This window comes from Lytechinus pictus, chromosome 17 (assembly GCF_037042905.1).
Source record: "Lytechinus pictus isolate F3 Inbred chromosome 17, Lp3.0, whole genome shotgun sequence".
In the NCBI taxonomy this organism is placed as follows: domain Eukaryota; kingdom Metazoa; phylum Echinodermata; class Echinoidea; order Temnopleuroida; family Toxopneustidae; genus Lytechinus; species Lytechinus pictus.
In genome coordinates this window covers 5845140-5917228 of record NC_087261.1, presented here as the reverse complement: position 1 = coordinate 5917228, position 72089 = coordinate 5845140, and the positions used below count along the sequence as shown (strand labels likewise).

Genomic DNA, 72089 nt, shown 5'->3' with positions numbered 1-72089 from the left:
TGTACAAACACAATGAGATATCTTCCAAAGTCGACGCTGAATGTGGATTCATTGCTGCGGGAATTATTTGGGAGATGTGGAAGTCAGTCATCCCGCATCGATTTATGAACGCGGATATCGACAACCCCAACTTTGTGCCATTATTTGAACACCAGGCTTCGCGCCTTTTGGCAGTTCGAGAATCCCTAAGAGCGTTTTTTGCTCCTTTAAAAGTCTGCAATAGAAATGTTCAACAAATCGACGATACGCAAGACCTTTATCTATCTAATCGAACTATAAGGCATTCGTCGTTGCCTTTAGTTTTGATGTTGTTTACCTCGTTTATTTTTGGTGTAATTATCATTACGGTTAGCATTGTGCTACCACAAAATACTGCACACTCCATGCTCTATGCGGTCTGGTGTTTGAAAATTGCTTTCGCGATTCCCCTAATTGGACTCATTTTCTACCAGTCCTTCTTGTCGAAATCCTCCAGAAATCTTCCAATGGACGAAGGCCCGAACCACAAAGACATGACATTACAGGGACACGAGGTCATACTCCTAGTGAGTTGCACTTCATCCTTCTTGCTTAGCATTATCAGAATCGCATGTTCCATTGCCGCAATATCCTGCGCACCCCTTCTTTCCCACGACGAACTCGTCTTAGCCTACTACACCATCCTTTATGGATTCTTTGGTATATTCCATCTCTTGGTAGTGGCAAGGTTCCTACTCATCGTCCAACGACAGGTGCTAAGTGGTCCTTCTGTGGTGAAGTGGACTAAAATCTGTCTGGTCTACATCGTTCTGCAAAATGGTATGATCTGGTTCATTGGTGTAATCGGCATTCATAATTCGGAAGGACATGATTTACGTCTCTACTACGGGAAAACTCTGGCGAAGTTCTTGACGGAGATGTTCGACCCCCTCAACTACCTTTTCCCCATTCATGCAGCCATTATTGCTTACGAGACTTACAAAAGAATTAAATGAGAATTGCATATGTGTTATATTTTCGTTGAAATAAGGAATACCACCAATCTTTTTATACATATAGTGTTTTTTTTATGAAGGTTGAGTAGGGCTATAAAATAAGAAGTATTGGAGAGTATGGACTGTGGTTAGAGAGATAATACATAGATCCATGTTTGAGTTATGAGACACTATTTAAAAAAAAATTATTTACTTATTTATTTTTTGGGGGAGGTTGACGATGAATATCATGATGTTGAAAAATGTAATACAAATCAGATGGCCTATATTTGCGTATGATGAGAATATTGGATGATATTCGAAAAAAGATCACATTATTGACCTTGACCAAGCTTTAGATGGGCCTTATCAAAATAATAGGTAAAATGATACAAGAAACAGTCGTCTCATGGAAATAATTGTTACACTGACAAGATATACATTGAAAACCCGAAAACAATTCAGATTTATCCCCTATAACTCATTATTGAATAAACTCGAGCTTGACAGTTAACTTCAAATAAAAACAGAAGGGAGTAATGTGTAGCATCCAATAGAGATAATTGAAAATTGGAGAATGATTGCAAAGATTATTGTTATTTTAACAGGACTTGTTATAAACATGTACAATACGTATATAATGTAAGACATGAAAATATGTAAGATATTTGCAAATCAATAAACTATATGAGCACCAATCACGATTCAATTATTTTATTGCTGCCCATTCAATCAAATTGTTGTGAGCGATATCTTAAAATAAGAAACCCTTCAAGTTGTATGTCTAGGTTATAACATAAGATTTAAAAATGCATGCATTACCATAAGTAGTTGATAAAACAATGTAATTGTTTCACGATCAATATTAAAAGTTTGTAAGCAACATGACACATATCATTTATTCAAGATGGCCTCTCTATCCGTAGCAAGGAATACTATAGAATACGGGAGACATGAGCTCGAAAATTGCCACTTTGGCGGCCATTTTGTTTATGCAAATTAGATGTGACAACGCGGGAAATTGGTTTCGAACCGGTCCTATCGATCATGATCAGACTCAGCAAACTTAACGGGTTTCTCAACTGAAACCGAAAATGCCTCTGACAAATACATTCGCTCAGACAGGTCTATATAGTCTATTAAAAACCCTGCTTTAATTCTAATAATAATAATGATTTGCAACATGTATATGGCGCTACAATGTTTCTAAGCGCTTCATTCTATTTATTACCCCGGTTTTAGCACGGCTACCCTGATCGGACGCTCGAGCATTCAAGGAAGTTTTTTCTACTGGATACACATTTATTATAACTGAGTGGAGAGTGGAAAATATAGATAAACACCTTGTCAAAGGCCGCGATGTTGCCTTGGGGTTCAAGCCCCATACCTATCAGTTACACTTCGTAATTCCGAAGCTTCGTAATTCCGAAGGTTCTTTATTCCGAAGGTTCGTAATTCCGAAACACGTAAATTGCCTATACCTCGATGTTCGTTAATCCGAAAACGAAAAAGGGTTCGTTAATCCGAACATTTGTGGCGTTATTCCGACGGTTCGTTATTCCGAAGGTTCGATAATCCGAAAACGAAATAAGGTTCGTTGTTCCGAAGGTTCGATAATCCGAAAACGAAATAAGGTTCGTTGTTCCGAAGGTTCGTTAATCCGAAAACGAAATAAGGTTCGTTGTTCCGAAGGTTCGTTAATCCGAAAACAAAATAAGGTTCGTTGTTCCGAAGGTTCGTTAATCCGAAAACGAAATAAGGTTCGTTAATCCGAAAACAAAATAAGGTTCGTTAATCCGAAAAATGATAACCGGGAAAGCAGAGGCAGAGGCAAGGGGGGGGGGGGGCGGGGGACACTGTTGCCGTTCAATTGTTATGAGGATGGGAAGGCAAGGGCGGCCGAACGAATTTTCATTCGGTGGGTAAAGCCAAAAAATGAAACACATACGTCAAAATGGGCACTTTGGTGATATTTTCACCTTAAGATTATTATCTGCTTGAAGTCATTGTGTGTTTGATAGTGATTAAGTAGAGAAAAACTTTTTTGAAGTGACTTCTTATTATGACAAAATGTATATTTAGGCTTTATTTTTCGGGAGAGAGTATAATGAGCGAGCGGCTTGGTAAAAAAAAATTTAAAGGTGAAGTTGTAAAACTCGTTTTGGGGGTCAATTATTCTTAAAATGGCATTATTGCGAGGTGTTGCGAGCGTGAATCACAAGCTAAAACTTAAGGGTATTTCAATAAAAAATGAAAATAAGTTTTTAAAAATCCGAGCAGATTTCTGCTGTCATTAAAAAGATGTGCATCTAACTATAGAATTAACACGAGCGCAAAACGCGAGCTTAAACATACTGACCAGAAAAGGAACCTGTTAAAGAAAGCATTTAGTGACCTCTTTAGGATACATATTTCTCCAATCGAATGATTGAGAGTGCGAAGCGCAAGCTGAAAATTTGCAATATTCCAGCCTGAAAACTTAACTTGTATACTTTAAAAAGAGTATTATATTTCGAAAAACATGAAAAACAGCATATTTATTTTTGAAAAAGGAACTTTCCCATTTTGGAAAAATATGAATTTCCCTGTTTTTTATTTCATTTTTGGGGTGCAAGTGCCCCCTGCCTCCCTCCCAGCGGATCCAACTTTTGTCAAATAGGGGGGGGGGGGGGGTAATTTTTTTTTCAGCCATATTTTCCTCGATCGGCAGCTTAAAATTGATTTTTGTTTGTTTCTTTGAAAGGGTAGTCCTAACAGTCAATAATTAGCTTTATACTTATAAAATAAATATGTAATAACATGATAAAACCCTTTTTAAATAATGCGAGCGCGAGCTATATTTTTTTTTTAATATGATGGGCAATATGTTTGTGATCTTCAAAACGAGATGCCTCTGTAACTAGATAATAACTGCTAGCAAGAAGCGCGAACAGAAATTTTAAATACAAGCTCTGACCTGATCTAAAGGGGACATTTTAAGAACTTTTTGCAGTTAGCCATGAAGACGATGCGTGTTTCAACCAGTGGCGGCGGAACGTATTTTCCTCTTTTTTTTTTTTTTTTTTTTTTTTTTTTTTTTTTTGGGGGGGGGGGGGGCAAAGCCAAAAAAGGGGCCAGTAGGGGCATTTTGGTGCAAACGGATATTTTCGCCATAAGATTATTATCTGTGTAAAGAGGTTGTGTGTTTTGTAGTAATTAAGTTGAGCAAAATTTTTAAAGTGATCTCTGATTGATAAGTTATATATTTACGTTTCATTTCTGCGAGCGGAGCGAGCAAACGGTTTGGGAAAAAAAAACAAATCTGAAGATGTAAAATTCACCTTTTTGGTCAATTACTGTTAAAAGGGCATCCTTGTGAGATGTTGCGAGCGGATCACGTGCTCAAACTTTTTGAAATTTCATGTAGGCCTAAAATGATAATAATGGTATGGATATTATTTACCCAGGGAAGCCACTTTAGTTCTGAAAACTGTTCTCCCAGCTATTATTATTATCCCGGCTTTAGCTGGGCTGCCTAGGCGCCCAAAGGAAGGCATTAACGAATTTCTACCGGGTACCCATTCACCTCACCTGGGTTGAGTGCAGCACAGTGTGAATAAATTTCTTGCTGAAGGAAATAATGCCATGACTTGGATTCGAACCTACGACCCTCTGCCTTAAAGTCAGAAGACTTATCCACTGGGCCAAAACGCCCCACATAAAAAGTAAACGTTCCGATTTTATTTCGTAATCATGAAAAAAGGATGTGAATTTAACTAACTTGGGGATGGATACTTGCCCCCAAAAATCCCGTCGGAAAAAAGTGACCTTTTCAAAATGGAATACCCTTTTGGGCTCGCGCTTATTAGCACTTGCATCAATTATTTTTTTACAAGAATGCTTAGAATGTCCAGTTTTCAGGTTGGAAAATCGGAAAAATTTGGCTCACGTTTCTCGCTCGCATCAAGTATTGTTTATTGAGGAACTCATTCTATTCCTGGTTACAAAAAAATCTATAAAATGTCCAGTTTTCAGGTTGGAATATCACAAATTTTAAGCTTGCGGTTCGCGCTCTCATTATTTAGTTCGTGAGATATACTCTTCATGAGTCACTAAATGCAGTCCTTAAAAGGTTACTTTCTGAAGCCTGTTGCATAAAACTTTTTACCTGAGAAAACTCTGGTAAAAACTGAAAACTAAGGTTAGTCTGATTTCCGCCATTTACTTTAGCACAGGGAAAAAACTCCGGTAAAAACAATCTGAGTTTTCTCAGGTAAAAAGTTTTATGCAACGGGCCCCAGGTCAGTATATAAACAAATTACAGCTCGCGCTTCGCGCTCGCGTTAATTCTTTAGTAAGATACACATCTTTCTCACGATTACAAAAAATGCTCAGAATGTTTAAGTTCAAGTCTTGTTACATGAAATGTCTACTAGTTTGAGCTTGCGATTCGCACTTTCAACATCTCACAAGGATTATTATTAGTATTATTTTTAGTTTTATTACCAGCAGAAGCTGTTATTAAAAATGACATCCCCTCCAATACAAATAGTATTATCTGGAGGTTACTCGCACGCGACCAACAAACTTAATTCCCTGCATCCTTAAACCATTTGCTAAAGGCAGCAATTGCTCAGATAAAATCGAAATTAGCCTATGCTTGATCCGGGCGCCTATTCTTAATGAAATACATGCTTTTGGCCACAACACACGCATGTATCATCGATCGTTATTACTATCATTGCATAATATCGTGTTATCTTGTAATGACAACACCGTGTTTGTTACCAAAATGAATAATTTTCATTTTCGGAAATACGAACCTTATTTAATTTTCGGATTAACGAACCGTATTTCGTTTTCGGATTAACGAACCTTCGGAATTACGAACCTTATTTCGTTTTCGGATTAACGAACCTTCGGAATTACGAACCTTATTTCGTTTTCGGATTGACGAACCTTATTTCGTTTTCGGATTGACGAACCTTCGGAATTACGAACCTTATTTCGTTTTCGAATTGACGAACCTTCGGAATTACGAACCTTATTTCGTTTTCGGATTAACGAACCTTCGGAATTACGAACCTTCGGAATTACGAAGCTTCGGAATAACCGAACCTTCGGAATTACGAAGCTTCGGAATTACGAATGTATGCGTACCTATCTTGGGGTTCAAAGAAAGGAGGCTATCCACTGAGCCACAATACATCTACAAGTTAAGTTTAAGTTTATTAGTTTGTTTTAATTAACTTTATTTCTTCTTTCTTGATATTGGATCTATTGTGATCGTGGATACTCTAATATCGTAAAAGGCACGCTAGACTAGGCATATTTCTACAGTGCGTATAACAAGTTTACACTTAGAAACAATCCTGTAAAATTATATATATCCTGAAGATTTTTTCACATTTAAACATTGGTACAGATTGCTATAAGCATGTTAAGCAAATGACGGTATGACTGTCGTATATCTTCATGCTTGAGTGAGCACCACTCACTTTTGAACAGTTCGTGAAAATTAATTTTCGCAGAACTTGGAAATAGTTATCTGAATAAAAGAAGACGTTAATCATGAAGAACACATGGACATTAGCTACGAAGGTTGATTTGAAGATATCTTAAATCTTTTTAACTTATTTCCTTGCCCAAAACACCGAAGCCATCGTGATGATTATCTGCTTTACACGGAGCTGTGATTGACATGAAATGGCTTATGCTTGAATTTTGTTTTGTCAATCATTGTCAAGCTTGGCAAAAGTGTGGAGAAACAAGTATTAAATGAAATACGAAATGTAAACTAATTTTTAATGATAAAAACTTAGCGAAAGAATGCTGGAAATGTCTAAAATAAACTTTTGTTTACATTCAATTATGTCCTCAGATCCAGCTGGAACAAAAAAAAAGGTAAAGGTTATGCTTACCTTAGGTTAAAATGTTAATTTTGGTGGCAAAGTGGTTACAAAATATTTAGATGTATCTGTTATATTTAAATTGGCTAAAAATGCAAGAGAAATGTATGAGAAATGTTCCGCACTGTCAGTTTGCTCTTGCCTCTTTTCCTTGACACATCGTGAAAATGAGCATCTCTGCGCAAACCGATTTCTGCGAGCTTTACAAAAATTGACCGTGCTCACTCAAGTGTAACATTCTGTCCAAACTTTTACTTTTATTTGATAGATGAGACCCCCAAACCCAAGAATACATGTGAAAAAAATTATCCCCATTTTGTATATTTGTTAATACCCACGACTTTTTATTGACACGTACTGTATAATGGAGTAAAGTCAAAATGAGTAATTGACCTGTTCAGTTTCAGGCAGCACGACTCCAAGTAGACAATTAATTAATGCTTATCATCCATGATTATAATGGTCTTAACGACCACAAACAAGTCAGTCTCACCACCATTATGTGATTATTTCATTAAATTTCATTAAATTTATTGTAATAACAGCCCGCATGATAATGATAATTCTTCCGACGTGTGACGAGGCAGTGAATGCCGCGGTGACAATACTCTATATACTTAAAACCAGAGTAATTATCATTATTTATTCAATGAAACTTACCGGACCGTAGTGGGGCAAGGATGAAATGAATAATTATCTTGAGGGAACATTATTGCGCCTACATTAACAGTGGCAGATCTAGAAGGTGGGGGGGTTAAAATAATAAAAAAGGATTGTGGGATGAAACTTCAATACCCTTCCCTGTTTAGGAGAGTTGCACATACAGAATAGAGGCGGATCAAGGGGGGCGGGGGTAAGAAGCTCTTCGTTATCGGGTCAAATCCCCTCTTAGCAAAAAGCTAGATCAGCCACTGAGTTTAATACAGGTGAAATTGAGCGGAGGGGGGGGGGGGGCTTCACCTCACCCATTTCAAATAAGCGTGTACAAAACGCAAAAAAATATCATCTAATTGTCATTCTTTGGGCCCCCTAGTTTCAAATTCGTTTCGCAGCCCCAGTTGAAAGATTAAAACAGAAAAATTCAAGAAATAAAAGAATATCATTTAAATATTTGAAAAAACTATACTCCGAAAGTTAAAGTTATAAAATTAATCACAATATTATTCACTTCATAATGTAAACTTTCGATAATAAAAACATGAATATATATAAAACATTATGAAGTGAAGTTAATTTAGTCATGACTTATTATGACTCTTGAAAAACCAACTGGTAGTACAAATTGACATAACATTATGCAAGAAATTTAGGAATTTCTTCAAAATATTTCTTTCAGTGAATATTTATGAAATAGTGTACGCTTTTATAATTCATACCTTTAGTCGAACGCCCTCTACTGTTTAACCAACTATTAATCTCTTTTAAAGGTGGTGGCTATTTGAAATCTAACATGTTTATCTAGTGTATTATGAAGCGCTTTGTAACTGCAATTAAAATGAGCCAATGATTTCATTTGATACCGAGATGCTTTCATTTGCACCAAACCATGCTCACTAGTCACTCCAACAGGCCTGCTCATGCAACAAGTTTAGTATTTTCATCAGAGACTCGAGGACGCTTACATCCAGCTTTGCTCTTATCCTACGCGGAATAAGCATCTCTCCGAATACGATTTGATTGGAGGAATTCAATGAATTCATCATCATCGTTCTTGGGCATCAAAAATTTAGTTTTATGATGGTAAGAAAATATTAATATTTTGTCCTCACTAAACGGAATGGATTGAGATTTGAAGAGAGTATACCATGTTGGTGCTTATCAGGGGCCGCGAAAACATGTGTGTTACAGTGTTTATAGCTATATAATTTTATAGAATTTTGCTCATTATTTTACTCTACTTATATCATATTACCCTTGTATAAAATTTTGATAGGGGGTCTACATTTTACAAGCTTTGCTTTTTAGTAGGCCCCTCCACTGTTTCATTTCATTGCTACGTTTCAATCCTGCATGTGTCATGCATTTTTTCATTGTAAAAATGATTTATTATAAATGTACTTTGATTTGAAATTTGAAATTTGAAACTTTATTTACCACAATCTTCATAAAAAACATACAAATCAAGAAGTATAGATATGTCAATGAAATACATTATAACGAAAAATTAGCATATTTAAGAATAGTGGAAGGATCACTGAAAAGTTACAAAGAACTTATAAGTTAGTGATCCTGAAATTAACACAAAACAACACAATTAAAAAAAACAAATGCAGTCAACAAACATTACAAAAGTATACAATTGTATCTATATCAGTATTACTATTAGTATTAGACTTTTTGCATGAAATGTATTTCTAAATGTCTTTTAAAGCTTTTAAGGGTTTTGCACTGCTTGATATTTTGAGGGATCTTATTCCAAATAATGGGACCCCTACATAAAAATATGTTGTTTGAGAAAGAATAATGGCCATATATTGCACGAGTATTGGCTGAGTTTCTATTATTATATGTATGTATATCTCTATTGGTTTGAAAAATGTTGTCAAAATTATTAGGCAAAAGGTTGTTATAATAGGAATACATAAAAACAGATAATTGAAAATCATGTAGTAAAGAAATTGGGAGTATATTTAATTTCAAGAAAAAAGGTCTGCTATGACTTAGAAAGGGTTTATGGCATATTATACGAACTGCTCTCTTTTGAAGAAGAAAGATGCGGTTCAGTAAGTGTTGCTTGCAGGATCCCCAAACAATATTGCAATAAGATATGTAAGGTAAAATCAATGAATTATACAATTTATGAAGATTATTTTGTGGTAAAATGTCTTTAAGTTTACTCATTATTCCTATTGTTTTGGAAACTTTCCTTAAAACCTCATAAACTTGTGTCTTCCATTTTAAATCCTTGTCTATACTAATTCCTAAAAATTGTATAGTATTTACATGTTGAATTAAGTTGCCATTAATATTTATATTTACTTCTTTTGCACTATTTTTCGGAGCATTGAACAGCATTACATGGGTCTTTTCATAATCAAGTTGTTATTTATTCGCTTCAACCCATTTGCTAATAAATAATAATACAAAACATTTATAGGGCGCTTTATACGGGCGTTTCTAAGCGCACTGTGTTCTGAATTTAACTTTACATGGGGGAAAAAATATTAAATGGGCATATTAACACAAGGTGTGACAAAAAAAAAAAATCATGAAAAAAGAAAAAAAAAATACTAACAGATTAAAACTGGTGTGCCTCTCCAATGACCGACCCACAACTGGGATTCATTGATTGAAAAGGTATGTTTTACCTTTGAAAGTTCAGAATTAAAGTTTTGAGTAAGACATTCCACATCATTGTGTTTATAAAACATATTGGTGTCGTCTGAAAAAAACAAACAATTTAATAGTGGAGATACTGAATTTAAATCATTGATGTAAATAAAAAAAAGTATGGGACCGGGGATTGATCCTTGCGGAATACTGCAAGAAACAGTTTGATAATTAGAGTTTATAGAATTGAACACTGTAAATTGTTTACGGTTACTCAAATAACTGTGAAATAAATTTAAAGTAACACCACGGATTCCATAATGAGAAAGTTTTTTTTAAAGTATTTTGTGATTTATGGAGTCAAATGCTTTAGAACAGTCCAATAATAATCTCTTTGTTTTCAATTGCTTTAGACACACTCATTAAAAAATTTAAGATAGCATGATGAGTGGAATGTCCAGCTCTGAAACCAAACTGTTTATTATAAAGAATTTTGTTTTTATCAAGAAAGTTTTGAAGTCGTGTATAGATGCATCTTTAAAATTTTTTCGAAAATAGTGGTAGTAAAGAAATAGGTCTATAATTTGTAAATAAATCTTTTGGTCCCTTTTTATGTATAGGAATCGCTGATGAGCCTTAGGGTGAAACAGTCTGTACGACTAGCTTAGTTAAGCAATCCAACCAATAAATTATTTATACTCAGCTCCTACACAGTCGAGCACTATTAGATATTGCAGTATATCACTATATACTTACCTACCTAGGAATAACTTTAGCAACTTTCAGACCTTGAGGTACAATACCCTTTTCAATACATAAATTAAAAATACTGCAAAGTGGTTTAGAAATAACATGTATTACTCTTTTGACAACAGTGCAATCAATAGAGTCAAAACCAGGGGCTTTTCCATTTTTGAAAGATGTAACAATATTAATTATTTCTTTTTCTGTAATAGGTAAAAAATAAGCTGTGTAGGGACAACTTTTACCCAAGAATGATTCAATGTTGTTGCAAGAGTTACTATTATTCATTCCAGCTATTTCATTACCAATATTCTTAAAATAATAATTGAAACCTACAGCGATATACTTGGATTCACAAATAAGTGTACCGTTACATAGGAATACAGAGGTGTTTTTATGGAATTTTTTTCTTTGTAACAGATCATTAATTGTTTTCCATGTTTTATTAATGTTTCCTTTAAACATATGACACTTAGAAAAGTAGTAATCTCTTTTTGCATCACGTATTTGTTTTGTATAAGAATTTCGAAATTTAGTATAACATTCTTTTCTGTGTGATGTAGGATTTTCAATATACCTTTTATATAAATTATTTTTTTTAGAACACATCTGTTTAAGTTTTTTGTTAAACCATGGTTATGATTTTTCTTTATTTTTAATCTTCTGAGAGGAAAACATTTAATATAAGTCTCAGAGAAAAACTCCATAAATTGTTTATACATATAATTTGGCTCTTCCTGATATCTGCAAAGCAGATTATCAAACTCAGTTGAAGATAAAACATTCAGAAAACAGTCAATATTGATATCATTAATTTGATGTTTATATGTTACAGGTTCATCTTCATATATACCTTTAAAATCAAACATGGCAAATATTGGCAAATGATCAGATATGTCACAGGTTAGTATTCCTGTGGAAATATTGCACATTCTATTTGTAAATAAATTGTTAATCAATGAAGCTGTGGATTTAGTTATTCTTGTTGGTTTTGTAATACAAGGAAAAAAGCAATATGAGTAAAATAATTCAAGCAACTCATTACAAGAACTCTGCACATCTAATTTCATTAAATCAATATTAAGGTCTCCAAGAAATATACATTCTTTTTTCTCATTATGAACTGTAGACAAAAAATATCTTAAAGTATCCATAAAATGTGCATGTGATTGATCAGGTGGTCTATAGAAGACACCAACAATAATGTTCTTTCCTGGTTTTAAAATTTCAATAAAAAGGCTTTCACAATGACAATTGAATACTGAGATGTCATTACGCATGATGTATCTTACATCATTTCTAATGGCAAATGCAACTCCTCCTCCTTTTCTATTATTTCGTGATTTACTCTCAGTCTTATATCCATCGATATTAAATTCAACTTTTTTACCATTGTCCAACCATGTTTCAGTAAATGCTAAAAGACCAAAAGAATTATTTAAATGTGACAGTAGAGACGTTATATCATCATAGTGTTTTGGCAAGCTACGGCAATTTAAATGCAGGAGTGAAAAACCATGTGTTTTACCTGAGTTTTCATTTGAAAAGTCTTCTGGTGTTACATATATACAGTCTTTATCAGCCTCTTCCTGCAATATATAACTATCATCGTTCACAACAGGTATTGACAGAGCAGAATGCTAGGTACATCTAACAGTGACATTATAATTATGTATCTAAGAGTAAAACAACAGGAAAAAGATGTAAAAATGCAGTGCAAATATTGAATGATTCTGGAATATGAATACACCAATAAATATAAAAAAAATAGATAAATAAACGGGGGGGGGGGGGGGGGGCATGGCTGCAAGGGCGTTAAAAAAACCGTGTACAAAAACGTAAAAATGACCATCTGATTAAATTTTTGCATGGCCAGCCCCCTACTCTCGGCTCAGCCTCCCACTTTCAAAACCGTTCCACAGCCCCTGTTTCATAAAGCTGTTCGTATGTTAAGAGCGACTTTTAGAACGACCCGGTGATCCTTTCTTGTGGTATACACTAAAGGCCCGGTCTCATTGGCCGACGGACACAAAACGTACTCATAACGGATTATTATTATTGTTACTATTTTATTTGGCATAATATCAAACAAGTCAAATACAATGAAAGAAAATAATTGTTACAATAAACAGTGTTGTAGTGCCTTGATGCTCGGCCTTGGCCTTAAGGCCTACTATTTCAAAGCCTTGGCCTTGAACATTTATGCCTTGGCCTTGAGGATTTTGAGCCTTGAAATTTCAAGGCTTTTTCAAGGCATTTTGTATTTTGTACTTCCATTTGTTTTTATATACGTAATTGCAAATTTTCAATTGTTTGTATTTGATGACACTAATGGTCAATACTAATAGTCAGCAGTAGCAGCAGCAGTAGTAAGTGTACTAACAGTGCCATCAATTGTAATTATTTTATTTTATTTCTGCATTGAAGATAGATATGCAACATAACATCTACAAAGGTGATACATTTAAATTTTACAAAACAATTAATCAATAGTCATAATAAAGCAATGAAAAATAAGTATCAGCAAGAAGCATTATTCAGTTGAAAGAAAATATCAGTTTAAAGGAATGCAGGAGACCGCCACTGTGAGCAGTTAAGCTTGAAAATGATGTCGGCCTCGTAAAATTATAACAATTATCAAGAATTACCATCACATATGTAACAAAGAAAACAGCAGTGATGAAAAATAACATTATTTATTGGTAATGTGTTGTAATCATGACTAATGATGATAATGGCAATATCAATAATAATGATAGTAATAATGATTATGATAAATATCATAGTGATTTGATGACAGGAATAATTCTTACAGATCTGACTGCAATTTTGACAACAATTTTCATACTTTAAAAATAGCGAACACCAAATAATGATAACAAGGTTGATTTCTATTAGGATTTTCCTTCTATTATTTTCTTTGGCTAACAAGAAAGTCTTAATGATATTCTGAAAAGATGTGGTAAACTTGAGTACAGTCTTCAAATGGGCTATGTCAATGGCACGTTAAGCCCAAAATTTTGAGGGGCCAAGCATGGCATATACAGAAAAAATTCTGCCAAGAAAGTTGAAAGCGATTGAAGCGAGCTAGCGAAAATTTTCACCCTACTACTATAAGAAAAGCTAATTTTGTGATATATTGTGACAATATGTTTAGAAAATAATATCACATTTACTCCTTTTCCTTTCATTTTTTCCTTTTTAAAGTTTATTCTTGGCGGTGGACCTTTTTTTTTCTCTCTCTCTCTCTCTTTTTTTTTTTTTTTTTTTTTTTTTTTTGGGGGGGGGGGGGGGTTCTGATATTTTTAAACAGGTGAGAAAGAGGAATGGGAAGAGATAGAGAGAGAGGGGGAGGAGAAAAAAACGTGTGAGGGCGTAAGAAATATGGGGGTGACACATTTAGCTGCTTCGGCAGAATATACTGCAAAATATGTAAGTGTTGGAGGCAGTACATCTTTTCTAAATTGTATATATTTTGTTTTGGGTCTAATATCTCATATTGACAAAACAAAGTAAATAAAAATGCTTACTACTTTTCAATCATATGGTTAGACAGTGAATTTCATTTCACTACAGTTTCAAGTAAATAAACAGCGTTTTTGTTTTTGTGTCAATATTGTTTAATAGAGAACTTTATTTTACTGTTTCAAGAAATAATTAATTTACCCTCCCCCAACTTAGGGTATGGGGTGCGCCCCGTTTATTTTATATCCTTTTGAATAAAACGTTACTTTGTTAATATCCTTATTCCGGTTTTTGATGTGAAATAAGTGTAGAAGATACAAAAAATGAGAATTGAATGTTCAAAGTGGTTGTAAGCAGAAAAAAAAAATGAAAACTGACAAGTCCTAAAAATGACTCTTTTCAGGTCAGCATTTGAAAAATATCGCCTTGCGCCATGTGCTCTTTTGCCCCCTCCCCGAAAATTCCCTGTATGAAAAAAATGAGCCGTTTTCCTAAAATCGAAAATGCCTTTTTTTCAAATGAAATATGCCCTTTTTAAAAAAGAAAAACTTTTTTTTATAATCAAACATACAAAATTTTCGGTCCGAAAATCACACAATTTGGATCGCGCTCGCATTAATTATTATTTAGTACGGTACTAATCCTGTTCATGGTTACAATTTTTTTTTGAATGTCCAGTTTTCAGGTTGGAAGATCACAATTTTTTTTAGCTCGCTCGCGCTTTGCGCTCGCATTATTTGATCGGTTAGTTATGTATCCTATTTATGAGTCACTAAATACAGTCCTTAACAGCTTCCTTTTATGGGCAGTAATATAAAAATTTTAGCTCGCGCTTCGCGCTCGCGTTAATTTCATAGTTAGATACACATCTTTTCAATGATTACAAAAAGAACTCGGAATATTTAATGTTTAGGTCTCATAACACGAAATGGTCAGAAGTTTGAGCTGGTGATTCGCGCTGGCAACAACTCGCGAGGACGCCCTTTCAACTGTGATTAGCGCCATAATGGACAAAAAATCGAGTTTTACAACTTCATATTTTTTTTCAAAACCGCTTGCTCGCTATGCTTTCTCGCGGAAAAGTAAAGCCTAAATCAAAATATCGATCTTATGAGTTAGAAATTATTTAAAAAGGGCTTTGCTCAACTTAATTTCTACAAACACACAACTACTTCACGCAGTTGATAATCTCATTTTGAAAATATATGTTTGCAACAAAATGCCCATTTTGACATACAAGTGCCCTTTTTGGCTTTGACCCCCCACCAAACAAATATACGTTCTGCCGCCCCTGTCTCAGGGAGTAGAGAAAGACTTACATTGAGAATGGACATGCCAGGATCAGATGACCGTGGTGATAATGATTATTGCAATGTAAATCGCCTAGTAAAATAATGTATTAAATGTACAAAGGTAACTATATTATCATTTTAATATTTTGTCTAAAATCTAGTATGAAATTATTTTTGTTTTACATGTACGAGGGTCATTTTTTTTGCTCACTTACACCTTTTATACATTTTGCCCTGTGTGCCATGTCTGCCTTCTAAGCATTGTCAGATTGTTGGCTCATTGTATATATCGAAAGTTTGAAATGCCTCGGCCTTGAGGTTTTCAGGCCTTGGCCTGTGGTTTCTATGCCTTGGCCTTGAGTATTGAAGCCTTGAGCATTAAAGCCTTGGCCTTGTAGGTTTGAGCCTTTACTACAACACTGCTTAGCGGCTGGAGTGCTAACAGTCACGGGTTCAGGCACCGGGCATGTCGTGATGACCAGTCGTACTTGCATGGCGTCTCATGAAAGAATTTTGCACACGAAACGCAGATCTAGGGACCGTAACACAAAGCTTGGCAATGATTGTAGAACACTCACTCACTCACTTACTCGATCAATCAATCAATCAATCAATCAATCAATCGATCGATCGATGATTTAATCAACTTGAATCGAATTTTATGCATATACAGTGCGTCCCAGAAAAACGAAACGAGATTTATCGATGATTTATCACTAGTTATCACAAATACAATATACAAGTGACCTACCACTGTAAAGCTTATCTCCTCTTTCATCTCAAATTACTTAGATTATTCCTCATTCACGCATGAGTGAGCAAAAACAATTTGAATAAAGGATACCAAACACTCATTTGGCGGGGGTATCTGAATTTCAAAAAGAAAAATCACATTCCTAAAAAGTTCAACATCTGCTCTTTTATTTGATACCTTAATCACAGAAAATGGTCAAGAAGTAAATAAAGTTCTGTTCCCTCGAAACAATGCTTGTATTTCCATAATTTCATCAAATAAATGTGTTTTCACCGGTTTCCCACAGAAGCTATCGCACGGTTAACAATAAGACTTACTGCATGGCTGATCGTCAACAAAACGGAGTGTCGAGTGACTCGGAACGCTTGCCTGTAAAACCTCTTCATTTTATGAAATTATTGAAATTCAAGCTTTATTTCAAATAAGCAGAACTTTGTTATTTCTTGACCATTTTCTGTAATTGAGGTATCAAAGTGAAGAGCAGATATTGAATTTTGTAGTAATGTGGTTTTCTTTAAGAAACCCAGATACAGCCCGCCAAGTGACTTTTTGGTATCACCTCTTCAAATTGTTTTTGCTCACTCATTCGTGAATAAGAATTAATCCAAGTAATTTCAGATGAAAGAAGAGATTCTAAGTTTTACAATGGTAAGTCACTTTTCTATTGTATTTGAGATAAAGTTATGATAAATCATCGAAAAAATCTCGGTTTCGTTTTTTCTGGAACGCACTGTATAGTGTATGTCTTAAATGTCTCTTATTTTCAGGCGATTGACCAGTGGACATCTCATTTTATCATCATCCTCATCACGGAAATAATACTTCTCGCAACAGGTAAAGGCCATTAAAAAAACACATACTATTAAATCATGTTTTTACAGAAGACATTTTCCTGCCTTCAATATCGGGTAGCTTGAATAAAATAGGCCCATGCTCGCATGCTGAAATGCCACTTCCCAGTTATACTGTTCTGACTGTCTCCTATACACATTGGGTGACTTCAAGGTTAGTACAGTGTTGACTTTTTGGTGTTGGTGTTGGGTTATTTTTTTACAAGAATATAACACCAAACCTAAAATGAAGATGCCCCCCGAAAGTCAGTCACTTTGTGTTCAGCTGTTGATATCGTGATCAGTGTCCCGTAACACAAAGGTTAGCGATTAATCGTACGCTTGATTTCACGATTGATTCTACATTGTAGTCAATCCAATCAATCGTAGAAAGATGTTCTACGATCATTGCAAAGCTTTGTGTTACGGGCCCCAGGATTATTTTGTAAGCTCGGAGTAGGTTGTGGATCTAGGAAACACAATTGAAATTGTACTTCCAACACCAACACCACGAACAACACAGTTCTTGAAATCACCTATTTTGTCAAGGATTGACCCTACCCTTTTAATGCTTATTGTAAGTTTTAGACATTAGGCCTTTGTCATGACATATTTGATAGTCTTTCATATCATTTTTGAAATAATTTTGCCAATAATTTACCTTTGTGGATCTAACCCCTTGTACAATCAAAAGATTGAACATACTCTGTTGAGCAATGATGGTAATTGTGAGTGCGCACTAAATGTTGGTTTCGATAGATTTAATTTGATAAAAATGAAAAGAAAAAATAAGTTTGTAGCAAGTCACCTGGAATGCCACATCGCCCCCTAAACCGATTTTAAAGACTTGGTTTTAAATTCACATGATAGACTAGTGCATTAGTGTATCAGGACAAAGTTGGTCTGAAATAAATGTATTGCCACGCGATATTGTCCATAATGTATCTGACGCCTTTTCGCATTCAAATTATAACGCTAAATTGCAGGGATTTGAAAAATAAATCCAGATGGACTGTAGTTAGGGAACAGAAGAATTCTAGATTTAGTTTTAATGCTAAAATATTTCAAAATCTCCAGGATTTGAATTTATACACTTGAGAAATAAAAATGAATCTATAAGATTAAAACTAAATCCAGAATTCGATTGGTCAATATCTGCAGTCCATCTATTTCAAATTTGATCAATATAGAGTCTAAATATGTTTAATTTTTACATTCTTTATGACTTTGATCTTCAATGTGAATTCAATACTAAATTATTAGTTTCATTAATTCCCATATAGCAGCGTCATATGACGTACAAGACGTTTGCCCACTTCTGACCACGAAGTCATGTCGAAACATGACTATGTCGAATGGTGAAACTGTACAGTACATTCCAAAACCCTTACCACCCGATGTGAATTGGCTAACAAAGAACCTGCCAAGATGTCATTCGAGTCCACACGATGCACGACATTTCTATTGTACCATACCAGGTAACCATACACAAAAATAATATAATTTTCGTTAATACATTTCTTGCTTGCACCCAATAAATATATCATATTTCGCATTATTTCGTAATGTTAATGTTGAACTTGAAAAGAAAAATTCAAAGAAGGAATGAATGAATGAATGAGTGAGTGAGTGAATGAATCAATTAATCAATCAATTGACGAATCAATCAATCAATCAATCAATCAATCAATCAATCAATCAATCAATCAATCAATCAATCAATCAATCAATCAATCAATCAATCAATCAATCAATCAATCAATCAATCAATGAATCAACCAACCAACCAACCAATCAATCAATCCACCCATCAATCAGTCCATCAATCAAATAGGATCACATAAACAAATTATTTTAACTAGCGGGATTTGGCCCTGTCAACTATTACCTATTTGCCATACTGTTTTGATGATATCAAAACAACCTCATGCAGTTCCTCTGACTCTGAAATTATAGTTGGAGATAAAAGACAATATATAATTATAATAAAAACAATTAATAACCCCACATTGCATTTCCTTCACAAGGAGCCTGTTTCACAGATCTATTGACCATAATAACTCATATATCTTAGATCCATCAGTAACCGATTAAACTTCAAATAATTTGCTATGATCGACATAATGATCATGATTATTAAACCCTTGTATTTTTTTGCTGCCTTTTTGGAAAAGTGAAGAAAAATCTAGGCCTGTATACTGTTTCTTTTTACAAATATTGGTAATTCTCAATTTGCTTGTCAAAATTTGTCTTGTTGAAAATTTTCATTCGGGAGTGAATATTTTTTTTCGCTTGATAATTTTTTCTTGACGAAATTGGCGTTCATTCGGGAGAGAAGATCCTTTTTTAATTAAAAAGCCAACCCCTTCTCTTCGAAAATAGTTCCCAGGCTGTTCCTTACTGTGCTGTTTCCACTATAGGAAAATGAACCCGCTTACTAACATTAAATATTACATGCATACCTTTGAAGAAAAGGTTGCGCTTGCCAGCCTGAAAATTTGTCAGAGGTTTGTCAAACATAGCAACAGCTGAGTATGCTCAAACTGATTCTTATCGCTTGCCAAATACCACCCTCAGGTTCTTTCTCGAAACGAGCCTCACTATCTCTTTTATAAATTTATGTTATGTTTGTTTAGATTTGCTTTATTTGTTCCAAACATGCTTCCTTATTAGGCGCCATAAGGGCAAGGCCGAGCATTAAGGCAGTACAACACTGGATTGATTAATACGAAATAATGATAAATGAATCCTACTGATGCGGAGCGCAGGACTTATGTGTTTAGAGAATAGTGATGTGAATGCGACTGGATATAATTCTATGACACATTGTAGCCCAGTCACGGTGGATGATGATGAATTTAATTATTGAAAAGCTATATCCAATCCTAATTTGGTAAGCCGCAAGGAGGGAAAAAATTAACAGATATAGACAATAAAAAGCAAACAAAGAAAACAGCGGGAGACAATACCATATAGGACAGGAAAACTATACAAAATAATATGTAATGTAATTTAATTTCATAATTGGCTATTTGACTCTTACATGGTGTCTGTAAGGCAAGCTAAATCCAGTTACGTTTACATAATAACGGGCAAGTTTGTTGAAATAGCCTTTCATTTCTTTCATTATGATAGGCAAATTTCAAAGCAAGATATTGCATAAGCAAGCCTTACATAGCAGGGTTTAGAAATGGATTAGAACAAAATATTAGCACACGAATGAACACTCTATGAAGGTATTTGTTGCATTTCTACTTTGAATGCATTAGCATGTTGTTATAACAACGTACTTGATCAACTGTTTAATACAAGGCGGTAGTGGACACACTGCTGTCTTTGTGGATCTAGTAAAAACACAATTCAAAAGACTATTTGAATAATTGATACATCAAATATTATTCTTATCTCATTGAAAGTTTAACCACCGCGTCATTTTAGTACAAATGAGCTCCCTCTGATCATGCGCAGAATGGAACTCCGAACTGGCTTAATTTGAACTTCTCACCCTGCTCAACCCCCACTCTGTACCCTCGACCCTCCCCTTTCCATCTCCTCTCAGGTAGAATACATGGTAGAATATAAATAAATTGAATGCTTTAAAGAACAAAATGGAAATCAAATCAAATCAAATCAAATGGATATTATATAAATATTAAGATTTGTCTTGAAAGTTTACAAGAAAGCGTTTTCCATGATAGGATATGGCAGTAAGTTCCATATTGTGGGACCTGTATGTCTTATTTATGCATATACTGTTTATCTATACTCCATATATATTCCATGATCATCATCATCGTCTCTCAAGAAAGTCTATGGAAGTTTGAAATTCACTAAATCCAAACAACTTCGATATTGCTGGGGGGGGGGGGGATGCTGAAAATAGGGAAAGACAAGTAGTGGCACTATAATCATGATATAAACACATGGACTATGAATCTGCAATAATCACAAATAACGTAGCATTTACATTCATCACTTTTCTTCGCCCTTTAAAGACCATTTAATTCTTTTAAAAACATTTTAAAGATATACAGTAGGTTTCGTTTTTAACAAGTAGCATATACCTTTATCCTTATCGCGTACCAATGTTAACGGGATTACTGAGACACAAGTTTATACTTATCATAATTTATGTTCTGTGCGTTATTGATGTCGCTAGCGTGCCATTCTAGACCCTGTCTTTATGGAGGGAGTTGCGAGGAAACAAACACGGGATACTCCTGTCTCTGTTTGGATGGTTACCATGGTTCAAGATGCGAGCATGGTATGTGAAACTCCTTTTAATTCCGTTGCGGTCATTAAACTCGTGCTTATTTGTACCCATAATTTTAATAGATTTTCACACTCAATCGTCATAACAGCACAGTTGCCGCGACATATTATTCATTAAAGCGATTATCACCATTCAAAGTTCATGCAGAATTATAGTTCTTGACAACATGAATACTAGCTGGATGATTACTAGACATCGGGGCAAGTAGGTCTTTGAAATTTGCTTCCAAAGTTTATACTTCCCGTTTATGAAAGCTATACCTCTCATACCGTTTTCAGTAACTCATTATTTTTTTTCGTCTGCACCAGTCTCGCACTAAATAGTCCGCACCACAAGCGTTTAGTAACTACATAGCAGAGTCGCGCGACCTTAAAGGGGAAATTCACCCTGATAAAAACTTTGTTTAAAAAATAGCAGAAAAACAATGAAAAATATTGGTTAAAGTTTGAGGAAAATCCGTTAAGGAATAAGAAAGTTTATGGTTTGTGACGTCATAAACGAGCAGCTGCCCCATATGTTATGTAATATGAAATGCATAAATTTCATTTTTGTGTGGTTCGTGATAACTTATTATTTTTCATTTTCTTTTTAGGAGTGGGTCTTCAATCATTTGTGTATTGATATACTGAAGGTGCGATAAAAACCATTTTCAATTTTCTTAGAAATTGACATTTCATGGATTTTTTTACCATACGATCTGTAGGAAAGCTGCTCGCATATGACGTCACAAATCAAATAATATTTTTTTTTATAACTTCTGTATTCTTTGATGGATTTTTCACAAACATGCGCCACTATTTTTCATTCTTTTTTCTGCTTTCAAATAGCACCGGTCTGGCGCGGCTACTTTAGCACGCGGCATTCATAAACCCAAAATTTTACGACTTAGCCCGGAGCTGGTCTGGACCAGCGAGTTACTGAAAGCGGTATAATATACTTTAATTGGTTTCCACAAGTGAACATGCTTACGATATTCACAACCCTTCACATTTTTAATCAATAAAGTGTTCCAATTCTTAACACATAGTCACAGTCATTTATCGTAAAAATAAAGATATAAACCGTTCTTCTTGCAATGTAAACCCTGTAGACATGTTCATCCTGTCGTTAAAAGTCCTTGGACCAGATGAAAATCCAAGCGAAGGACCACTTGCTCTGACATCACGCTCGCTCGCTAACGAACACGTGTTTATACATCAGGATAATTGGAACAGCAACTATTCCCAAATGGCATGTCAGCACCTCGGTTTTGAAGGTGAGATAGCTTTCATATTAAAGGAGAATTACCATTGGTTAATTATGGTGGGAGAAACTTCAGTTCCGGGTGATCAATGAATAATTCACCAACGGCTAAAAAACGATAGGCCTACAAAATGACCAGCTTCTCTCTGCCGCTCAATATCAAATATTTCACATCAAGGGTATACTTTAGATGAATAGTAGTCCGAGAATCACTATTACGACTAAGAGCCACCAGAACTACTTCTATCTATTCCCAGACGGTCAATTCAATAAAAATTAATTCTAGTTTTATATTTCAATTCTTACGTTATATTAAACTTTCTTGTTTTATATCTCTATTCTTAAAAAATCTCAATCAAAAGGAAAAAAAAATCATTATCACCCTCACCATCATGTATTCGTGTCTGATAGAATTTACAAAAAAAAGAGAACTGTAGATATGTCATTGGTTTCAAGATAAAAAAGATGCATTCTTACAAACCACTTACCATGCTTACAGGAATAGGGATTAAATGTAGATAAATAAAGGAGGCTCTCAACACAACCATTCTTCCAGTTGATCTATTTTAACGTTTCATATTTCTTGTGATTAACAAATCGAAATTGACTCTCGTATATGCAATTAATGTTGCTTATACACGACTTACGTAACACAAGTAGCGTGGGTATTTCACGTATACAGTATTCCATGGTATACTTATTTATTTCTCATTTTCCAAAATTAATTCCTATAGTTGCCGTGGTACTGCTCTATATACCTACCCACTGCTCTATATACCTACCACATACTTTCAGGGTACATACATGTTAAAGGGGAGCGCACTGTGTGTTGTCTCTCATCAACCGTGTGCTATAAAAAGTTAGTCCTAAAATATGATTGTTTGAATTAGCTAGTAATACAGATGATACAATAACCTATTATTTTATTTGTGTAGATAAAATAAAATGTTGAGAGGAAATGTACCTGTTCTACTGCTTGCTGATAACAAAATAATTGCAATATGAATGTATTGAGCAGTGAATTTGTGAGCTACCATTCAAGTGTGCATACGTTGCAAGTCGATATACCGAAGCGATGACGTCAGTTGCCATGGTGTAATAGCGGCAATGTTCTAAACAAATGAACCCGGAATATAAGCGTGTGTTTCTCAAAGGAGAAAAAGGCTGCTATCGGAATGATCGCTTGCAATGGATTGTTCATACGAGCCGAAATGTGTACAGGTCTCACGCGCGTAAAGCATTCCCCATAGACTTGTGTGTTAAAATGGCACTTAACAAAAATTCATAAAAAATAAATGTGAAATTAGAGGGTCGAATGTTTACTACCTATGGATAGGATATATATCTGACATTCCATATCTGACCAGAGAAGGGTATCGTAGCCAGCTCATTTTAAAAATAAATCGCCATTTATGTAGATAACTATGATGGGATCAAATTCATCAACTGAAACAGTAAAATAGCCCCAATTCTTCCGCCAGTCAAAAAATAGTGCCAAATCATTGATATATCTTCCCTATTTGGGCAAAGGAAGTTCAGTAGTTACCATTTCTAGAATCAGTGTTAGATTTTGAATCATATTCATACATTTTTGTCAATCAGCAATATCAAATTGAAAAATTTCGAATGGGTTGGGTCGAACGAATATATTTAGCCCTCCTGACGTAATTAGGCTCATGGCACCTATATCATATGACCTATGAATTTTATTTTTTTAAATAGCTTCTTTGCTATTCTTTTATATCTGTACACTTACACTAACACAAAGAAATGCATTGAAAATGCTTATTTTCTATGCAATGACCCATTTTAATGTGCTACTCATACATGTTATATTCACTATATGGATGTATACATATCCTTCCTGCATATAGCCCAACAGTGAATGCAATGACAATATAGGCCCCTATTCTCCTTGTAATATAAAGGTGTATGTAAATTTGGTGTAGATATCAGGATACCAGAACTGCCCCAAACATAATTACCAGATATACATGAGATTGAATGAGGAAACAATAAAAGAATGAGAACATATTATATTACTTTAGTACATTTGTATTTGAACTATTATATCGAAATCTTCCTAGGGCTATTGCCTATCAGATGTAAGAAGAAAGAGATACACAAATAGATAGAAAGAGGAGAGAGAAAGAAAGATAATTTTATAGATGTCATGGCTTATAAAGAAGGGGGGGGGGGGGCTAGACTAAGATTGGATCACACAGCCACCCCCTCTCTCCTTAGTTGAGCACTATTAGATACCTTACCTTACTCTGTGCCTTTTTCTAAATACCTTCTTGAAGGTACCACTCTAGTTCTCTTCAGTAAAGTTCAGAAAGTTCTATCTCTAGCTCTCTACCCCATTCCAAAGAACAATTTTAACATGAGCAATTTGTATAGGTCTTTCGAACATTAAGTAGGTGATCATACACTAGCACAAACCAATGATGAATCAGAACATAAAGAGGCCTAGACTCTCATTGACCAGTCTATATGCATTCCTAGGCTTACATACACATACCTACTAACTTTACCTGATATAGCCTTGCTAAGCCATTAAATCGATTTTTTGCACCACTTGATGACTAAACATATTGATATCAGTTAGAAATTGTTTGCTTCTGAGGAGTTTTGGCAGGTATTCCATCCACTATAGGGAATTCGCCTGTATTACTTATAGGTCTCACGCGCGTAAAACATTCCCCATAGACTTGTGTGTTAAAATGGCACTTAACAAAAATTCATAAAAAATAAATGTGAAATTAGAGGGTCGAATGTTTACTACCTATGGATAGGATATATATCTGACATTCCATATCTGACCAGAGAAGGGTATCGTAGCCAGCTCATTTTAAAAATAAATCGCCATTTATGTAGATAACTATGATGGGATCAAATTCATCAACTGAAACAGTAAAATAGCCCCAATTCTTCCGCCAGTCAAAAAATAGTGCCAAATCATTGATATATCTTCCCAATTTGGGCAAAGGAAGTTCAGTAGTTACCATTTCTAGAATCAGTGTTAGATTTTGAATCATATTCATACATTTTTGTCAATCAGCAATATCAAATTGAAAAATTTCGAATGGGTTGGTTCGAACGAATATCTTTAGCCCTCCTGATGTAATTAGGCTCATGGCACCTACAGACGATCGTCAGGTGCGATTCTGTTGAGAACCAGCCCGCCATGACGCCATGGCAACTGACGTCACACTTCGGAAGTCTATATGTATTGCTCAGGATATTGCATTATTGGCAATGAAAATGGCCAGATCTAAAAAAAGTGAAGGCATTGAGGAGAGGCTATTAACGCTGCTTGTTCATTTGCTCTTTAATGCTTCTCTAATCAGTAAGGAAAATTATTTGGTCTTACAAAACATGTATGTTGGCGGTTTCACAGTTCAATGACATGACATCATTGCATATTTTAAAATTTTACTATTTAAATATTTGATGTTTTATTGTTCATAAATCTCATTGAAATTTTACCTGCTACCATGTCTAAGTGATAGGATATGGTGTGTACATGTCACGATTTGATGAACGTGATCTCTTCTTTTCTCCTTTCAGCTTTTCCTCCTTTTCTCTCCTCTCTCTTTAAAAAAAAAATCCTATCTATGACTTCCATTTATATTCGTCTAGTTTCGTTCTTTCTTTTCACCTACCTACACTCCTCTTTTCTCCTCTAGTTATTTATAAGATCACATTATCTACATAATAGGTTTGTGTGTATGACTTAAAAAATGTTACAATGTATGAAAACTTTATATGTAACTTCTATCTTTTTGGAATTGATCACATTTCGGCCTTTGGCCGTGATGAACGTTTAATAAACCTATCTATCTATCCATCCATCCATCCATCCATCCATCTATCTATCTATCTATCTATCTATCTATCTATCTATCTATCTATCTATGTATCTATCTATGTATCTATCTATGTATCTATCTATGTATCTATCTATCTATCTATCTATCTATCTATCTATCTATCTATCTATCTATCTATCTATCTATCTATCTATCTATCCTAACCGAAGAGCAATCTATTTTATGGTCTTTTATTGATAATCAAACTAGCTTTTTGTTGTTTTGACGGGGCAACTTAATGGTGAAACTTTAAACAATTATAATAGATGTAGCCCCTTTTTAAAATCCCAAACCTCTGTTTAATATATGTTCAATTTATTCTTCCATATTTCATTTTTAAGGAAGCAATTAAAATTTTTAAAGTGATGTTGATTAATTCGTTCGCATCCATTTGTTGTTAAAATTTTCATTGGTGTAGACAACTTTAACATTCTTACTACATGTAGTATTGTATTTCTCAATTCGATGAAACAAGGGTCATTTGTTACGTTGAGTGGTGCGCAGTACGATTCCGTTGACACTCCTTCTGATGTTGCAACGATTATTTGTCCTGATGACGTCATGAACCTCACTGAGTGCTGGACCAATGAGACAAGAGTAGTGGTCAACAAAAACGAAACTATAGCCGTAGTATGCTGTCCTGGTGAGTAGTAAGACGAATTTGACCCCCACAAAGTCCAAGATAGACAATCAAGGTTCTCCTAATATTAATAACTTAAAGGGGAATCCAGCCTTGGCCATAAAATGTTGTGTTGGGAAGGAGAAAAATAAATTAAACAGAATGGTGAAAATTTGAAAGAAATCGGACAAGCAATAAGAAAGTTATAGCTGCTTTAAAATTGGGATCACTAATAGTATGTAGATTTCAAATTGGCAACTGGGTAAGTAAATTATGACAAGGGGCAAGGACAACTTTCCCATAGGCCATGTACTTTATTATCAGGGTTTTGTGGTTTTCTCCTAAGTACCCATTCCCCTGGGGCAGTAATCTAAATATAACCCAGGTAGTATATTGTTAAATGTCCTCATGAAAGAAAAATGTAATTTGAAATAAAACTTTTCGGAAAAATTACATTTTAGCCATAATATGTAGTAGAGTACATGGAAGAGTAGTCCTTGCCTTACATCACTATGACATCCCATATGTAGCCAATTTGAAGTCTCCATGAGTATAGTGATTACCAATATTTACAACTTTTAAAAATTCATAACTTTCTTGTTGTTTGTTCAATATTGTTCAAACTTTCACATATAAACTTGTCTGATTTATCTTTTTCTTATAAAAATAAGTTTTTATTTGGGTTGGATTCCCCTTTAATTTCAATTAATTTAATATATTAAATTCAACCATTTTAAAAACAAGATGAATATGCAGTAATATTCAAAGAACAATACAATACAAATCAAAAGTAAATGGTTAGGAAGCCCGAAGAAGCAGATCTTGTAGATAGGGCTCCCTATATATGACATAGCTACAACCTCAAGTTGTAAATAGTTGTAACCACTAGCGTACCTACGGGGGGGGGGGGGGGGGGGCAGGGGGGGGGCACTCTGCCCCCCCCCCTGACGAGCCACAACCCATACAAAATACATATCACTGCCCCCCCTGACGAGCTTGAAGACCTTTTTTTTTTTTTTTTTTTTTTTTTGCTTGTCAATTTTTTTTCGGGTACAATAACCTTTATTTTTTATTGAAGACCTTTTTTTTTTTTTTTTGCTTGTCCATTTTTTTGGCGGCCGATTTTGCCCCCCCCCTCCTGTGGAAAATCCTAGGTACGCCACTGGTTGTAACTGCAAGTTGTAATAAAAGAGTGCATAAGTTCGGAACATGGAATAATGAATGCATGATTTATGGCCTGTGTGCTCTAATCAAACTAGGGGGGTGTTTCACCAAGATTTAAGTATGACTTAGAGTCGCACTTAAATTCGTAGTTGCGCGCGACATAAAAGGCATTGGTCAGATCATGGATTGTGCCAAGAGGACGCGCACGGTACTGCATATTGATCGATAAGATGAAATTTGAAAGTATATTGAAACTCAAGGCCCTCTCGGGGTATCAGAGTACAATGAAAAGTTACCACATAACATAATATACATAGAACACATTTATGATAATGGCAATGAAGAGTAATAGTGATAAAGATTATGATAATAATCATAAAAACACTAATAAGAATAATAATGGTGTTGAATAATGATAAAATAATAACAATAATGTAATAATAATAATAATTATAATAATAATTATAATAAGATTGTGCGTTGCATATCATATATGAGTCGGCATTTGAGTGCGAATCTAAGTCATACTTAACTCTTTGTGAACACCCCCCAGATATTAGCTGTTTGTCATAATATCTACTTACGACCTATTTCCGTGAGACCAATTTACAGGGTATTCGACCCTGAGCTTGGTTATACATTTTATACTCCTTTATTCTATGCCTCTCAGCGCTTGGAACATTTTTTTTGCAAATGAATTTGGCCCATTAAAAAAGTAATAGGACTGCTATCATTATTCTTGTTAACATTATCATGGATATTATTAATAGATGGTATGACATTTTGACAGATAGCCTATTAATTTCTTTAGGATTTCTTGATTTTTCATCTATTTATTCCTCGTCATATTGTTAAGTCAGGATATCTAAAAACCGCGGATTCAATCTTCTTTAATATCATCTTACCAATAAATCATCTTACCAATATATTTCATGGAAATGTGCGAAACTTTTCCAGGTCAAAATGGCGTCAGCCAGGCGCCATTTTGTAAAATTTACATCTTCATATCATCGTTACTGATCATTAAAAAGAAACATACTGAATGACCACTTCGCAATGAAATTTATCTTTATTACTCGTCATCATTACAATGATATTAGGTGGTTTTGTTCACAATGAAGAATGAATAAGATTTGATATGGCTGTTTCTCTATAGTTTATAGAAATATTCATGTCATGGGGTGCGTTTCATCAACATTGTCGTTTTACAATTTGTTGTACCTAATAACTATGATTAAATATCATTGGCTAAATAGAACGGATACATGACTAATGAAGTTGCTCCATAATCATTAAGCTTATGATTCACTCTTGTTATTTGGTATCCTCTTTCAATTTGAAATTACGACAGTGAGTCCCTGCAGTCCATCTGGTCAAGCACTAGGCATCCCTGATTATGCTTATTCCGAATCGTCTTGCTCCTCTGCCAGCAACTGCGGCTCTGCTGCCCGTTTGGACGGTACTTCGATTTGGAAGCCATCTCTATCAAACGAATTGCAATGGATTCAAGTTCAACTGGAGTACAGTATCGTAACGGCTTTAACCATTCAAGGTGGACACAATACCCCTGGTGTCTATGAGTGGGTGACATCCTTCATCATTTCTTCTAGTTTGGACGGAGCACATTGGACTGATTATGTTAACGTATACTCGGAATCAACTGAGGTGAGTTAAGAAAAAAAAAGATTTGTCTTTTGTGTGCTATTAATGAGGAATAACGTCGCTATCCAATACCAAGAGCGATATTCTTAGTCATCTTGAAGTTTTAATAATGGAAAGATATAGAACTTTATTTCATGTCACAAATCAAATCTGGATAGCAGCTTTCATGAGTCGGTGACGTCATAAAACAGAAACTTAAAATGTCAGAAATTTGTTATATCATTTGATTGATTTTCGTTAAACCCCGTATTATTTTTCAGTTTCAGTTTTATGCTTTTAATAGAATCAACGTGATCTGGAGCCCGTTACATACAACTACTGCAACTTTTCTATTATTGTCGGAAGCTTAATTGCGATTGACTGCTGAGATTTATTACCATGGTGGTTGACAATCATATTGGTAAAGTTACTTTAGTTGTTCCTCTCTATGAAATGGACCCAAAACTTCTTCTTGAAAATGAAATTAGGTATATATAAAAATACATTTCACGAATGCTAACATTTTGATTGCACTATTATTTTAAGATATTTCCAGGAAATTATGACAAAAGTAGCCACGTGACTCACACGTTCATTAGGCCAATCGTTGGTCGATATTTTCGGATTAATCCGAAGACCTTTCAGACCAACATAGCTGTCGGAATGGAACTCTACGGATATGGACCTCTAACGGATGTTGTAGGTAGGTCAAGAGTATAACATGCAAACAGTAGGCCTAAAGTCAATGTCTCGTTATTGCTATCACTTTTTTTAAAATGTTAAATGCTTAAATGATATGAAACATACTGTCGTTTGGTCATTTTTGATGATTTTGAGTAGTAAAACATTTTGACACACCCGTCGTGACCTTTGGAAGACTTTTTGTTTCTGTTATGTTAATTCCGATCGGAATTACGCCAAGCTGATATATATATACGGCATAACTAATGATATAGGAAAACAATTTCGTCATAGTTGATCAGGCAAAGTGGCTGACCTTATAAGGCGGCAGAAATTACTCTCGAGCCTTCTTATCAAAATGGAACAATGGCAGAGCGGGAATTCAAACTAAAGACCTTAAGATCATGGCTCCAATGCTCTAACCACTAGACCACACGACACTTGATGGCATGACCTGTATGATGATTGATCTGAAATGTGATATGAATATGGTTGATTTTTCATAATCTATTATGATAATCATTTATGATGACACACAGCAGTGGTGTTTACAGGTGTACACCACATCAGTCATTTTACTCCAGTGTTAAGTTAGTGTTGTCAGTGTTAGTGCAACACCCATGAGTGTTATTTCATGACACTTTTACACTCGTTTGTGTTATGTACAAACTTATAAGAGTGTTTCATCTCTAAAGGGTGTGGTTCTCTAGGGACACCAACTGGTGTCATATTTAACGCTCCAGTTCTTACAGTTTAGAATTTTTAAAATGGCGCTTGGATGACGTCATGTCATAATAGTGACCTCGAAAATGGCCATGAAAGACTACATGGGTGACATGGAATTGACTGGACCGATTTAGATATAGAGGGCACAAAACTTTTAGGTAAAATAATAAAGAATAAATCTTGAAAATTCTGACGAAATGAAGAGGTGATTTTCATACTGCTGACAGACTATACCTAATAATAATGATACTAATGTCATGTATTTTCCTATTTCACGTTTAGTCATTTGTGTATATTTCTCATTGCATAGATCTGCTAGGAAGCGTATTTATTAAATCGATTTAAAAAAATATTTTAATTTGTAGAAAGTACACTCGTTAGAGTTACTTAACAGTCGTGCTACTACCTTATTATCATTATATTCCAATATTGTTTGCTTTTTCTTTTTGTTTCAAGCTTCACTAAACTTGGCTGTGAAACTTGGATGCAGTCCCCCTGTACTTGGTGAGGGTCTTGGCGTCGAAGATGGTCGTATACCAGACAGTAGCCTGACTTCTTCAACGGTCATAACGGCTGGTAACCATGTACCCAGTCAGGGAAGGCTTAATTCGAATAGTGCCTGGATTCCACGTGATTCGGACACCAACAAGTGGGTGAAGGTAACATATTCTCCAGTATTTCTGGAAATCGAATCACCATGGCCCCGTAACACAAAGGTTGTGGTTGATCGTACGCTTGTTTATCACGATTGATTGTACATTGTAGTCAATGCAATCAATCGTAGAAAATGTGGTACTAAGTTTTGTGTTACGTGCCCTGATTTTATCTTTGCGTCCGAAAATTCACCATTGCCAAATTGCCAATGACCTATGTCCGTTTGGTATCTGCACAAGCTCTAGAAAATATGATAAAGGGGGAAATTTCTCACTGGGCTTAATACAAGTTCGCGAGTAATTTGCAACACGGTGTATTCCCAGTTGCTGTCTCCGAGTAGCTCCGGGAATTTTAAACGTTCCCGATTGGTTTAGACTGTTAAGGGACTACCGCCAGTCTCCGAGACACCATGGATACATATCTCTGCGATTTCCAAGCTAATTGAGTGAAACCTGGCAGATTTCGACTTCGTCTCATGGATGTTGCCTTTCGGTGAGCGCGTAAACTATTTTCGTAGGGACGCCATGAAGACTTATACTGCAACAATAAAAAAATGAAGTCGTTGCGTATGTGAGATACTGCCTTTAGAAAAAAATAGAAGAACTTTCGTACTGCTGGTGACTGTCCAAAAATCTTTAAGAGCTAGAAATAGGAAATCGATTTCACTTGAATCTACCGTCCACTTTCCGATCCGTTTTGTTTTATAAAAAAAGTCCTTAAATTTTACGTCGGCTGTGACTCCGTAAGTGACAAACAACCAGGTCTTTAAACTAGAGTTTTAATCGCAAGTATCCCACTTCTGCTTTCTAAAAGTTGGTCATCAGAATCAACCCTCAACATAAAAATAAATGGTTTCTTCCCTAGTTAGTGGCATCCGGTGCATATGCTCCTCCTAGATACTCCAAGCTAGGGTTACACCAAAACCAAATTCTCCCGAATGAAATCGGATCAATTCTGCCTCAATATGGCCGGTGGCCTGATTCTGATGGATTCGGAACCTATTCGTATCTGATTCGGGAGCTCCCCGAATAGAGACGAATGGGTCAGGAAGTGGTCCCGATTCAGCGCAGAATCACCAAGAATTGACCTGTATCAATTTCGGCCATCCCGAATAAAGCTTAATGCCACCCGAATAGTGGCAAGAAGCGAGCCAAAGGTACTCAGAATCGGGTCGAATGTGACCCTTTTGCTCCGTTTACAGCCGAATGATGACCCGAATGTTGAACCATAGAGCTATAGATCTATGGTTGAACCGAATCGGAACAAATATGGCCAAATGCGCCAAGCCTGGACCGTTACGCCCCGAATTAAACGAATACGTCCGAATCTGCCCAAAATACTCCGAATGCCTCCCCTTATCCAACTGAATGTCATCCAAATACATCCTAAATTTGGCCAGAATTGAATTTATTTATTCACATTCGGCAGTATTTTGGAGGGTATTTCAAAACGAGCCGAGTTCCTCCGCGAATGTTCCCGAACCCCTCCTGAATTTTCTCGCATTCGCGGAGGGAGAACAGAATTGGCCTACTCCCGAAACCACCCGAGTACGTCTTTAGGGATGGATTCGCAGCTGATTCGGCATTTTCGGTTCCGGTGTAACTGTTCGGTTCCGGTGTAACCCTAGCTTCACATACGACATTGTTTTCATTTAGTGGGTATGTATGATCCTTACGTGAAATGAAAAATGTTCCACTTCATTAAAATAAAAAAAAATCTTACATCTTTTAACTCATTAATAGATTGATCTTGGCAACGACACTCTGGTAACCGGTGTCATTACACAGGGACGGTACATGGGGGGCGGTGAAAAGGTAACCTCGGTGTCCATATCTTACTCAAGGGACGATACAGAATGGATTAATCCACTTCAACAGCTCTGTGGCACTATGATAGTGAGTAATTGTCATCAAAGTAATACCTCGGTCACATTAGCTCTACGGCGGCGGTACGACAATTCGAAAACAGCTTGTTTAAACATTTTCTTTTTGGTACCAGCTACGTATCTAGGTTTGAATAAAAATGAATAAAACGGCTGTTTTCGACTCGCCGTACAGCTGCCTAAGAGCAAATGTAACCGAGGTCGCGTTTGTTGCAATTTCAATGTTTTGATAGATATAATTGCAGTCTTTAGCTTGGGGATGGATCGGCATCAGTCACAGGTAGAAAGTAATTGAGGAGATAGGCCGAATCAATCCTGGCTCTGCAAATGTGTCGCTAATTTCTTCAATGACTTCATACCTTCGCAAACTTAACACCCCTCAAACATTCAGGCCTATTTTGGTATATAAGCGTGTATCCTGGATGTACTGTGCTACCCACTGTCTGGCACGCCTCGCAAACTTTTTCATTAACTCTTCTGCAACAAAGGAAGAACGACAAAACAGAGCATAAAAAGGAAAAAAAAATAACAAAACAAAGCAGCAAATATCGTTAAGATTATTTTTGGAGTGGTGACAAGGATTGGGGTAACCGATGTGATTATTTTCATTCTCTCATATTTATTTTCTTTATAATCCATTCAATATATTCTTTCTTTCACTTCCACAGAGATATCCAGCAAACTTTGATCAGGATACATACGTGACAATAGTATTTCCCAAGCCAGTTACTGCACGATATGTCAAGATTCATACTCCGTCATACAGGCATCATGCGTCAATGAGATTTGAAGTACTTGGCATCAACAACTAAACTAATAAGTTAACTCCTATTTGTTTCATACGGCGTTTATAAGTTTATTCGATATCGGTCTTGTATCATGCGTGGTGAAAAAAAGGTGGATATTTTTTTCTGAGCAGCTGTTCGGAAATCACGTTAGTCAATCTTTCAAAAACTTATTTTTTTTGGGAGCTAATTTAGTTTAGTTTCCAAGTCTAGAAATCCCTTTCAACCACGTTTCACGATGCCATTTAGAATTTTGAAATGGCAGCTTTATACAGTGTAGGAAATTGCATATTGACATAAATTTCCGGTTGTAAGCATTGTTGATAATTGTCTGACATTGTGATGAATATTCATTTTCATTTTGGAACCTATTTAGATCGGCCGCCATCTTGGAAATTCAAGATCTATTTTAATTCATTCATTCATACATATTTAAACTAGTTCACAAGATCATATCTGTAATTACTATTTTGCATCTTGGTCTGGTGTATAAATACATAGTAAAATAGTAATTAAAGGTAATTAATAATAATTAAAATTAAGGTAAAACGTAAAACAAACGTAAATTAAATAGGCCTGTAATGAAATAATATATACGTGTAACCTTAGCAAATACATGTATATACACAATAGCAAACAAGTAGGGCCGACAGTTGTGAATAATCATAGACCGATAAAATATTGTAATGAAAATTCTAGAAGTTATATAAGTTCAGGGATTGGATGATTATGACATATTAAATTTAGATCTTTTGTACACAAACTTGAAAACATTTAAGGATTGAGCATTTTGGAAATTTGTTGGTAATTTGTTCCATACTTTGGCACCGGCATATTTAAAAGATTGTCAAAAGAGTTAAATATTTGGCTAACATTAAATCCTAGAGAGGAGATGAGAGTCGAACAGTCGGTCAGATGCATAAAAAAATATTGCTTGGAAGCTAATGACAACGAACAGCGGGAGCGGGTGAGCGGGATTTTCGGAGCTGACGAAAAATGGCAAATATGTCGTTTGTCCAGAGTCAAGGATTAAACTGCTGTTTGATTCACCAATTTTCGACAGAGTTGTCATGAAAGGCATTTGACAATACATTTCCTATGTTCTTAAACGTTTGAAGTGCGTGTTATATAAATTATGTTTCATCGTTAATGAGATGGGTTGGGCTTAATTATAAGGTAATTGATCAATTATGTATTGAAAAAACAATTCTTTGAGTAATTGAAATTGTATTTGAAATTTTGAAAGGGAAATTAATTGTAATTGTCATTGAAAAAATGTAATTGACTTCAATTACTTTTAATTACATTGAAATGCTTTACAATAAATTAATTAATTTATGATTTCATTCTATGACCTTTTTCATGTCAACTGCTTCAGCATCAAAGTGTGTAATAGGCAGAATCCGTGCTCTTTTAATTAAACCATCTCGCAGTTTCTCTGTAATTTAGAATTATGTTGAAATAGGTGGTGCTAGTAGATATAGAATACAAATTGATTTCATTCATGACTTTTATAGAAAGTAATTGAAATTGTAATTGACAAAAGTAATTGGTAATTGTAAAAAATGGAACTCAATTGAAAATGATTTATAATTGAACATTACTACAATAACGTAATTGCTATTGTAATTGTAATTGATAAAAGTAATTGAGCCCAACTCTGTTAATGAGTTCACTTTTTGTGGTTAAAACAATTTTTGTTGTCGTTTGGACGATAATGATTCAATCTGTAAAAGTGATATAAATAACATGAATAATGAGTTTATTTGATCGTACATTTCATTTTCTGAAGGTTTTAACCAATTTTTTAAACGTTATTGTAAAGATTTCTGACCATTGCGACCCCATTTTTATTTCGAAAGCAGTACGAATTCGGCGTCATTATTTTTTATTCAGTCATTGACGGTTTCTTGTGTCCCACCCTTCCCATTGCACATCTACCTGAAAATAATAATTAATGGAAATGTATTGACTTTTATTGATTTATTTCAATTAATAACAATATAAATCAATGTAAATTTGATACATTGTACAAGGTAAAACGATTAGACTTAACAATGTAGGTTTTATAGGGTTGCATTACGAATAGGCAAATACGCGCCATGATATATGGGTTCAGTTATCAACCCTTAGAGTTGGTACAAAATTATAGTAGGATTCCAAGATTTTGTACGATGTAGTAAGCACCTTTAATTGTGTATTTAGTTTTATTATGTGCCCCAAAGGGCGAAGACTTGTATATACTATTTAAGGAAAGTGAAAATGTGAAAAGATGAAAATACACATTTCATTTTATTGTTCGAAATAAAATCTGAAATAAAAATACTTTTTGCCCAATTGATCGTGGGCCCGGCAGCCACGCTGTGCAGCGCCAGATCGACAAAGCTCTTTCCCTTATATGTTTGAACGCCAAACACGATAGCAGCAGCTCCCATCTCTTTACGTCTTTTGGTCCGGGGTTTGAACTCCCGACCTCCCGGTTGTGAGACGGACGCTCTACCAACTGAACCAACACACCCTTTTCAACGTAAAATAGTCTGCACCCTAAAATGATTCAGTTGAACATTGCTAATTAGCAAGAACAAAACGGTGCATTTCCCAACATTTCGTTCTTGAGCACCCAACAAGGTGGATATTATTAATATGTACGCTATGGAATCAGGGAAATTTGTTTTACTTTTTTTCCAGTCAGGGATCGGCCCAAAAGTCGAAAGCACGGTAGTAAGACAAACCCTGTTATATTTTGTTGCATATCAAAACAACCTTCATTGAATGACTGATTATGGTGTTACTAATTAGTTTTACATATTGTTTTCATATGGAAAATACATGTAATTCACTGCAACAACTTAGAAAACATGCGAAACTGGGAATGGGTTTAAATAATTATCAGGGAATTGTGTTTTCTTGAAAAGCCGGGAACCCTGTAAATATATAATTGAAGACTGCATCATTTACTTCTAGTAAAAATGTCCTTTAAAACTTTGTATAATATAAACAAAACGTGATGGTGGTAAACTTCGGTATCTGGTGTGAGTAATACATAATTATCTTCTCTCAGTTCTGTATATATTTTTTCGATGTAACCACACTCCATCAATAGATAATAAGTATACAGGAAATCTATCCGAAGTATAATGCTAGATTAACTTTACAAAATATAACCATTTCCTCTCTAAATATATATTATGAAATATGTATGCGCAAAGTTGTAATTATTCCATTTTAATTTAAAATGCTTGATGTCGATGTCTCGTATATATATTTGAATGAGCTGCTGTAACGGCTTGCTCCCACCGCACTTACGGATACAGAGAGGATGTAAGACGAAACGAATTATGCCGTCAGTTGGAAAACGTTATGTATCCGTTATACACCATGCGTATCAAAAAAGTTTACACTTAGAAAAAGTCCTGTAAAATTATACATTTGTAATATCCTGAAATTTTTCCATATTTTAACATTGGTACAGATCCATTCAAGCAAATGACGATATAACTGTCGAAAAATATTTCCGCTTGAGTGAGCACCACTTTATTTTGAAAAGTTAGTGAAAAATTATTTGCACAGAACTTTGAAATAGTTATGCAAATAAAAGTAGACCTTAATCATGAAGAACACATGGAGTTTAGCTAGTAAAATTGATTTGAATATATCTTTTACCTTTTTAAACTTGTTTCCTTGCCCAAAACACTTCGAAGAGTGACATTACGCCCCACCCCTCTTCCCCACACAGTGACGATATTTGCTTTACATTGAGCTGCGATTTACATGAAATGGCTTAGGCTTGATTTTCTGTTTTAAATCATTGTCAAGCTTGGGAAAAGTGTGGAGAAACCAGTATTAAATGAAAAATGAAATGTAAAACCACTTTACATGATCAAAACTTAGTGAAAAATTGTTGAAGATGTCTGATATAAGCTTTTATTTTATGTCCTCAGATCCAGCTGGCACAAAAAGGGTAAAGGTTGTGCTTACTAAGTGTTACAATTTTAATTTGGGTGGTAAAATGTTACAAAATGCTTGCATGTATCCGTTTTATTTCAATTGACTCAAAGTGCAAGGGAAATGTATGAGAAATGTTTCGCAGGGTTAGTTTGATTTCGCCTTTTCATCTTGACACATCATGAAAACAAGCATTTCTGCACAGATTTCTGCTAGCTTTACAAATGGACAGTGCTCACTCAAGTATAACATTCTGTCAAAATTTCTACTTTCATTGGATAGATGAGACTAAACCCAAAAATATATGTGAAAAAATTACCCACATGTATATTTTTTAATTCCCAGGGCTTTTTCAAAGTGTAAACTTTTTTTTGATACTCATGTATACACGTTATGTACGTGTTTCATACGCTCTATAGAGCCACCCCGAAATAATGCTTAGCCGCTGTATCCGTTATGAATACGTTTTGTGTCCGTCGGCCAGTGGGACCATCAGGCCTTAGTTCGTAACAGAGTAATACAAATCTGATATACGGCATATCGACTGAAAATTTTATTCAAGGTTTTTAGAAATAATGAAAATAAATGACGTATTGTTGGTAAAGTATATATCATAATAATGACTGAACCACACTGCAAAAACTTCGGTGTTGATTTAACACCAACCAGGAATCTATATTTGTCCACACCAGAGAAGTATTGAAACAACATAAGTTTGGAATCAAACTGAAGCTATTTTAATACTAATTGGTGTTGTATAAACACCTATCTGGTGTTAGACCAAAACGAAACTGGTGTTGTTTAACACTTCTCTGGTGTGGACATATTAAGATTCCGGGCTGGTGTTAAATCAACACCAGAGATTTGCAGTGCATATACCTAATGATTTCGACAGAGATTATCACAGACATACATTATCTAATCAGGATATAATTAATTGATAAAAATAATATGATTCAATATCTTTCATCGTATAGATCGTGGATGTACAATGCACATTTATTGTCAATAATGATAATAGTAGTAATACAAATCTTGAGAAAATTGATTTTCGTAAGAGCTAAGATTTTTTAAACCCTTTTGTTGATATCTTAATCTCTGTTGTATAGATAGAATACAGTGTTTGATTGATCATGTGGGTGGTCTCGGAGAATGCATTGATTATTGCGTATGATCAATGGGACAAATCAGACACATGTCCAATCTGTAATATAAGTGAGAACCAATGGCTTGTTCTTGAAATTCAAGAGCGGGTTTCTGCAACGGGACGCACAACGCTTTCAAAAACGTAGAAAATGTATTGAAATGCCCTTCAAATGACGATGAACAGCTGGGAGATCTTTGTCGAAATAGTAGTGGACCGGAGCAGCAGTTTCGTCCTGAGATTCGGAGCTGACGAAAAATTGTAGGCACGTCCTTTGTTCAGAATCAAGGGCAAAACTGCGTTTTTGATTCACGAATTTTCGACAAAGACTTCTTGGTTGTTCTTTGTCCTGAATGGTATTTGACAATATATTTTCTCTGTTCTTAAACTCTCCGTACGCCGCGGGGCTAAGCTCCGCAGTTACTAAAAACAAACACACTGAGTTGAATTGAACTTGACTTGTGATCAATCTCATTGTATTATATCTTCGAGACGAACGAGTGCCCGCAGAGATCCAGTATTTCAAATATCGTCAAAAGGCTCCCGCCAAGCCACAGGCCGAGTGCGCCACCTATGTCAGCTACGAAAAAAAGAGAATATTTCCTTTGTTATCATGTCATTCAGTTCTCAATTTTGAAAAAAGGGCATTGAAGCAGAATATGAAGGAATTGGTAGGATAGAACGAATAACCATTATAGTAATTGTTTTGAAGTTTTGATGACAAGTCAAATTTTCATTTTTGTTTATTTGTATCGAATTTATTTATCCACTCCACTTTTCCCCATAAAACGTGTACAATAAGTAGGAGATAATAAATTGCGAGAACACAGTTAAAACAGTCGACATTCAGCTAACGTTAGTGGCAGAGGCGTCGATCCTGGGGGGCAGGGGGGGGGGGGGGCGATCGCCCCACCAATGAAAATATTGGGGGGGGGGGGCAAACATATCGTTTTGCCCCCCCCCAATAATTCTGGATATGCAAAAAAAAAATTGTAATGTTCAGCAAGCGAGATTAAGATACACAACTCGTTCTTTATTTAAAATCGTGCTCAAAATGTCCGCTTTTCAGATTGGAATTTAAAAATGTTCAGCTCGCGCTTGGCGCTCGCATCATTTCTATAGCAAAAACCCATACTTTTCATGATTAAATAGATGAATATACATGTCCCGTATTCAGTTCTAAGCCTAAAAAAAACTCCTGCTTCGATTTGCAATAATCTTTTGTTGGATATATATCTTGTTCTTTATCAAGAACGTCCATTAAACTGTCATTTTTTTCAGATCGAAATATCAAAATTTTCAGCTCGCGCTCGCATTAATTAGTTGGTGAGATACGTGTCTGTGTCTCATGAGTCATATATATGTATATATACACACACACACACATATATATATATATATATATATATATATATATATGCCTATGTGTGTGTGGTTGGGTTTTTTGTACGATCGAGCGCCTTTGGAACGTTGATTAATGATTTTGCCCCCCCAATCTGAAAAATGGATCGACGCCCCTGGTTAGTGGGTATGGAATTGGGAATGGCGATTCAAGAACGACATAGGGTCAAGGCAGTCTGTTTTGTAACGGAGTGATATAAATGTAGTGAAGATTTACTGAACCAAAATTTTTAGATGATTTTCTATAATGATGAATGTGTATGATCCATTAAAGTAACGTAAATTCACTCACATAATAATGCGAAAATCGAGTAAGCTGCTTGCTGTGTGACAATCACTGTACTGATGTCCTCGAAAAAAAGATCTACAGCCGCAATGTCATGCCTGTATACAAAAATAGGAATGATCTGATGATAAGCAACAATGAGCAAAACTGACTGGTTAATGCATTGCCGCCAAATAGAATTTTAAAGGAAGACGCCCCTTTCATCTGCGAAACTTGATATTTTCATACATGAAAACTAACCGCTTTTTTCTTAGGTGATAAATGTTCCCTTTTCGTTGTGTAGTAATCCTTCCAAACAACTCATCTACGCTCTGTATACATGTATAAGAATCACATTTTCGTGTAAATTTTCCATTTTTAATCTCAGCATTATTATTTAGTTCAGTAACGACGAGTACCTGAGTTTTTTTATTATTTTAATTACCCAAACTTGAGCAACACTCTGAAGCCTATACTGTAAAAAAAACATTTTACAGAAAACAAAATAAAAAAAGAAGGTTATACTGAGATAAAATAAGTGAATTATTCTGAAATTGTTATGACAGAAATTTTCAGAAATTTAACAGAACAAGCCTAATAAAAAAAAGATAAATAATTTTAGCTTTCAAACCAATTTCTGTAATTTACATGCATGTTTTTCATGAGATATTTTTTAACAGTGTACATTTTTGTTCTTGTTTAAAAGTACTCACTCAATAAGAGTTGTATTCTTGAATTGTCGGAGATGATAGTCCAGCAATCCCTCTCTATGATATTTGGCTAGGAGGTTTGTTCGGAAGTTAGATGGGTACTTGGCCGTGGATAAAGACACCGAGAACTTAGTCTCTTCACAGTTTAGAGGACAGTTACAATTCTTCATGTTGAACGTTCCATTTTGTGAATTTGGGTCTGAGAAGAGAATTATCGAATCCTCTTACAAATTTGCTCATAGGTTACTAGCTATGCAGGGGCTGCGAAACGGTTTTGGAAAAAAAATTGTGGGGGGGGGGGCTGTTCATGCAAAAATAAATCACTATCATTTGGTAATTTTTACGTTTTTGTACACGGTTTTGGAAAAAAGTAGGGAAGGGGGTGGGGGGCTTTTTCCAGCTCCCCCCGGTTCCGCGGCCCCTGTTATGACTGCGGGACGTGATATTTTAGGTGCGACTGTAATAATTCCATTAAAAAAATATACAACATGACAAAGAATGGAAGAGTTTCATGACGGAATTGTCCGAATTATACGACAAAATGTGTTTTCTCAGACAGTTACCATAGTAAAAGTGCTTCTCAGTCAATCAAAATAAAGGAAAGTCAGACGTCTTGTCGGGCAAATATGTTGATGAAAATCTCCCCTGGACTAAAATGTGAATTTATCACTGTTTATTCGAAGAAGTGTTTATTTGATTCTCCAGTTTGGAAAGAAAGGCCCTGATCAAAGTTTTATGACAAACACAGCATTTCCAGACAAAAACATAAAATGTGATTAGACGGCGTAAAATCTTAATTAAACAAAAGAAAAAAACAAAACAAACTAGCATAACGCTGAAAATTTCATCAAAATCGGATGTAAAATAAGAAAGTTGAGACATTTTAAAATTTCGCTTATTTTTCACAAAACAGTGATATGCACATCTCAGTGACATGCAAATGAGAGAGAAGATGATGCCATCACTCACTATTTATTTTGTTTTTATTGTTTGAATTATGCAATATTTCATTTTCTACAGATTTGACAATAAGGACCAACTTGACTGAAACATATAGTATTAAACAATGCTAATTCCACATGTTCAGGGAGGAAATAATCGCCTTTTCACTTAACAATGAATACCAAATTAGAATATTTCATATTAATAAAATACAAACGAAATAGTGAGTGGATGATGTCATCGGTTTCCTCATTTGCATACCGACCAGGATGTGCATATAACTGTTTTGTGAATTTAAGCGAAACTTTAAAATGTCATAACTTTCTTATTTTACATCCGATTTTGATGAAATTTTCAGTGTCATGCTCGTTAGATTTTTCTCTTTTTTTCAAATTAAATTTTTGTTGGGGTGGACTTGTCCTTAAAGTTAAAATTCCCCGTTAATGGAGGTATGAATGAATGACGAGATAATACTTACCGGAAAAAGCATTACTACAAGACCCTTCCTTTTTAGCATCGCACACGTTGACTGGATGATAAGGATAACATGGGCAAGATTAAGAGAATCAACTTAAACATCAATGATTCATTATGTTAAAATGATGATGACGATGATAATAATGATAATAATAATAATAGTAAACATTTTAATCATAGTACTAATAATAATGCCAGCCGTAGTACTATCAATAGTAAATTCATCACTAAAAACAATCTAACATTGAACAGCTTTTATGCAAAAGGGAATAAATCCACTTTTGATCATTCTTGAATTTTTTAAATATTTTTTTAAATTTTACTTCAATCTATTTCCATTAAGGAAGTCTTACTGTGTTTAAGAGCCATCATTATAGGGAACAAGAGTAGCAACTGAAACATCATCCAGATGTCTTTTATCTCATATGACCCTTTTCTGTATATTTATAATCTTGGGGGTTTAGTCCCTTTTGCATGAAAACTTGGATTTAATCCCTTCTGCATGAAGGTCCCCAGCTGTAATAGCTGTACATAAGGTTTAAAATGAACATAACAATACTTCTCTCTTCACTCTCGAAATGGTCTACAGTTTTTTGTTGACAAGGTCAATAGGATGCAAGGTGTCCTTTCGTTAATTGAATGATAGTGGTATCATAGAGTTAGACCCAAACCCCCAAATTCCCTTCTCTCTTCTCTCCGCGCTACATGAAAAACCATACGGGCGGTTGCCCTTGCCCCTACGGTCCCCCCCCGCATACAGCAGTTAACATTAAATTTATCATAGTTATAATATAACTATTTCGGGGGAGGGGGTTCTTGGGCTAATACGAAAAAAATCTATCAGCACTTGACAATGCGGGAATATGATATGGGAGCCATACTTACAGAAGAAAGCGTTCGCGCAGTTATTCGTGGTGATGAGATCGCATACTGGGGCTTTGCCTAAATATATAAAAACAAATTGAAATAACGATTGGAGTTTAGCCGAAACGGTCTTTATCTTATCCGCCGCCTCCTACAAGCATTCTACCATACTGGAAACTTCTGGCCAAACGACTGTAAATTTATATTCCAGAATTGATTCGTTCTTGTTTGAATATAATATAAAAAGTTACATAAAGTCAGTGATCTCCAAGTTGAATATCATTTTACATGAAAATAATCTGAGATTATAACTGTTTTTTTTTACCGATATAATAATTTGTTACAAGCTCTATGGTAACACGGGCCTATTAACAACGGGAAGGCAATAAATAATCGTGCGAGCCAACCCATTCTCATTAAAAAAAACTGATATGGCTGATTGACAAAGTGTATGAATGTGATTGTCCATCTAACACTGAATCTATGACGCGTAACTACTGAACTTTTTCCCAAATTGTTAAGAAATATTACCAACTTTGGAACTATATTTTGACTGGCAGAAGGATTAGGGCTATTTAACTGTTTCATGTAATTTGATCCCTCAGAAGATGTCTTCATTAATGCCGATTTTTTTTTGACACACGGCTCTATGGGAATTGTATTAGGCCCGTAAGACCCTTTCAATGTATTTTTTCGATGGCTTAAATGGTAAATGTTAGCGACATCTTCAGCTGCTTGTTGCAGGTGATGTGAAAGAAATATAGGTCATAATCTAGACAGTACGGAAGCTCAGCAGTGCTATCTACTTGGAGAGATGTGTCTCCTTGCGAAGTTGAAATATAACAAATTACATGTCGACTGGGCTAGAAACATAGTCTTGCCAAATCAACATATTAGAAGTTGTTAAAGTTTTCTTGGCAATATGCATTATCTTGCGAAGTCGATTTATAAAAAAAAATGTATGTCGCTTTAAGTTGCGACAAACGTGTTAAAATTTATCACTCTCGCCATGACGACACATCACTTTTATAAGTCGGCTTGGCAAGACAACGCATTTTCTCCTGTCGACATGATAAACCCATTCGGTCGACTTGGTAATTATACCTCGCTTCTGCATGGCACTTCGAACTCACCTGGTAAAGCTGGTGCTCTGCATCCGCATGTAGATACAACAGCATTAGTCATGCATTCACTAAAGCATTTTATCCGTGAGTATTTATCGTAATATTGCAGTTTTTTCTCTCCGCAAACGCCGTATGGCGGCTTCGCATTGTAACGCTACACAAAGATAAAAAGGCGTATAAGAAAGTCAATATGCGTACCTTCTGTGCCCGTGTAACAATCTTTTCATATAGTTTGAGTAATACAGCCGCAAATTAAAATAGAACATATTTCATAAGTGTACGTTCTCGGGATTTAAGACAGCGTTGTTGGACGTTGCTGTACTCGCCGCCATCTCCATTTTGCATGCAGCTGTCAAACATCAGCTACATGTAGTCGCGCAGCACATGCATACATTCACAGAACACTGACCCTGCGCTGCCTAAACTATTTCAGAGACGTAGATCCTTAACTTTTGGTGAATGATTCTTTTTGGGGAAACGTCACGAAAATTGTGGAACAACCAGCCTCATGATATTAAATCAAAAACGGATTCAACAGATTCAAATCTGTGTTAAAGACATACCTTTTCAAGAGGCACCTACATTGCCCCTATACCAAATTAAAACAATCCTCCACACGCATAGGGACTATTTATATGGTATTATCCCGGGGTATTATATGTATTTAAGAAGTGATTATTAGTATTTGTATGCATTTTACAGGAAAAGGTGGTCGACACACAAGCCTCTCATGATCACAAACGTTAGTGGCGCTTCTATCATGAAACGCACGAATTTTGGAAATGAATTTGAATCACTTACCAGGCTTTTAGTAATTGATACAGCAGTTGATGCACCTGGCCCAACTTGGAACCCTACATCATATGGGTACGTGCCTTCCTCTTGGTCTAACAGGTGTATATCAAACCCGACGGCATCTTTCAAGAATACGTTGTAATAATACTTTTCTTGCTCGACGTTTAGCATCAGACTCAGACCAAATGCTCTCCCTGAATAGGATAAAGTTCTTTAGAAAATAGTAGTACTAGTAGTAGTAGTAGTAGTAGTACTGCTACTACTACTGTTACTACTACTACTACTGTTACTACTACTACTACTACTACTACTACTACTACTACTACTACTTCTACTTCTACTACTATACTACTACTACTACTACTACTACTACTACTACTACTAGTACTACTACTACTACTACTACTACTACTACTACTACTAGTACTACTACTACTACTACTACTACTACTACTACTACTACTACTACTACTACTACTTCTACTACTACTACTACTACTACTACTACTACTACTACTACTACTAGTGAATCTATAGCTATATCAGTAGCATGACTAAGAAGTTATCTTACTCCGTGATAATGCAAAGAGCGGTAGATCAATTCTATCGTGCTATTATTCCACTTTACCTACCGCCAGCCCTAGCTCTGAGAAGTCGTTTGTCTTTCTGACCATCATTGATCTGATAGCACCGGCCGAATGAAGTAAAAACGGGTTGAATATCATCTAAGCTAATAGGTACACCAGCAAACACCGCCCTGAAAATGAAAATATAGAGAAGAATGATCAACAACAACAGCAACATTTCTGAAGATATCTTAACAACATTAAAGACAATTGTCAGATTGTGTTCAGTAATAAGAGCGCTTGGGTAGGTTATACAGGCATGACTGGTGCCCACCTTACGTAACGTTTCGAATTACCAGTATCACATTATTAAAAGACAAGTCGACCCGAACAAAAAATTGATTCGAATTAAATTAAAAATCCAACAAGCATAACACTGAAAATTTAATCAAAATCGGTTGTAAAATAAGAAAGTCATGGCATTTTAAATTGTTGCCTAGTTTCACAAATCAGTCATATGCACATCCTGCATGGTTGGTATGAAAATGGGGAGACTGATGACGTCATCCACTCACTATTTCTTTTGTATTTTCTTATATGAAATATTCTAATCTAAGTTCTCCTCGTTCCCGACCTTTCGTTGGAGAACGCGAACGCTTATTTGCGACGGTAGTTGATTTTGGAAGAGACTTGTGGGCCCGTCGTCATGGTCGTAAAACTCTGTCCTGCAATGCAAATTGTGTGACATGAGATTTTTTTCGTTTCGCATCTGGAACGGAAAATTCAATCTGCGTTTCGTCTGCAAAATTCTGGTTGCTACTATGGTAACAGCGATATATCCGATTTAGGACGACTTTCCAAAGCCACATTTGGTTCCTCCCAGAGCTCGAGAGGCCGCCCGGGGGGCCCACTTCCATTGAAGAGTTGATACCAGGCGCGACCACGCGTAAAAAGGGAAAGAGTGGGCAAGTACGTTACGTAAAGGCCTATGTAACGTTATAAGGGTGTAAAAAACGATGTTTAAAATACTGAAAAGAAGGATATGTTTTCAATACTTGTAGGGTTTCACAAGCTAAATACTTGTTAAGAGATGCATTTTCATAATCTGGAAAAGCCTTGCTTCCCTTTTTTAGGGTGTTTTTCGAAACCGCATGGTCGTGCCTGGTATCCACTCATCAATGGAAGTGGTCCCCCGGGAATTCGAATCTAATCCCCCATTTCTGGGGAAAATAAAACATAATGCCCATTACATTGTGTGCTAGAGGCATATCGTTTGTGTAGGAGTAAACAAAAGAAAAAACCCGGCAAATTCGGCTGGTACGTGTTCAGACGTGCATGCGAAATGGTTTCGGCTGGAAAGGTGATTTGACCCATGGAATCGATTGCCAAAGATCCACCAATAATCCACATTAAATGCAATATCGATTCGATGGACTGTAAGGATCTATATTTAAGCCTTAATTCACTAACTTTTTCCTCACTCAATTTGTACTCGATTTGTTTGAAAAACCACCTACTTATCCATGTCATAATCTATTGTAGGTCCTGCATTTAGAATATCTCCAGCCATCTGTCGTATAATGTACATGCATGTATGGTGCGGGTGTCGCGGGAAAGAATTTTGCACACGAAAAGCAGATCTGTAGGGCCTGTTATCCCCCTGTAACACAAAGCTTAGCATTGATTGTAGAGCAGTTTTCTATGTTTGATTCTATTGACTATAATGTACAATCAATCTTAAAAATCAAGTGTATGATTAAGCGTTAACTTTTGTGTTAGGGGACCCCAATATTAGCGTCCGTGAGGATTGCGAAAGGTGGCTAACAACGGTTAATTCCTAATTGAACCTCTGGAATTAAGATTGTTTAATACCATATGGTTTAGTCAAGTTGGTCCTTATTGTCAAATATGTAAAAAAAATGAAATATTGTATAATTCAAACAATAAACAAAAGAAATAGTGAGTGAAGGACATCATCGACTGTCTCACTTGCATTTCACTGTATTGTGCATATCACTGCTTTGTGAAAAATAAGCAAAACTTTAAAATGTCATAACTTTCTTACACTTTTTTACATCGGATTTTGAAGAAATTTTCAGCGTTTTGCTTTTTCTCTTTTTATTCATATCAACATTCTCTGGGGTGGACCTGATCTTTAAACGTTTGTTCATGCTTCATTGATCAACATACTACTGTTTAGATTTTTCTGGTATATTGTTTTTAGGTCTATTAAGAAATTTAATCAATGTCATATTTTGCTTTTCATTATCTTATGATTATTAATTGTACTCTGCCTTTGTCTTATGTACACTGGGTTTCCCATTCTTAAGAATTTTTCCCCTTGTTCTTGTTTCAATAAATACAATACTACTACTAGTCACTGTTAGAAATAATTTATCAACGCTGTTTACTATGTGAATCGCACAGTAGCTTAAATTATTGACAACTAAATATTTGAATTTAGATTTTGTTGTTTACGATTTTAAACACTTGCTTAAAAATGTTTAAACAATTACTGTGCGATTCACGTAGTAAACAATTATAGTTCAGGCTTTTATTTAAATTGAATTGATTTATCATGTAATTATTTGTATTATGCTGAAGAATGAAAAATAAATTGAATTGAATTGAACAGTGTTGTTTAAATTATTTTGAACTGTGATACATTATTCCCGGAGAACTGTCCATTCAGTGACTTTGACTATTATTGTTATTGATTCGTCCGTAGGTCTGTCTTTCAGACAATCGTCAAAATTAAAAGGTATCATCCTAACGTAAAGAAAAACATCGATCAAAATTAATTAATCAAACATTTCCATCTTACCTAATGAACATATCCTCTTTTTGGTGTTTTAGTTCATTGAATATTTCGGTTGTGTTGAAGCTAAGAAGTTGCTCCACATCTTCAGGTGTTAGTGGAATAATCTCACCGAGGTTGTAGGCTTGGTTCTCGTAATTCCTCAGAATCTTGTCGATCGCAGGATATGCCTGTGTTTTCGATTTCCTAGAGCAGGCAAAGGGAAAATACGATGAATCTCTTTTTTTAAAACACACTTTTAGTGCACTATAATAGCCGACGCATTTCTTATGTACGATTCAATTCAATTCAATTTATTTGGCAGAATAACAAAATCAAGAAGTTACAAAGTAAAATAAAATAAACAGATATACAGGGCATTATCAACATGTTAAAAGCAGCTTGTGCTTGTGACCTACAAAAGTACATATATAATATTTTGATTGAGCTACTTAAGCAGGGGTGTTTCACAAATATTTAACTATACCCAGTTGTTGTGTGTCCGGACAGGTTGTGTGTCCGGACGATCAATCTTAGAAAGTCATTTGAAAAAAAAATCATCAATTTTTAGTACAAAATGTTAGGAAATATTATAAAGAACAAGATAAAAGATGATTACAACATATTGAATTCATATTTTTAGTGTAATCTAAAGAAAAAAAAGAAGGCTTCAAAAATATAATATATGTCCGGACACTCGACCCCCCATCCTATGACTCTGAGACACACTTAATGCCGACGTGTACATGATATGCAACGCGCAATTTTATTTCTTCTTGACATGATCTGACCAATGCGGTCATGCCTTTTTATTTATACCTCGCGCAACTAGGCATAAACACTCCCGGGTGATAAATTATTACTTTACCCAAGATATCCCAAGGATTTATCATGTTTATGGGGAAAGATTACCGTAAATCTCTATTTGTTTTGTCCCTGTTTTTAATTATTCCTGAAAACGGGCATTTTAAAATCGGCGCCAAACACATATCATCAAGGCATCATCATGAAGAGTATCGGCTAAGTAAGCTCGTCTGTGTAAGACATGGTAAGATAAGATCCCGAAGATCCATCACGATGGGGCTAAGATTGTTCTATATGTGCGTGTGCGCGCGCTTGTGCGTGTGCGTGAGTGAGAAAGGGAGAGAGAGATGTGTGTTATGTGAAGAGCGCGGCTTTTATTGTGTGGGTGTGTCTGCACACCACAAATCAAAGTTATTTGACCTGTATCGAAATGAAATAACATAGTGTAATTATTGAAAAGCAGGTAGCATATTCAACGGAGACAGAAAAGGGTATATCATGGACATTTGTGTGGGTGCGTGAGGGCATGTAAATGATAACTGTAGGTCATTAAAAATAAAATAGCAATTTGTTGCTTAAATCAGAGAGAGATATAAAAAAAGAGATAGAGAGAGAGGGCGAGCGAGAGACATTGGTGTGGTGTGCGCGTGAGTGTACTTTGTTGATTACTACTGCTTTCTAAAATTGATAAATGCACCCATTTCCAGTGCTTTCTAAAATTTACAAGCCCCCTAAACCAATTCTAGATAAGCCAATGGCAATGCATACATTTTTTAGTTATATACCATGTACACAGTGTTTAGATACATTTGTATAAGCGTGCATGCAATTGTATTCACTTACACGAAAGAATTTGAATTACAGATGACAACCTTTGGGAATACGAGCTCGCTTTCTGTCTCATTGATGCTGCTATCAACTGAGAGGGGAAATGTGGAGAAGTGCATTATCCTCTCGATGATTTGAAATGTGCAACCTACCATAGCGATAGACAGAATTAACAACCACCACAACCTGAAAAGAAATATAAAGGGTGACATAGGGATTAACAACAAACGTAGAGGGCAGTAACACCGACATCTAACATTGCAGAGTGTTGACGCCCTCTACTTCCGTTGTCATAAACAATGAAATTATTGAATATGAGGGTTATACATTTTTATCTACACCTGATACCTAGTATGCCAATTCAATTCAAGCAAACATTTATTTTCTTCCATTCGACATTTTTCATACAAAGTATACAAATCAACTATCTTGAACACAGCTAAGAGTCTATAATATGCTACTACATTAATCAAGTTTATTAACGATTGAGAAGGGAAAGTTAATTTGCCGCACTTCACTTTGCAAAATGATCCAAGCACAGTTTCTGTGAATTTAGAAGATTCGCATTATTTGCATAAGGTTGCAGTCCTACCAACGAATCTATCTCAAAAGCGTCCGAAAGTATGTGATTTGAAACAACGCAATGACTAGCTTTGGTTTGTAGCCAAATCCGATGACATGACTGCGACATTAGATATTTCTAATAAATCCTGTTATTTCCGAACGTTTAATCTTTAATAAAAGAATAATCAAGTACATTGGGTCATAAGGTGCAAAGTCTCGAAAGATAGAGGGCATGTCGCGATCGTTGCAGAAATTAAGAAAAATAGTGTGCTTCTAATTTGTTGTAAACATTTTCACTTTATATACTCACAGTATAATTAACAATATATACACTGTTAAAAAACCCTGATTTTACAAAAAAAGAGAAGATTTTGCAGAAAGCAATAACAGAATCATTCTGTAAATTCATAAAACAGGAATTTTTCTGCAAACTAACAGAACAGATCTGTCTAAATAGGGGACAAGGGTAATTTGTTAAAGGAAATTTGTAAGGTTCCATACACCAAATACCAAAATCCTGTAAGATTACACAATCTGGTAAGATTACAGGTGTTATCGAAACTCTGCTGCATTTGATAGATCTGGTGTCTGTTGCCATAGTTACAGAAATTGGAAAAGATTATTTATGAATTTTTGTGTTTGGCTTTGGATTTGCCTTTATTTGCAACTTTCTCCGCAACGGGCATATTGCAAAGATAATACATACATTTTATGAAATAACGTCATAATAACATTGCCGTTATCCCCTCTTTTTAATTAGTTTTAGCACCGCAAACGCTTTCAAGAACATAGAAAATGTATTATCCAATCCCCCTCATGGGAAAGGGCAACCAAAAAGTCTTGGTCGACAATTGATGAATTAAAAACAGCAGTTTCATCCTGGACTCGATATATTTTCAATTTTTGTCAGCTACCACAGGACGAAAATGCTGTTCCGATTCACCAATTTTTTACAAAGACCTCTCAGTTCATTGAGATATTACTTGCATTTCAATACATTTACTGTGTTTTTGAATTCGTTGTGCTTCGTGATGCGAATACTTCCTTTTCCCCACCTTCTGCTTCGACGCTCCCTTGACAGAAGGATGTACTTCAGTCCAGCAACACCTATTCCTTCCGGGGCACTTCGAGATAATGCAAACCACCAACTCCTTACAATCTCTTTACGTAAAGGTTTCTTTTTAAATCGTACTCCGGAATCCGGCGGCAGCGCTGCGTTGCGAACATGAATCTCTTTCGCGTCTCTGGACACGTCGTCGCCGGATAAGTCAATGGCGTTAGTCTCGTTCATCCTAAAACACGAAGGGTGAAAAGATGAAGCAGTTTCTCAAACAGATGTCCAGACCGAATAAGTCGATGAAAACTCAAGGCTTGTAAGGAGTAAAAAAAATTATGAAAGAAACAAATATTATCCACACCGAGTAAATATAAAGGTTTACATTTGGAAAAGAAAGAAATTCATTTTGAAGTTATCGCCATACGCAAGGTTAAAGCCATATGATTTGTATTACTGTAGTGCTATCACAATGTAAACTTGTATTGTATAGTCCTTTAGCCATACCCTTACACAGACTTTTGGTTTGTTCAAAGAACAATAAAAGTTAATTATCCACATAACGACAACAAATAAGATGTGGGCATTGTGAATATCAATCTTTATTAATAAAATACATTATGCGGGTATTGCATTACTTAACAACCAACTTCCATTAAAATAATAGAAGTAATATCATATGGACTGATCTTGATGAGGGGATATAAACTGAAATTGTATCATCATTATCGAATATAAAGACTGTATGGTCTAATGATGTCCTCTAAATCACAAGAAAATAGCCAACATGAAACCAATTCACCTGATAGTATAAAATGTACACTGTTAGAAAATTTATCCTTAAAATAAAAGAAATTCATGCAGCAGAGTCTCGAGAACACCTGTAATCTTACCAGATTGCGTAATCTTACAGGAAATTGGTATTTGGTGTAAGGAACCTTACAAATTTCCTTAAATAAAACACCATTTCCCCTTTTAAACAGACCTGTTCTCTTAAATTGCAGAAAAATTCCTATTTTATGAATTTACAGAAAGATTTTGTTATTACTTTCTGCAAAATATTCTTTTTATTTTCTGTAAAATCAGGGTTTTTTTAAACAGTGTATATCATGTCAAGTGTCATCTTTGAGAAGAAGATATGTGATAAATAACGTTAACCTTTATAACAATTTCACAATGACAACTTTCTTTTAGTTTAGTTCCCCCAACACATTAATCCCCATGACACCAAGCAGCATCTTCGACGCTATAGTGATAAAGTAGACATTTAGAGACAAATCAAATTTTATACCGATGTCAAATAAAAAAAATTAGTATTGGTATATACAGTAGGGGAAGGCGGGGTAAGTTGAGCCACCACCCCAGGCAGATAATGAATGCGTCAGGCTTCACACACTTTGGTTGTTTCATATATTGATGACCTATGGCATAACCCCTAACCCCACCACATTGTTTTCAAATAAAAACTAATTTTTCTGAGGGGATTTTTTTTTACAAATTTCAGTCGAAATAGTATATGTATATATATATATATATATATATATATATAAAAGCAGAAAGAAACTCACAAGACAGTTTTTTTTACTTTTAGGGGATGTTAGTATTTATAGAGAATTAGCAACATAAACACTTGTCATGCTGGCCCTTGTCCCATACCGTTTGTACATAGTTCTTGTGGCTCAAGTTACCCCAGAACGTGGCTCAACTTACCCCATGGGTGGGGCAAGTTGAGCCATTTGACATCTTTTTTTTTCCAAAGGTGACTGTAACTTTCAGTGTATAATATAGGTAAACAAAAATGTTTCCCAAGAACTGAATTTTAAGAAAAGGTACTTATTTATGAAATCATATAAGTTCTAACATGAAAACAAACAAACAAAAAAAATGGCTCAACTTACCCCGCCTTCCCTTACGTAGACTTAGGCAAATGCATGTATAATACTAATGGGTTCGAATTCATCATAGACCCTATTCCAGGGCTAACACGACGTCATAATGGAATTGCACTGCTATTGAATGTTTAATTGCATGTGGATGTTCTACTTTAATTCATGATACCCTTTTCAAAGTCAGTCCGACATTGAAAATGGGAAGTGAAAAACGATTCTTAGCCCACAATTGAATTGTTTAAAAAACATATGTGCACGCAAAATACCCGCTGGTCTCATCTCTATTAAGCATTCTGTTATGCTGTTATGTCATACAACCAGCAATAACTTAATAAGGTAATTTAAAACTGTATTGGCCTAGTTTATTGCAATATATTTAGGGAGATGGTGGGGTGTAACTCATTGACTTTTGTTGCCCACTTCGCCTATATTTCATAACGTTCAGATATATTACATCAAGCTTAAACGCTCGCGATGGCTGTCTCCTGCACTGCTTTAAAAATTATCATGTTTTAAAATTTTTAATGCATCTTGTTGATAATTAATTTCACTGCCTATATTATGGCTATTACTATCGTTTTGTTATATATTACCTCTGTATATTGCATATTTTGAAATTCTGATTCTTATGTGAATGCATAAATAAAATGAAATAAAAATCAAATCAGACTGCACCTTTGTATGGGTGTATAAGAAAAAAAAAAAAATTCCATATCTTTTCCTGAGAAACATAATATCACTGACTTATGTGAACAAAAAAATGAAGCGTGTGCTTTTGCAACCGATTACTTCACTCTCTCAAGGAAGATTTGTTTTAACGGGACACTATCAGAAGCAATCTTGATTCTAAAGAAATATCTTGTCAGAAGGTCATGAGTACAATACATTTCTATATCAAACGTGAACAATATCCTGTTAAAATTATAACAATTTAAAAGAACATAAAACAGCAATTTTCACCATTAACTAATGACGCAAAGCATTAATATTCTTACGTTTTGAGGTCATTGACCTCTAGAGGTAATCAGAGTCCAAAGCTGACCTATGTCTTAATTTTCGAAATGAATCCTATGACAATGGTGAAAGTGTCATGCTTCAGCAGTAATTTGGAAAATGAATATGATCAGGTCAGTGTCTGTGCTACTACTACCCATAACAAATCGTGTATAATTGTCAAGATGGCAGCCATTTGGATTTCTGACAATTAAACGTCTTTCAATGTAACCTTTCGATTTTTGGGGACTTTCAGTACATCATTTTGAGAAATTCATTACAATTCATTGCACTAAAATAAATTCTTTTGCACTTTTTTTAAAGGTCATTCAGGGGTTTTGGTAATTTTCCTAAATTATAAAGATGATGAACAACCTCTACACAGCTGCTCACATGCATGAGCTCCAAAATTAATTTTCTCCCATCTAATATCATTCATTAATCAAGTTTGGAGCTCCCATTGTATAGGCCTACCATATGCATGATATGAGTTACCGTCACTACCAACACAGCAGACAAGAGAAGCGGATGTCTTTAAGCGGAGCATCATGTCTAAATATGGGAAACATAAATTGAATTTAATTAAGTTAAGCACATTTCTAAATTTTTTGTCGACCAAATCCAATAGAGTTTCTAACCAGTGGAATCTAAAAGGGTTTATATCAAAGTTATCGATGGACCGACCCTACCTCCACTGTTACATACATTTGTGTGTATATTTGAAGGATCCAGTCTCTAATCGTATTCACCACACATTTGCAAAGATCGAGTACCTAAAATCTATCGGAAAATAATGATTATGATAATGATTTTTTGATTTGATTTTATTTGATTTTATTTCAGCATTTTTCCAACAGAAATAATTAACAAACATAATGTACAACATAAAGAAAAAAATAGTGATACATTTCTTTTTACAAAAAAAATACAAATAATCATTCATTTGCAAAAATGTATATAGATAGTATTAGTTTGCAATATTATAAGTTGTACTTTGTTGAGTAGACAAAAAAAAATGCTGGAGACCGCTACCATAAGCAGTGCTTGACTAGGGTAGCGGCCTCAAAACGTATTAGCGAAATAGACAAAAAAGAACGAAGTACAAATCAAGCATTGACTTAAATTAATTATAAACAGATATTATTAATACTATATTTACATGCAAGAACCTTGTATGCCTGATATTATGTGCACATTTGACGTATTTGCATGTGTTTGTGCATGTGCAAACGTGTGCGCGTGTGCAAATGTATATTTAAAATTGTATGTGTATGTATAAGTGTGTGTGTGTGTTGAGAGTGGGTGTGCGTGTATGTGTGTCGGTATATGAGGGTGTGGGGGTAGTATTAATTAGGAATTATTTAATGGTTCCAGGATACAGCTTGAAATGATAGAAAAGTTTGATACTATGACTTAACTTTTTTCATTTTCTGATGTAACAGTTTATGAGATCAGATAGAAATTAAAAATTTACCAAGAAAATTGAAAATTGACCAAGACCCGTAGAACTCTTTTTATATATATGCATAAATTATTCAGAATTGTACTTGCGTGTCATAAATTTTTTAAAGGATGATTTGAATGAGTTAAGAGAGGGACATTGTTTTAAGTATTGTGGTAAGGAATTCCAGGTATCTGGTCCATGATGGCGAACTGATTTTTGAGCAAGAATAAGTTTGGGGTTGTGTAGATGATAATCAGAAGAGTGGCGGGTTGGATATGCATGTATATTTGAATTTAAATTGAATATATTTTGGAATAATGATGGAAGATTATTGTAAGTGTATCTAAACATAAATATACCTGTTTGTAGAGTGTGAATATCCTGTATTTTAAGTGCATTTAAACGCTGAAATAGAGGTTCTGTGTGGGAAATATAATGCGAATGAGTAACGTTACGAATTGCTCGTTTTTGGAGAAGTAGAAGAGAGTTTATTTTCGTTATACTACAGTTACCCCATACAATATTGCAATACATCATATGTGAAAGTACTAGGGAGTTGTATAGAACCAATAATGATTTTTCAGAAAGAAAGTCTTTTAATTTGTAAATTATTCCTATGTTTCTTGATATAGATGCATGTACATTGTGTATGTGTTCATTCCACGTTAGATTGGAGTCAACTGTTACTCCCAAGAATTTGGTAGAGTGCTTTTCAGTAAGAGGTAAACCGTCAATTGATAAATTGGGAGCTGGTAAGTGTGGATTAGCTTCTCGAAAGTGTATAAAATTGGTTTTGCTTATGTTAAGTGAAAGTTTGTTTGTTTTAAACCATTGGGATATTTTAGAGAGTTCTGAATTAAGAATATGAGTTAGAGTATCTAAATTAGCATGGGAATAGAAAATACTGGTATCGTCGGCAAAAATTATGAAATTTAGAATTGGGGATGAATTTATGATATCATTAATATAGATAATAAAAAGTAGGGGTCCCAGAATTGATCCCAGAATTGGTACGCCGCACTTGATATTTTGTTTTTGTGAGTTTTGAGATTGGAAATGTACGTATTGTTGTCGATTATGTAAATAGTCTTCAAACCAGGATAGTGCTTGTCCCCTTATTCCATATGACTTTAATTTATGAATTAATATTTTGTGGTCGATTGTATCGAAAGCTTTCGAAAGATCCATGTAAATTCTAATCGAATGTTCCTTTCTGGTGAAAGCTTCAATAATTTTGTCGTACATATATAATAAGGCATAATCTGTTGAGTGTCCTTCTCTAAAACCGAACTGATTAGGAATAAAAATATCATTGTTTTTCAGAAAAGTAAAGAGTCGTTTATAAATAATTTTTTCAATAATTTTAGATATTGATGGTAGTAAAGATATGGGCCTGTAATTGTTGATTAAGGAGGAATCTTCTTTTTTATAAATTGGTATTACTTTTGCGAGTTTCAGGGAATCCGGGCATTTGCCTGTTGAAAGAGAGAGATTAAATATATTGGATAGTGGATGAGCAATGTAATGAAATAATTTGTTTAAGCAAATAAACACTAATTCCGTCATGCCCACAAGACTTGCTAGATTTCAGTTGTTGAACAATACTAATTATTTCAAGTTCATTAGTTGGTCTTAAAAAGAGTGAGTTTTCACATGCTGGAGATAGGAATTTAGTGAAATGTGAATCATTTACATGAATGTTTGAGGCCAGATTGGGACCTACATTAGTGAAATAATCATTGAATGCATTTGAAATTGTTTCTGGGTTAGTAATTTCTTGACCATCAACATTAAAACTATTTGCAATATCATGTTTTTTCTTACCTAAGAGATCGTTGACAGTTTTCCATAAAAAAGTAACATTATTTGCGTTTTCCTCTATATTTTTTGAATAGTACAGTTTTCGAGATAGACGAATAATGGATGTCAATTTATTTCTATATTTTTTGTATTTGTCAAATTTTACCTTACATTGAGTTTTTAGAGCTTGCTTATAGAGTTTATTCCGTGTTGATATTGATCGTTTAATGCCCTTTGTGATCCATGGTTGTTTATTCTTTTTAAGGACCTTATCTTTTACAAGAGGTATGTTTTTGTTATAATAATGTAAGAGTTTTTGAATAAATATTTCATAAGCAACATCGGCGTTAGTTTCGTTCAATACTTCATTCCAATCTTCTTCAGCTAAATCAGTTTTTAGTGCATCGATGTTGCGTTGGGTTTCTTTTCTGTGCATTTCTTTTTTGTTTTTATTTGTATGTTGTTGAATTTTAGCTTGATTAGAAATAACAAATATAGGTAAATGGTCCGAAATGTCAGAATAAATTATGCCATTTATGAAGTTTTTGTTAGTTACATTTGAAATGATATTGTCAATGAGGGTTTTAGACGTACTTGATATTCGTGTCGGATTACTAATATGCGGGTGGAAAGAGTATGAAAGCAATGAGCTAATAAATTTTAGAGTGTAATTATTGTCAGTATTAATAAGATTAATGTTATAATCTCCCATTATGTAAATGTCTTTATTTTCCCGAGAAATAAAACTAAGACATTGATCGAGCTTATCTAAAAACAAATCAATGTCACCATTTGGGGGTCTGTACACATTACCTACGATTATGTTTTTATTTTTACTGTTTAAAATTTCAATGAAAATATCCTCCGTGCCTTGGATATGTATATCTGCCCTTACTTTAAGATGTATATCATTGCGCGTGTACAAGGCAACGCCACCCTCTTTACCATGCTCACGGTCAGAACGAATCATTTGATAATTATCAATGTTAAATAGAGGTGGTGAGTTTTTGTGCAGCCAAGTTTCTGATATACCGATAATAGAGAAGGGGTAATTGTTAATATTGGAAAGGAGTAATTCAATCGAATCAAATGATTTATTTAAACTTCTAGCGTTGATGTGCAAAAAACCTAGATAATGACTAGACAAAATATGATTTTGGTCACTAGCAATGCTGTTAAAAGATGTGTTGGTTTCGGTTGTAGTAACATAATCATTCGGTGAAACGTTGAATTTATTATTAAAATCTTCTATTGTGAAATATTTACTTTCTGAGTCTATCATGTCTTGGTCATGCATGCTTTCGTCACGGGGTATCATTTAGACTTTTTGAATGAAACCGTATTGTGGATGAAGAACTGTGTTGTGAACTGAGGGTAGGTGTGTGTGAGTGTGTGTGTTTGTGAGTGCGCGCGCGCGCACGCGTGTATGTGTATATGTTGTGGTTGGTAGATTGTGACGGGTTGTGCGAGTGCGGGAGTGAATGTGTGTGCGCACGGGTAATAACAGGGGAACATACTTGCATGGAGTGATATGATGCATGACATGAAAAACAAGCGGCTTGGGCACGATAGAATACCATGTCCAACTGAGATGCTCCTTAAGTGGATTTCTGTAACTTGCGATAGGAAAAAAAAACAAAAAACAAAAAACTCTACTTAGCTTAGAAATACAAATTGTTAAGGACGGTTGTAAGCACCGAGTGACAGTGGCGGACCGCGACCCGGAGGAGACAAAGCACCGGAGGGGCACAGCATTGTTCACAAACAATACAGTGCCCCTCCAATGCCCCGTCTCCTCCGGGTCAGGGTCCGCCACTGCCGAATGAATTAATTCAAATAAGTATGATAAAATTTATGTTTACGACAGTCTATCCTCTCCGCCAATGTGTACCGTGTTTTGTTGGAATATGGAAAAAAAAAGTTACCAGGCATTTTTATTTTTGTATAGGTTTGGTTTCAGAATCTATACATATTAAGCATATAACATGGTCAAAGAGGATTTGGTGGAGAAGTTCTTTGGCTAGTATTCGTTTAGAGACTCATGTAACAATACGAGAACACGCTCGAAACGCTTATGAACATGAAACATTTGATGTGGTTATGCCTCTTAAAACAGTTGTAAAGCGAAAAATGATCGTTACTGTAAATACAAAGAACAGTCTTGGTAGGGCTTGTATTATAATACATCTCCACATGGATGGAATACCGGAGCCTGCATAAAGCACTGAACGCTAAATTACTAAATTAAGTGTCTCCACTCTGATAAGCAGAAAGAATGGAAAGCGTTTCACATCTCATGGCAATCTTGCTGATTTGTGAAAGGGTATACAGAGCATGTCTTTATCAAATGGCTAGTACTGATCTGGCTAAGTTTGTTTAACAAGGTATTATCCCTAATTTGAATAAAGTAAATATCCCAATTGTTGATTACATTTATACTTGTAGTTATGGGACACTAGTTAACAAATGCAAGTAATTGTGAGATTAATAGGGTTTCTTATAGCCATCGTTCTGTATTTGGTATTAGCATGTCACATATCTTCTTTTTTTTTTTTGGGGGGGGGGGTGCTCCATAAATAGAAGTATCAGCTTCTTCTCTCCTGTAAGCGGATAGACACTTAAAAAAGTACATTATGTTATGAAATATGGCTTTATGATATAATATATATATAATTTGGTTATAGGTTTGTTTTATACCGGTGTATAACCGGGATCAGGTATAAAGGAAAATCATTTCAGGTAAGTATACATGATGCATAAATCCATTCACAAATCCGTGATTCATAAATTCATTTTTGCACATGTAGATGAATGTGTTACTGAAAAAAAAAAGTATTTTGTAGCTCAATGAATTTAAATAAAACAATCCATACATCACTTGTAATGATATTTAAGATTATCTATGTGAATTTATGGCAGTGATTAATCTTTTTTTTTTGCCAGTTAATATTACGAACCAAAGATTACCAATGTTCTTCCAGTACATAAGAATCTGACAATGACATGTTTAAAAGGACATATTGAATGAAGTTAGGGATTGAATTGTGTGCAATCGGTTGCTGTTTAACATGGGGCCAGACAAGCGATTGTTAACAACTCGGTTTCTCTGCTAATATCGATTAAATGAGATTATAAAACACGTGGAGTACTGAGTAGAAACTGAGAAGACATTAGTAATCTTTTGTTTACATTTCCTGTACAGTTGGGTAAGCAAATGATTGAATAAAGCATCACAGGATGTCCGTCTTTCTTATTGAACGAATATAAGGCAAAACAGAATTGCCTATCAGACAATGGAAATCAGCATTGAAACGCTTTAAAGCATAGTATTGTTGTACAACAATTTGGAGTGGAATTCACGTTCATTTAGTTGGTTGCCTGATTTAATTGGTCCAGTATAGAAAACAGAATTGCATATCACAACAATGTAAAACATCGAAACGCTATAAAGCACAGTATTGTTGTACAATAATTTGGAGCGGAATTTACGGTGGTTGCATGATTAATGTTAGATTGAAGTTACGGACTAGTACATCTGTCCGTATATCTAATCGTTAGTCATGCTGGGAAGAAGGGAGAAAATGCCATGTTTTAGCGTACTAGTATACTTTACAGTGCATAATCACATACAATACCGGGCGTTTCAATCACATGTGAATGCAATATATAGTTTGTCATGATCCAACCACAATGAGAAAACAAATGGTATAGCATACAGCCATACACAATCTGGAGTAGATATGAAGTAAACACAAAGTGTTCATGAATAAGTACAGCGGTGGGTATTCAATCATTTTCAAGTTCAATGCGCAAAATGTTTATTTTTTTTACTCATTTCCATTCAAACTGAGATTGATGACGCGTATCATTGGCAGGTTGGAATTCACTGATTTCTCATTGTGGCTTTTCCATAGATTGTTGGTATAGGCTTTACGTGCATGAGCGTCCACAAATTAAATTCCACAATATTAGCAATTCATTAGTGATTCAAATACTCTACTGGATAGTATACTAGATAGTATTAAATAGGAACAATACAAGCATTAGGACACGACTTATTTAAAGGTATGCTGCAGTTCAAAATAAGCAAGGTAGCCCTACCATGACACAATCTGATATAGACCTTAATACTCTGATATTTCCTCATTAAGTTGAACTTTTAGCAGAGCCCTTGCCTAATTATTCATAAATTAAGAAAAGTTCATGATTTTATTTTAACCAGAATATGAATGTGAATAGGTAGCATAAAGAATTTTTTATAATGGTGCCTACATGTAATTTCCGGCAAAATAGAGAAACCAAATTCAGATTGTGCCTGGGACGACAAGTAGTACAGCAAGAGTAGGAAATTTTATTTAAAAAAAAATAAATAAATAACTTTTAAATTTGTTTAGGAATCATATGATATTTAGCAATGAAATTCCATTGTGACCAGTTAACCATGTAGTCAGTGATCTGTCGATCACATTACACAAGTAGAATTGAAGTTGTTTAAATAAAGAATAAATAAATATAGAATTATAATTTGTGAACATTTCAGCTCAAGTGTACATTAATTTACTACATGAAAGAGAGAAAAATCTCATAGTTTTTTTTTTTATAAATTATATTGCCTGTAAAGTGAAAAGTATTCTTTCTTGTATTCAAGCAGATTGTGTTTGCATATATACATGAATTTTGCTGCATGAAAAAATAAATAAAATAAAAGAAAATTACCTTAGTATGTTTTGCAATTAAATAAGCTGAATACAAAGAAATATTCCTTTTTGGTGTTCAAACTGATTTTGTTATGGTACTATTATGAAAAAGCTTGTTTCATAAATAGAGGGAGGATATGTCATTTTTCTTATTAGTTTACCAATTATGATAAATATATTGAATTCTAATCATTTTCTTTTTATTTTATTGGGGGTGGGGGTAAACATAAAGGGCCAATATGTACCGAATGGTACACATCCAAATGTTAATACAATATGACTATGTTGTATAAACAAAATCAAATACATTACATGGGTGCTCTTGGATGAAGATTACTCGGACCAATTAGCCCAACGATCTGGCGTGCCTCCATTCTTTACAGGTTTGCGTGTTTGATGATAATAATAATGATGATAATAATAACAATAACAACAATAATAATAATACTAATTGTGATAATAATGATTAACAGTACAGATTTATAGAGTGCAGAAAATATTCACTAAAGTAAGCCTATACTGCACTATACGACTCATAAAATGTTTGTTGATGTGTTGTGAGTTTTAATTCAAAGTTGTTTTATAGATGGTGCTTTCCTAACTTCCAGGGCTTAGCTATTCCAGAGCTTGGGGCTATGTTGTATAAACAAAATCAAATACATTACATGGGTGCTCTTGGATGAAGATTACTCGGACCAATTAGCCCAACGATCTGGCGTGCCTCCATTCTTTACAGGTTTGCGTGTTTGATGATAATAATAATGATGATAATAATAACAATAACAACAATAATAATAATACTAATTGTGATAATAATGATTAACAGTACAGATTTATAGAGTGCAGAAAATATTCACTAAAGTAAGCCTATACTGCACTATACGACTCATAAAATGTTTGTTGATGTGTTGTGAGTTTTAATTCAAAGTTGTTTTATAGATGGTGCTTTCCTAACTTCCAGGGCTTAGCTATTCCAGAGCTTGGGGCTATGTTGTATAAACAAAATCAAATACATTACATGGGTGCTCTTGGATGAAGATTACTCGGACCAATTAGCCCAACGATCTGGCGTGCCTCCATTCTTTACAGGTTTGCGTGTTTGATGATAATAATAATGATGATAATAATAACAATAACAACAATAATAATAATACTAATTGTGATAATAATGATTAACAGTACAGATTTATAGAGTGCAGAAAATATTCACTAAAGTAAGCCTATACTGCACTATACGACTCATAAAATGTTTGTTGATGTGTTGTGAGTTTTAATTCAAAGTTGTTTTATAGATGGTGCTTTCCTAACTTCCAGGGCTTAGCTATTCCAGAGCTTGGGGCTATGTTGTATAAACAAAATCAAATACATTACATGGGTGCTCTTGGATGAAGATTACTCGGACCAATTAGCCCAACGATCTGGCGTGCCTCCATTCTTTACAGGTTTGCGTGTTTGATGATAATAATAATGATGATAATAATAACAATAACAACAATAATAATAATACTAATTGTGATAATAATGATTAACAGTACAGATTTATAGAGTGCAGAAAATATTCACTAAAGTAAGCCTATACTGCACTATACGACTCATAAAATGTTTGTTGATGTGTCGTGAGTTTTAATTCAAAGTTGTTTTATAGATGGTGCTTTCCTAACTTCCAGGGCTTAGCTATTCCAGAGCTTGGGGCTACACAAGCAAATTTATGCTCGATCACCTAGCGTTACTTCTGTTTTGAAGGATGGGATCTGTAAAAAACAGAAAATCCATTAAACTACGCATATTGTCACCATGACCATGATGATAAATTGATTTATAACTTAACAAAAAGACCTGTAATGTAGTCGGGAGCTTGACCAAGAATTGGTTTGCAAACAATTAGTAAGATTTTGAATGCCAATCTATGCCGTATTGGAAACCATTCCAATGTAAGTTTCTTAACTATTGGTCTGATACGTGTATTTTTTGTACAACCACAAATAAGCCTTACACAGAAAAGTCATAATTCGGATTAATGTGAAAACGTGGACGTGGCTTATGATATCAATAAAAAGGCCTTATAGGGTGGCACCTGTCAGCTATCAGCTTTACTTTTCATCAATAAATGCATATAATATTATGCTTTTTTTCAAAATATGAGATATTCAGAATCATAATTCTGTTACTTTTATGTGCCCCAGTATGACTATAACCTATAAACCGACACATTGTATTTTCAGTAATAGGTTAAAGTAAACTCATCTCCACAAATATAAACCATAGATCTCCAACTTCTCTACTAATAAGCAGCTTTCTCCTCTTTTTCTCTTTCTTATTCTCTCTTCCCCTCTTCTCCCTTAATTTCTAATGTGCAGTTTTCTTGTTTGTTTTGTTCTGGTCTTTTGTTTTGTTTTCTGTAGTGTTTTTGTGAAGTGTGTATGTTTTTTCTGTCCTGTTTTGTCCTGACTTGTCCTCCTTTGTACACTGTCTTTGATTTTTTGTTGCTTTCCTTTTATTAATTTTCCGTCTTGTCTAATCTATTTTATATGCACTCTCTGAATCTTTGGTTTGTATGTATATTTTAGGTATACCAGGGGCCCGTCTTACAAAAAGTTGCGATTGATCCGATCAATCGCAACTATGGAAAGCCAGCAAAGTCATCATAAAAAAATGCATGTTTGTTCAATTTTTTTTTAGATATGAATTAATATCCCTAAATTCATTGATTTCTTGACAATTTGGTGTGTTCTCCTTTGTTTACTTAGGACATTTTGCAAATTTCCTGTAGAAGAAAATGTGACACTGTTGGATTTCCATAGAGTTACGATTGATTGGATCAATCGTAACCCTTTGTAAAACGGTGCCCAGGGGTATATCGGGGTCTGTACCTGCAGATTACCCAGGTGGTAGCATTCGGATTCTTGAAGAAGACACCCTATACTACCAATTTGACTCCCCAAATGCATATATACCAAACGTCACGGTCATGTCAAAATTTTGATATCTCCGTGACTAAAAGGCACAGTGGGGAACTGAATGACTTTCATTATAAAACTATTGATGCCTGACGTCTAAATGCTGCCATGCATGTTATTTGTAAGCGTTTGTTGCACCACAAATTGCTACCCCTGACAATTGGATGATAACTTGTGCAAAAACTGACACCACAAATTGTCACCCCTGCACAAATTGTTGCCTAATTTAGGCGACAATTTGTGGAGGAGGGGACACCATAGATTGTCGCCCCATTTCACTTCATACTTAACTTAATTGTCTCCATGAACACACACACACACACGTACAAAAAAAACTAGGTCATGTAGAGTTCGTAAGAAACTGTGTATGTTTCTTTTGGTGTGAAAGTGTGTGTTAATTAACAACACTTTGAGTGAAATTGATGGTGGTATCTCACGTTTGAGACGGATTTTGGACCACTTTTAAACGGTTTTTAAACGATATGAAATCTGTCCCAGAGACGTCTCCAATACTTCTTTTTCCGTCACGAATACGATACTTTTCGTTTCCGTCGCAGAGACGTATATGGGACGTATTTTGGATTCAGGAGACGTCTCGGGGCTGAATGTGTAACGCTTACAAAGGCTCTGCAACCATTTTTTGTTACCCTCATTTGACCAAATGAGAATTAGACCAGGTATATATTAGACCAATTGCAAATTAGACCAAATTATTAGTAAACCAAATGGGTTGAGCCCATGTGTTATTAGACAAACGGAGAATTAGTCCAACTGTTAGACCAAGTGGGTAAAAACCGAATTTTCCACTGGCTCTGCTGCTTTTCTCTATATTAGCCTCCCCTAAAGGTAAATTATCAGTTGGTCTAAACCTGATTTGACTAATGGCCGTTTAGCCTCATCGTAAACATGGTTTAATTCCATTTCGTCTACAACCAGTTAAACTTTTGGTCTAATTGTCATTATGCCAATTTACCATTCCGTTTAATTTCCATTTGGTCTAATTTCTATTTGGTCTAAGATTTATATTATTTGGGATTTGGGGCTTAGGATTTATATGGGATTTAGACGAAAAGGCGATTAGACCATTTGGCTACTCGACGATTCGGCAATTATACCGAGGTGGGCGAGACACAAAATCGCTTTTGCCTTGTTTGTATACAGGGGTATAACAAATATTGGGTTATATTTTTACCAGCACGATGGTATTCATGTGTCTAATTTGGGGCAATATTTTCCCAATGCGGGGAGCATATTGTCCTGTAAGTTTAAAAAAAAGGCAGCAATTACTTTAGAATGGGCAAAATTTTCATCACACTGGATAAATAAAAATGCCCAATGTTGGTTGGACACATAATTACCCTCATGTAGCATTTATACCCAATATTTTAGAGTGTGCCTGCAGATTACCCAGGTGGTAGCATTCGGATTCTTGAAGAAGACACCCTAGACTACCAATTTGACCCCCCAAATGCATATATACCAAACGTCACGGTCATGTCAAAATTTTGATATCTCCGTGACTAAAAGGCACAGTGGGGAACTGAATGACTTTCATTATAAAATTATTGATGCCTGATGTCTAAATGCTGCCATGCATGTTATTTGTAAGCGTTTGTTGCACCACAAATTGCCACCCCTGACAATTGGATGATAACTCGTGCAAAAACTGACACCACAAATTGTCACCCCTGCACAAATTGTCGCCTAATTTAGGCGACAATTTGTGGAGGAGGGGACACCATAGATTGTCGCCCCATTTCACTTCATACTTATCTTACTTGTTGTCTCCATGAACACACACACACACACACATAAAAAAAAAACTAGGTCATGTAGAGTTCGTAAGGAACTGTGTATGTTTCTCTTGGTGTGAAGGTGTGTGTATGTGTGTTAATTAATTAAATTGATGGTGGTATCTCACGTTTGAGACGGATTTTGGACCACTTTTAAACGGTTTTTAAACGATTTGAAATCTGTCCCAGAGACATCTCAAATACTTTTTTTCCGTCACGAATACGATACTTTTCGTTTCCGTCGCAGAGACGTATATGGGACGTATTTTGCATTCAGGAGACGTCTCGGGGCTGAAGGCGTAACGCTTACAAAGGCTCTGCAATCATTTTTAGTTACCCTCATTTGACCAAATGAGAATTAGACCAGGTATATATTAGACCAATTGCAAATTAGACCAAATCATTAGTAAACCAAATGGGTAGAGCCCATGTGTTATTAGACAAACGGAAAATTAGTCCAACTGTTGTTAGACCAAGTGGTTAAAAACCGAATTTCCACTGGCTCTGCTGCTGTTCTCTATATTAGCCTCCCTAAAAGTAAATTATCAGTTGGTCTAAACCTGATTTGACTAATGGCCGTTTAGCCTCATCCTGGTCTAATTCCATTTCGTCTACAACCAGTTTACCTTTTGGTCTAATTGTCATTATGCCTATTGACCATTCCGTCTAATTTACATTTGGTCTAATTTCTATTTGGTCTAAGATTTATATGGGATTTAGACGAAAAGGCGATTAGACCATTTGGCTACTCGACGATTCGGCAATTATACCGAGTGGTCATGAGACCAAGCAAGAATTCGATCTAGTCCTATACATTAGACCAAGTGGAAGTAAGAACTGTTACTAGAGCAAATGTGTTTAGCTCATAATAGACGATCAGAGAGTTTGACCAACTGATACTGCTAGATCAAGTGGATATCACCCCCAAAACACAAAATAACATAAAATAATGATAATAATAATACACACATATACAACCACACACACACCCACACCCACACGCACCCCACACACAAACAGGTGACTGTAATTGTCATCAGAATAAGATTATCTTCATAAAAGTCTAGTCTTCTTTGGTCCTATGATCGTCACCGTCAGAAGGGACTGAAGCAGTTCTGCGCAATAGATAACAATTCTCTTAAAGATAAATGAAAGTAGTTGCAGTAAACACTGATTTCACGAGAGAGTCAATAAAACCAGGCTTAATTGTCACTATATCATCGAAGATCGAGATCTGGTACAGTTACATAAACTGAACTTTGTGAAATCTTGAAATCCACGCTGAAAAATGTTCACACTCAAGATCACGAACACAGATAAGCGCACGTGGGACAGTATATTATTATTGCTTTGAATGTCGGCCCGACGCTTGACCCGAATCCCGTGCTTATTTGCTAATTTCTCAGCAATTACACAATTTCTTCCAAAATCCTTTGGCACAAGTATTTTATTTATACAAACAGACACTTCATTTCATTGGATTCTGTACGAACTCATTTTGAAATTTTCACCACAACTGGCATTTATCTTTAAATCATGGAAAATTGATGTGCAGTTCTTGTTTACCTGTGGTAATCTTAGTTCCATGTGTTTTGTGTGGGGAAATGTCTGCATATTTTAATATAGAGGCAATATTGTGATTAATTGTTTACCATTTAAAATTTAATTTTCCCAAGTTTCTCCATAATATTCCAGAAATACGTGGTACATAACATGTATAGATCGTGTATCTCTCAATGTTATTGAGGTCCTTATTCGTGAGCGATAGTTAGCGGATTGAATAATATCATATTTTATATCATAAAAATCGTCTGCTTCTCAAGTTTGCTGCTCCAAATATTAAGCATGTTGACTGAAAGGCACATGCTGAAACAGGGTATCAGCCAAAGAAAACAAGACCGGGAAACTGTTCCGTCTTTGGGATCAGATACGCCTTGGTAGTCATGGAAATTGCTATTGTTACAACACCTGTATGTTCTCATTAATATGCGCATAACCAGGCGACGGTGACTATCATTGGACCAAAGAAATGCTGATATTTTAACATAATGGATCCGAATAGATATTGATATGATACGCATGTAGTTAATGTTAATGATATAATAATAGCAAATAGTGTTCAGTTTTTCAGAGCAATACCTCATTGCACCTAGTCCAAGTGGATGTCAGGTTCCTAAACTTACCGCATGAATTTTGAAATGTGTAGCGAATCAGTGATTTAAATTTATAGGTGTTCTTAGGTACGATTCTATCGACCTATTTTTAAGTGGAAATTCACCCTGAAAAATGATTTACTGTAAAACTAGCAGAAAAGTATATTGGTGGTTTGCGGAAAGTCCATCAAAGATTAAGAAAGTTATTAGAAGTTTGAGTTTTTGATATGTGACGTCATATATTAGCAGCTGCCCCATATTTTTATGCACCAAAATATATACTTTTCAATTTTTTAATCAGTGGTTCATGATTGCCAAAAAAAATCTTTCAGGAGCGGATGTGAAAGGATTTGTATGTTGATATACTTAAGGTACAATAAAAAACATTTTAATTTTTTAAAGAAAATGAAATTTCATTTTTTTTAATTATACCATATGTGGGTAAAACTGCTCGGAAATGGCGTCACCGTTAAAACGTAAAATTCTAATACATTTCTAAATTTTTGATGGATTCCCTAAAACCCCCACCAATATCATTTCAATCTTTTTTTGCTATTTTTACAATAAACTTTATGTCAGTGTGAATTTCCCCTGTAATGAATTAAGTATAATACTTTGGATCCAGTGTGCTTCAAATTTGAATATTAGAAGAGCGATTGACATGAGAAGGCAGTGCATGATGTAAGTCCAGGAAAAAATAAGAAATACCAGCTCAAGTGTTATCAATTTGGTGCAGAAGATACAGTATCATTTATAATGTTACGCTTTCCATTAGTCAAACATTATAATTCCAATTTTCTTCTCAGAATTTTTCTTATTTAATGTAAGCATGGAGGGGATTTTTTGATTTTTTGGCATGGGGGTTTAAGACTGACCATTTATACCTCTGTCATTTTTACCTCTGCTATTATTACCTCTGCTATTTTTACCTCTGCCACTTTTACCTCTGCCATATTTACCTCTGCCATATTTACCTCTGCCATTATTACCTCTGCCATTTTTACCTCTGCCATTTTTACCTCTGCCATTATTACATCTGCCATTATTACCTCTGCCATTTTTACCTCTGTCATGTTTACCTTTGCCATTTTTACCTCTGCCATTTTTACCCGGCACCGCAATCATATCATTATTCTTCTAGAAGTATTCACGTAGTATACAGTGAGTATCAAAAAAAAAGTTTACGCTTTTAAAAAGCCCTGGGAATTAAAAAATACCCAACATGTGGATAATTTTTTCACATAAAATCCTGGGTTTGGGTCACATCTATCCAATGAAAGTAAAAGTTTTGACAGAATATTACACTTAAGTGAGCATTGTCCATTTTTGTAAAGCTCGCAGAAATGCT

At 35.0% G+C, this 72089-nt stretch overlaps 2 protein-coding genes across 3 annotated transcripts; one reads left to right on the top strand and one right to left on the bottom strand.

Moving 5' to 3' along the window:
- The first annotated feature begins 27085 nt into the window (after window positions 1–27085).
- On the top strand, window positions 27086–36487 carry LOC129280423 (lactadherin-like). The gene is made up of 6 exons (XM_054916450.2): window positions 27086–27226; window positions 29718–30031; window positions 30554–30710; window positions 31871–32073; window positions 33811–33963; window positions 34619–36487. Exons 1-6 carry the CDS (start codon window positions 27145–27147, stop codon window positions 34760–34762), a joined length of 1053 nt encoding a protein of 350 aa, XP_054772425.2. The 5' UTR covers window positions 27086–27144; the 3' UTR covers window positions 34763–36487.
- A 216-nt stretch (window positions 36488–36703) lies between these two features.
- Window positions 36704–55097, bottom strand: LOC129280567 (acid-sensing ion channel 1B-like). Of its 2 annotated transcripts, XM_064112235.1 has the most exons (12): window positions 54914–55097; window positions 53017–53331; window positions 51413–51583; window positions 49793–49972; window positions 47035–47159; window positions 46409–46596; window positions 45617–45761; window positions 44505–44561; window positions 43621–43671; window positions 42204–42399; window positions 41518–41609; window positions 36704–40404 (listed from the first exon to the last, which is right to left on the bottom strand). In XM_064112235.1, exons 2-12 carry the CDS (start codon window positions 53250–53252, stop codon window positions 40304–40306), a joined length of 1542 nt encoding a protein of 513 aa, XP_063968305.1. In that variant the 5' UTR covers window positions 53253–53331; window positions 54914–55097; the 3' UTR covers window positions 36704–40303. The 2 variants fall into 2 exon arrangements, with proteins under 2 accessions (XP_063968305.1, XP_054772544.2); XM_054916569.2 differs by lacking the exon at window positions 54914–55097 and having other exon boundaries at window positions 53017–53510.
- Window positions 55098–72089: the final 16992 nt, after the last annotated feature.

What these genes read in the sequence shown, in the direction of transcription:
- LOC129280423 (XM_054916450.2), top strand. Translation starts at nt 27,145, where the DNA reads ATGAACCTCACTGAGTGCTGGACCAATGAGACAAGAGTAGTGGTCAAC. An exon ending in ACCTCTAACGGATGTTGTAG is followed by an intron (nt 30,711 to 31,870) that starts GTAGGTCAAGAG and finishes TTTTGTTTCAAG; the next exon opens with CTTCACTAAACTTGGCTGTG. An exon ending in ACACCAACAAGTGGGTGAAG is followed by an intron (nt 32,074 to 33,810) that starts GTAACATATTCT and finishes ACTCATTAATAG; the next exon opens with ATTGATCTTGGCAACGACAC.
- LOC129280567 (XM_064112235.1), bottom strand. Translation starts at nt 53,252, where the DNA reads ATGAACGAGACTAACGCCATTGACTTATCCGGCGACGACGTGTCCAGA. An exon ending in TATCAATTACTAAAAGCCTG is followed by an intron (nt 45,762 to 46,408) that starts GTAAGTGATTCA and finishes ATCTTTGTGTAG; the next exon opens with CGTTACAATGCGAAGCCGCC. An exon ending in AAGAATACAACTCTTATTGA is followed by an intron (nt 41,610 to 42,203) that starts GTGAGTACTTTT and finishes TTTTGTATACAG; the next exon opens with GCATGACATTGCGGCTGTAG.